At 33.1% G+C, this 68,458-nt stretch overlaps 12 protein-coding genes and 1 non-coding gene across 24 annotated transcripts in view; 5 read left to right on the plus strand and 8 right to left on the minus strand.

Moving 5' to 3' along the window:
• The first annotated feature begins 5,887 nt into the window (after positions 1–5,887).
• LOC105173658 (vacuolar protein sorting-associated protein 2 homolog 1) lies at positions 5,888–9,001 on the plus strand. Its single transcript, XM_011095495.3, has 5 exons — positions 5,888–6,105; positions 6,740–6,870; positions 7,698–7,802; positions 8,418–8,678; positions 8,766–9,001. The coding sequence occupies exons 1-5, from the start codon at positions 6,069–6,071 to the stop codon at positions 8,901–8,903; spliced, it is 672 nt and encodes a 223-aa protein (XP_011093797.1). The 5' UTR covers positions 5,888–6,068; the 3' UTR covers positions 8,904–9,001.
• Positions 9,002–9,368: 367 nt separating this feature from the next.
• Positions 9,369–10,211, minus strand: LOC105173659 (putative RING-H2 finger protein ATL53). Its single transcript, XM_011095496.3, has one exon. The coding sequence runs from the start codon at positions 10,104–10,106 to the stop codon at positions 9,579–9,581; it is 528 nt and encodes a 175-aa protein (XP_011093798.1). The 5' UTR covers positions 10,107–10,211; the 3' UTR covers positions 9,369–9,578.
• A 3,291-nt stretch (positions 10,212–13,502) lies between these two features.
• Positions 13,503–17,339, plus strand: LOC105173826 (mechanosensitive ion channel protein 10). Of its 2 annotated transcripts, XM_020697917.2 has the most exons (6): positions 13,503–15,369; positions 15,452–15,575; positions 15,665–15,958; positions 16,038–16,240; positions 16,462–16,549; positions 16,889–17,046. In XM_020697917.2, exons 1-6 carry the CDS (start codon positions 13,910–13,912, stop codon positions 16,901–16,903), a joined length of 2,184 nt encoding a protein of 727 aa, XP_020553576.1. In that variant the 5' UTR covers positions 13,503–13,909; the 3' UTR covers positions 16,904–17,046. The 2 variants fall into 2 exon arrangements, with proteins under 2 accessions (XP_020553576.1, XP_020553575.1); XM_020697916.2 differs by lacking the exon at positions 16,462–16,549 and having other exon boundaries at positions 13,507–15,369; positions 16,889–17,339.
• Positions 17,340–17,968: 629 nt separating this feature from the next.
• PSB27 (photosystem II family protein) lies at positions 17,969–18,911 on the minus strand. The gene has a single exon (XM_011095497.3). The coding sequence runs from the start codon at positions 18,726–18,728 to the stop codon at positions 18,210–18,212; it is 519 nt and encodes a 172-aa protein (XP_011093799.1). The 5' UTR covers positions 18,729–18,911; the 3' UTR covers positions 17,969–18,209.
• A 192-nt stretch (positions 18,912–19,103) lies between these two features.
• On the plus strand, positions 19,104–19,702 carry LOC110012835 (uncharacterized). The gene has a single exon (XM_020697918.2). It carries the CDS (start codon positions 19,244–19,246, stop codon positions 19,592–19,594), a length of 351 nt encoding a protein of 116 aa, XP_020553577.1. The 5' UTR covers positions 19,104–19,243; the 3' UTR covers positions 19,595–19,702.
• Positions 19,703–19,991: 289 nt separating this feature from the next.
• On the minus strand, positions 19,992–23,701 carry RPA1A (replication protein A 1A). 2 transcript variants are annotated; one of them, XM_011095498.3, is made up of 2 exons: positions 23,243–23,701; positions 19,992–21,895 (listed from the first exon to the last, which is right to left on the minus strand). In XM_011095498.3, exons 1-2 carry the CDS (start codon positions 23,500–23,502, stop codon positions 20,233–20,235), a joined length of 1,923 nt encoding a protein of 640 aa, XP_011093800.2. In that variant the 5' UTR covers positions 23,503–23,701; the 3' UTR covers positions 19,992–20,232. The 2 variants fall into 2 exon arrangements, with proteins under 2 accessions (XP_011093800.2, XP_011093801.2); XM_011095499.3 differs by having other exon boundaries at positions 19,992–22,195; positions 23,243–23,381.
• Positions 23,702–25,387: 1,686 nt separating this feature from the next.
• LOC105173662 (small ribosomal subunit protein uS3x) lies at positions 25,388–28,420 on the minus strand. Its single transcript, XM_011095501.3, has 6 exons — positions 28,284–28,420; positions 28,025–28,172; positions 27,648–27,819; positions 26,041–26,095; positions 25,823–25,954; positions 25,388–25,710 (listed from the first exon to the last, which is right to left on the minus strand). Exons 1-6 carry the CDS (start codon positions 28,311–28,313, stop codon positions 25,549–25,551), a joined length of 699 nt encoding a protein of 232 aa, XP_011093803.1. The 5' UTR covers positions 28,314–28,420; the 3' UTR covers positions 25,388–25,548.
• Positions 28,421–36,726: 8,306 nt separating this feature from the next.
• On the minus strand, positions 36,727–38,951 carry ELF4-L3 (ELF4-like 3). 4 transcript variants are annotated; one of them, XM_011095503.3, is made up of 2 exons: positions 38,781–38,951; positions 36,727–37,437 (listed from the first exon to the last, which is right to left on the minus strand). In XM_011095503.3, exon 2 carries the CDS (start codon positions 37,399–37,401, stop codon positions 37,063–37,065), a length of 339 nt encoding a protein of 112 aa, XP_011093805.1. In that variant the 5' UTR covers positions 37,402–37,437; positions 38,781–38,951; the 3' UTR covers positions 36,727–37,062. The 4 variants fall into 4 exon arrangements, with proteins under 4 accessions (XP_011093805.1, XP_011093804.1, XP_020553692.1 ...); XM_011095502.3 differs by having other exon boundaries at positions 36,727–37,440; XM_020698033.2 differs by lacking the exon at positions 38,781–38,951 and adding an exon at positions 38,432–38,773.
• A 6,620-nt stretch (positions 38,952–45,571) lies between these two features.
• Positions 45,572–50,481, minus strand: LOC105173665 (UDP-glucuronic acid decarboxylase 6). Of its 3 annotated transcripts, none has more exons than XM_020697996.2 (13): positions 50,189–50,481; positions 49,037–49,209; positions 48,218–48,304; positions 48,039–48,126; positions 47,613–47,704; positions 47,377–47,441; positions 47,206–47,294; positions 46,905–46,982; positions 46,703–46,796; positions 46,491–46,557; positions 46,346–46,409; positions 46,161–46,201; positions 45,572–46,030 (listed from the first exon to the last, which is right to left on the minus strand). In XM_020697996.2, exons 2-13 carry the CDS (start codon positions 49,124–49,126, stop codon positions 45,845–45,847), a joined length of 1,041 nt encoding a protein of 346 aa, XP_020553655.1. In that variant the 5' UTR covers positions 49,127–49,209; positions 50,189–50,481; the 3' UTR covers positions 45,572–45,844. The 3 variants fall into 3 exon arrangements, with proteins under 3 accessions (XP_020553655.1, XP_011093808.1, XP_011093809.1); XM_011095506.3 differs by having other exon boundaries at positions 49,037–49,147; positions 50,189–50,476; XM_011095507.3 differs by lacking the exon at positions 50,189–50,481 and adding an exon at positions 50,056–50,152 and having other exon boundaries at positions 49,037–49,147.
• Positions 50,482–54,534: 4,053 nt separating this feature from the next.
• On the plus strand, positions 54,535–59,337 carry LOC105173667 (UDP-glucuronic acid decarboxylase 6). Of its 3 annotated transcripts, none has more exons than XM_011095509.3 (13): positions 54,535–54,833; positions 55,771–55,880; positions 56,724–56,810; positions 56,898–56,985; positions 57,227–57,318; positions 57,505–57,569; positions 57,655–57,743; positions 57,944–58,021; positions 58,113–58,206; positions 58,346–58,412; positions 58,495–58,558; positions 58,727–58,767; positions 58,928–59,337. In XM_011095509.3, the coding sequence occupies exons 2-13, from the start codon at positions 55,797–55,799 to the stop codon at positions 59,111–59,113; spliced, it is 1,035 nt and encodes a 344-aa protein (XP_011093811.1). In that variant the 5' UTR covers positions 54,535–54,833; positions 55,771–55,796; the 3' UTR covers positions 59,114–59,337. The 3 variants fall into 3 exon arrangements, with proteins under 3 accessions (XP_011093811.1, XP_088731513.1, XP_088731514.1); XM_088875387.1 differs by lacking the exon at positions 54,535–54,833 and adding an exon at positions 54,970–55,001; XM_088875388.1 differs by lacking the exon at positions 54,535–54,833 and adding an exon at positions 55,123–55,146.
• Positions 59,338–59,499: 162 nt separating this feature from the next.
• On the plus strand, positions 59,500–60,828 carry LOC105173666 (stress-response A/B barrel domain-containing protein UP3). Its single transcript, XR_016062806.1, has one exon. It is a non-coding gene; the product is annotated as a stress-response A/B barrel domain-containing protein UP3 (transcript).
• Positions 60,829–61,654: 826 nt separating this feature from the next.
• LOC105173668 (bet1-like SNARE 1-1) lies at positions 61,655–64,370 on the minus strand. Of its 3 annotated transcripts, none has more exons than XM_011095510.3 (6): positions 64,316–64,370; positions 63,998–64,068; positions 62,498–62,651; positions 62,145–62,201; positions 61,999–62,058; positions 61,655–61,910 (listed from the first exon to the last, which is right to left on the minus strand). In XM_011095510.3, the coding sequence occupies exons 2-6, from the start codon at positions 64,009–64,011 to the stop codon at positions 61,821–61,823; spliced, it is 375 nt and encodes a 124-aa protein (XP_011093812.1). In that variant the 5' UTR covers positions 64,012–64,068; positions 64,316–64,370; the 3' UTR covers positions 61,655–61,820. The 3 variants fall into 3 exon arrangements, with proteins under 3 accessions (XP_011093812.1, XP_011093813.1, XP_020553410.1); XM_011095511.3 differs by having other exon boundaries at positions 63,998–64,062; positions 64,316–64,362; XM_020697751.2 differs by lacking the exon at positions 64,316–64,370 and adding an exon at positions 64,206–64,298.
• Positions 64,371–67,821: 3,451 nt separating this feature from the next.
• The window catches only part of LOC105173827 (RNA polymerase III RPC4), a 3,382-nt gene continuing 2,745 nt past the window's right edge, over positions 67,822–68,458 (minus strand). Inside the window, exon 10 of the mRNA XM_088875809.1 lies at positions 67,822–68,242. Coding sequence (XP_088731935.1) covers positions 68,093–68,242 — 150 coding nt within the window. The 3' untranslated portion in view covers positions 67,822–68,092. The remainder of the gene's footprint in view (positions 68,243–68,458) is intronic.

Here is a 68,458-nt window from a genome sequence, read left to right on the forward strand (position 1 = left end):
TGTGTGAATTGCTTGGTTTGGAACTAGAAAATGTTTGATTTCATGCTAGTGTGAATTGCAGTATTGTGTATGTACACTTGTGTACTGCAATAGATGATAATATTATCAACAAAATATCAAATGGTGCTAAATGAAATATGACTTTTGTTGTAATAATTTGATAAATTATAGCGAGTTTTTCTAAAATTTGATATAATTACAAATATCCATTCATTATTTATGAAATTATCAATGTCCCTGATGCTTAATGAAATTATGTATATGAAAATATCCAATTTGCCCTTGTTTTTTCTTTGAGAAAAATAATTGAAAAATTGTGAAACAGTTGACGATGCGAAATTTCATTCTTGCCCTTCTAGTCAACCAGAATTTTTAAAAATAAAATAAAAATAAGTAAAATTATAAATTATAGTTCACCAAGGACGTTCTAGCAAGTTCACTGCTAAAAAATGGACAGAAACCTAATGGAGAATAATGAAATAGGCTAGTTGTTGGACGAACATTAAAATAAGAGGTATTTGTATTTGTCAAACAATGCTATGCCAAATTTCAAGAAAGCTCGTTGTAACTTACCCTAATTAATTATCATTGTCAAAAGTAAAAAATCATAATTTATAATGATAACTATAATCACAACTTAAATTTTCACATATATTTGTCTGAAGTGGTAGATTGTATGGTTTTACCACGATTTTATGTTGTGGTCATTAGCAATGCAGTTCCTTTTTTTTTTTTTTTTTGTAGTGAACTGATCTTGGAGTTATTATAAAAAATATAAGTAGCAGTAATTTTGATTTTATCACAATATAGTTATTAGTTTCAAAAATTCTATATAAAGTTGTAATTATAAATAATTAGTCACATTTAAATAATACAAACACAAATTGTTCATCACTATACATAAGTAATTAATTGTTTGTGTGACAACTTTATATATGCACAACTCTGTTTTTATCAATAATATTTGTAAGTGACAACTTTTACAAAATAATTATTATCACAATTATGAAACTCATTAAGGTAAAAAACTAAAAATTATTGTGAGTTAATAAATATAATTAGTAACATTGTTTTAATAATTTTATAATTATTTTTTCTTCTTAACTACCCACTAGCCCACATTTCTCTCTCACCTTACTTCTCCATATTTATTATAATTTATAATTATAATTTACTCTTTCAACAATTTAATTTTCTTATCATTTCACGCACACAAAAATTCTTTTTATATGCTCGTGTGAAACGCGTATGACGATAACTAGTACTATTATTAAAGAAAACCCATTGATCGTATCAATTTTTATTGTCCCATTTTACCCTTTCATTGATTTTATTCTTTAAAAAAAATTATCCATAATAGTAATTTTAATATTTTTTAATTATTTTAAAACTATAAATTTTTTTTCTCTCAACCCACCACTCCATTTTTCTCTCTCATGTTCTCCGTATTTTTTGCCCTCACAAATTTTTCATAATTTTAATAAATCCTATTGCCATTAATTTTTTCTCTCTCACACTCTCCACATTTATTTTTTCTTACAAGTTTTTATATTTTTAATAAACTCACAATTCTTATTTTTCTTTCTTTCTTGCTTTACCCCACATTTTTTTTTTCATCACTTCACTATGTTTTGTGTTTTTTATAATTTTTTCTTCATTTTACACTATAATTTTTTATATACTCGCAGAAGTCACATGCAACGTCAACTAGTTACATACAAAAACATAGTTGAAGAAGTCTTTCTACAAGCCCTGTTTCTCTCTCTTTTTTTTTTCTTTTTTAGGTTGGGGTGTTATTATAATTTGCTACTTAATTATGTAGTTGGTTTTTTAGCACTACAGTGATCTAATCGATAAATAAATATAGTAAAAATAGTAAATAATAAATTACAATTACTCTCAATTCAATTAATATATCAATATGATGTAAACAATTTGTAATAACGACGACATGTGTTTGGTATGAAAATCTTTTTGTTTTTCAAAGAGTTCTCAATGATGGAGGATAAGATTTCTATTTAGTTGTCGGTTGATGAGAAGTCTATTATCCCACTGATTAATTAATAATAATTATTATTAATTTGTGTAATATAAAAGGAGGGTTGGAGGCAAAAAAGTATGAAATAAGTCTTTTATCATAAATCGAATGATTTATAAAAAGAAAATAAAAATTATCCTATTTCAAGTAGAGATTTCTGTTCAAATTTAATCATATATCGAGTATCAAATTGTATAGATTGAAATTTGAAATCACTATGTAAATGGTAAATAATTTTTACGATCACATAAGTTGTTTAATGTTTATGTATAGTAATTAATTGGGCACATTACATATGAAAAGTGGCCAAAAATTTGTAATAAGTTGTCTTTTGCGCTAATTGAAAGAATTATTAAATTTAGATGAAATATATTTCAATACACAAAGTGAAAATATTAGGTCGAGCAAAAATTTACAAAAAGACATTTGAAATAAATAGTTTACTAAAAGGCTGTGGTTATTCGAAATTTTACCAACAAATCGTGCACTTGAAACAATGCTTGAAGTCGTTTGCTTGTTTCGACATGTTGATAATTTTACGCTGATCGATTTGTTGAATTATTGCCTTGATGAGCAGTACCTGAAATGATTTGTTATGTTTACAGTCCTGTCTATTTTATGTTTTCATTTTCACTATTTAGTTTTTGAATAGTAATTATAGTGAAATTATGTTTGTTCATTTGTATTCTCATTAAAAATGTATTAATTCAATTATAGTGATTTTTTAACTGTCATTCTAAGATTTTATGTTAGAAAAAAATCACAACAAATTAGGACATATATAATGATTGGATAGAGACAGTATATATGTGAGTATAGAGACATGCATAGTGATAAGCACATGTAAGATTGCATATTGTCCCAACCAAACCATAAACCCATCTGAATAATGCTTGTTCTAAAATAGACTACTCACACTAACCATCTTGACATCTTGCTCACCTATGTTGTTTATCTTGGTTACATTTGTTACACAAGTCAAAACAAAGATATTTTGATTTGACAAGTTACAGTAAGAATACTCATTTTATTGGTGGGATGATATTAAGACGAGGAAAGAGATAAATAGATGAACTAATTCGTCAGTTTGATTTTATATATCTGACCTTTGTTTGGTTTGATTGATTTGAATGACTCCAATAATATTATCATTCATAAAGAACGTCTGATCTGTTTATGGTCTATGCTGCGCAGTTATTTATGTTATATTGACATGAGTGGTTAATTGGTAAATAAACTTCAATTGTAATACCTCGGCCATCCGTTTGGTAGATATGTACTGTTGACTGCATTTAATGCTATACATATTATTTTAGGACCAACTTGTTTCGTTTAAATATTGGAGGGCTATAATTGGAATCTTATATCCAATGTTCTTTCATTCTTGTTGTTTGACTGTAGTGTATGAGGATCATCTATATGACCACAGACCAGATATTCGAGGACGACAACCTTGATCTAGAACAACCTCGTTATCGACCTCAAATTACTCTCGACATCTGTATACACATATATTTAAACCTATGCTTATCTTTTTTCATAAAGAAAAACAACAAATATATTGTTAAAATATATCTTTATAATATAATTATACTACATAGTTTAGTTCATACGCACTTATATATTACAAGTATATTTATTTACATGCAATACAAACATATATGCTTACACTTGTACCACATTATCAGCTACACATGTGTATTATATATGTAAAATAATTTTATTACTTATTGCATAGTAAAAATATATAAGTGACCATAGTGAATGTTGCTTAGTCGATATCAAAACTTAAGTTTTCGCATCGATTTTCTCTCGAATCATAATAAATAGTATTAATTTCCCACCTTTTTTAAGTCCGTAGTGATTTATAGTGAAGAGTTATCATTTTTTTTCTTTATAATTTCGCAGTACCCAATTTTCATAATTTTAAGATATGACGATAAGTTTTCAAAAAAAATTCCGTGAGTTCCATTCAAGCAAACAACCATTCTTTTATCAAGTGATTCAATAATAAATCACAAATTAAAATCTGATCAGAAGTCGGAAAATCAACTTTGATCCTTTATAAAAAGAAAAAAACATCATAGTCAAAGTAGGCAACTCATGAACTTAATTACTGAGGTGAGGCGTGGAAACTTAGAATTGAATCTTAAGTCTTGTTTATTTATGTTATAGATATTGAAGTGGAGAAAAGGTACAACAACAACAGTATTCAAAAGGCATGAGAGCCCAAAAGAGAATAAAACAAGAAGAAGACAGACAGGCCGAAAAAGCTGCTGCTTCCACTTACACTGGGCCTGCACGTGCGCTGCTTATACACCTACACCACCCTCCCCTCCCCTCCCCTCCCTACTCTAATTTAGTTCACACATTTATGTGTTTATAAGTTTATTATTAAGAATATCAGACCAAAAGAGAGAAAATTATAATATTAGGTTTTTAGTTATATATGGGGTTCTTTACAAGTTTTACTTTATGCTTTTCAAAGTAATTAATTTTATTATTAATTATTTCACGAAAATATTACGTGACTGTTGATATATATAACCGGCTGAATAGGGGGAAACTGACAGCAAATGGCTTTGGGTAAAAGGAATTGTAATATTAGTACAAACTATATAGTCATTTGCAAGTTTGGTCTCATTTTTTTTGGTACAAAATTAGTCTTCTTGTTATGCTTGAATAACAGATCACGATGAATCACAAAATAAGTATGGAAGGGATAATCCTATTGTACCTCATACACTCTAATAGTGTAGATGGTAATAGAAACGCTTCCAAGCGTTATCTAACCATGAACGATGATCTCTAATTCGTAGAGCTTCAAGCGTTGCTCATTTAACAGTATCCACATATTGGATGCTCATCTGCGTTTGAATTCAGTGCTAGTCAACTCCAAACTCCACATATTCATTCTTTTAATCAAAATTTATATTCTTTTATCAAGTATACTTTTGATCGATATAAAATTAAATTCCTTATTTATTATCTCTCTCTCTCTCTCTCTTTTGTTTTTTTCGTTTTTGGTTCTATTGAATGTAGCCTAAGACTCCACGGAAACGAAAAATTAAAGGGATGATTATATTTAAACCCTTAAATATATAGTATATTTATATAAATTATTTCTATTTTTTTTATCGTAATTACAGAAATCATCACTGACATTCAAAAAACGGAGGTAATTGTGCGATGTTGTTGACGTTTTTGGAGGATGTATGTATAATTTCTTAAAATACTAAGGTAGTTTGTGTAGATGAAGTTAATATTTATAATTGATGTATATATAATTTTTTAAAGATAAAAATAATTTGTATAAATAGACCATAGGTCAGAGAGAGCGTACATTTAATTATCCAAAAATAAATTCCAACACTTCTCTCATTGTATTAAGATTATTGTCTGTTCGGTACTTCAGTTAGTGTTATATTCTAAATAATTACATTTGATATCTTAATTACATACAATTCGCTAAAACCTAGCAGATAAAATTCGACAGCAGATCAAAATTTAAAAAAAAAAAAAAAATGATTTTTTTTTATATTGGACTGACGCTTTCTCAAACCAACATAATAAAATAAAATAAATAAATAAAGAATCAACATCTACGCAAACAATTTTAGACCCGACCCGAATCTAATCCGACCCACCCGTTTGCTACCTTTATTGTTGGGCCTCGAACAAATAGGAGGGTAAAAGGCCCAAATATATTCCCATCCAGACCATATACGTGCTTAAATTGGATCCAATGGCCCAGCTTCCATGATCTTGGCACGCGTCAATCCATCTCTAGCCGTTGGATCAAACAAACGCCAACTAAAATCTTCTCCGCGTTAATCTCCTCAAATAATATTCGTATTCTATACCGCGTCAGTGCGTAAGGATTTTGGCTGAAAACCCCCTTTTCGCAACTACAATTCTCTGTATTGTTTATATTATCAGCAGGAAACGAGCGAAAAAGTCTTCTTCTAGGACAAGTAATTCGATTGCCGATCTGAATTGTTTACCGGAATTAATCGATCAATCGATCGCCATGAGTTTTCTTTTTGGGAAGAGGAAGACTCCCGCAGGTGCGTGTCCTAGTTTTTTCAGGATTTTTTGCTGTTCTTTTGGCTATTTTCTTTTTTTTATTATGAGGATTGTTGTTTATTTGGTTGAATTTGTACCGATGATAAAGTTTTCTCATACGGATGATCTGTCGAAATGAACTGAGGCTTACTGTCGTGATTTTAATCGGATAGGAGAGACATTCTCTTTGTCGAGGAGAATTTGGGGTTTTGGGTGAAATTTAGGTGATACCGAAATATGATTGTAAAATTACGAAGGAAGATAGTAATCTTTTTGTGTCACACGATGTTGATATATGTACAGAAACTTTTGAAGTCATTGGATGTGTTAGGTTGTAGCTGTTCCTTTGGTTTGGGAGTACTGCAGGTTGTAGCTTAGATCAGATGAAGAAGACAGAGTAGAGCAATTCAATATGTAGATTGTGGGGTTTTGAAACCATTGAGTTAGAATGAGTGGGATTTTTCTTTCTGTGGCAAAGAAATTGATTGCTTCCCACTATTTATCTCGAGTTACATGTGTTATATTCCATTATATAAGAACGGATTATAGTCTATAAATCAGTCTGGGAGTGCATATCAGAATATGGTTTTCGTACTTGCTCATCTGGTTTTTGACATATAATGTCGTATCTTTCAGAGCTTCTGCGGGAAAATAAGAGAATGCTTGATAAATCGATCCGGGAAATAGAGAGGGAGAGACAGGGTTTGCAAACGCAAGAGAAGAAACTCATTGCAGAGATAAAGAAAAGCGCCAAGCAAGGGCAGATGGTATTCACTCTTTTATACTCTGAGCAACAAGTGGCTCTTTTTCTCTGTTTGTGTTTCTTTCGCCATCAAGTTTTCTTTCTATTGATGATGACGCAATATGGCTTCAGTGAAACTCTTAGTTGCTCAAATATGGCTATTCAGAGTGCAATCTAACAATCGATAGAAAAAGCTGAGTTAGAATTACTTTTTATGAATAAAGACTTAGATTTAGAGAACTTCAATGTTGAAAACCTGCAAGGTGAAGGTTCACATCATCTTTTACTCTTTCTTTTTCTTCCTCCCTATCTTTTTCCTTCTTCAAAGATCTAGCCAAAATCTAAAATCTATCGGTCAAGGATTTGAAAAAACATGTCATCAAACATGTGATGTTTACCATGATGAAGCATATGTCGGCTTAATAAATAATTTACGTAGGACATATGAAAATATAATACACACACACACACACACACAAGTAAACCTAACTCTAATTTGATGGTTTTCAATTAAGGCTTGAGTCAAATATAGGATTATCAGCGAATCTCTAGTCCTTTGTATTCGAGTGGACGCAAATGTTAAACTGTTTGCAACATTGCAGAAAAATTGTACTGGATTTGTTCTAGCTCTTGCAATTGGTGATCTCTCTTACAGGGGGTTGTCCTTAGACCTGCTCCATTTTGATCTCTTCAATTTTTTTCTGATCTTATTCGTACAAAAATGAGTTCAAATGTATAGCTCTGTCTTTACATCTAAGTCTGGATGCTTTAATAATGCTGGCCCCTCCAAATACAATTTGTATGAGCCCAATTATTTAGTTGTTTATTTGATTTCAAGTGTATTTGTTGCAGGGAGCTGTTAAGGTGATGGCCAAAGATCTTATCAGAACCCGACATCAGATTGAAAAGTTTTACAAGCTTAAATCACAACTTCAAGGTGTCTCTCTCAGAATTCAGGTAGGTTAACAGTATTGACTACTTAAAGCTATTTCTTAAGATTGTATCAATTTTCTAATCTGGTTTTATATGGATGAAGTAAAAATTTATTTGGGTTTCTATATTCTTTGGCCTCAGGTTTTTGCTTGCACAACTACTGCATTATATATATGAATTTGTTCTTACAGTTAGGAGTAGTATGCTTGCTGGAAGATGTAGGGTCTTGCTAATATCTGTTGAGCCATTCCTGTAAGTGGTAGAAAGGATATAAATGAATATGAACAACTTATATGATTCTAAAACCACTTCCACATCACTTTCGCTGCAGTTGATGCCATGTGGCTGTTTACAGTTTCGAAAATATTGAATTTGTGAATTATATAAACCTCTGCTTTTGTTTCGACCTCATGGCTATATGAGTTAGATTCTGCGTATTATGCTCGTTCATTTAAAACAACTTTTGGATCCAGCCTGCTGATACTGTTAATTTCACATGAAGTGCTGGTATAATTTTGTCCAGAGGTCATATCTAACCATCATTCGAGATGAGTTGTCTCACTAAAGAATATTTTCCAATTAAGTTTCTGAAAGTAATTTTGCTAGCTGTTTCCATAATCGCATTTATCTATTCATCAGACTTTAAAATCAACACAAGCAATGGGGGAGGCAATGAAAGGCGTTACTAAGGCGATGGGGCAAATGAATAGGCAGATGAACCTACCTTCTCTGCAGAGGATAATGCAAGAATTTGAAAGGCAGAATGAGAAGATGGAACTAACCAGTGAAGTCATGGCAGATGCCATTGATGATGCATTGGAAGGAGATGAAGAAGAAGAAGAGACGGAAGAATTGGTGAGTCAGGTTCTTGACGAGATTGGCATCGACATCAATTCTGAGGTATAGTTCCAGTGCTTCTCTATTTTTCTACCGTGCATATTAGTATCTCTGTATCACGGATGAATTAATGGTTTTCTGTCAATGCAGCTTGTTAATGCACCATCCTCAGCTGTAGCTGCCCCAGCTGCAAAGAATAAGGTTCCACAAGCTGAAGCGACTGGAAATGATGATGGTGGAATAGACAGTGACCTCCAGGCCAGGTTAGACAATTTGAGGAGGATGTAATTGGCTTGTAATATAGATTGTTCTGGTGAGACCGGACATCACACACTATGTGGCTTTGTAACATTTGATTAAGATAATTAAATACATGGTTTGGTACAGCTTAAGATTTCAATTATCACCACGCATCCTGTGATCTCATATCTAACATGCCAAGAGACGATTCTTTGCATCCTTGGATAGAATGACATTGCACCTTACTCGAAGCACAACTGTCGTGTTTTGTATGCCGGGGAAAAGATATGCAGGGAAAGATACAACACTGCAAGTTTCTGATTATAGTTACATTTCCTCCCATCTGGTTTACCACTTTCCAATGGTGGTGGTGATAAGTAGGGCTGAATAGTAAGTTCTGGAGGACAGAGAATTGCAAGAGTTCAGGTACATAAGGGGAAGGAGGACAAAAAATGTAAAGTTAAGAAAGTTCTTTGAGAAGAACAAGTTAAAAAGAAGTAGCGGCAACCGGCATCCACAACTTGTCTTAACCATTTTAAAACATCTAACATGTATTGTCGCATTGCAAATGACCAATTTACAATCAGTATTTTGGAATCAGCTTTCTGTATGTATTCTTGTATTTATCATCTGACCACACACCAGGCCTAACGCAAACCACCCTTCGCACATTATGTACAAAAAGAAAAATGTTGCTTCACACGTGTGAATAGTTTAAGGCTTCTAAACTAAGCTGCTTGGACCTAGCAACCCTTCACGGGAATGCTCCTGCCGCTCAGGGACTGCACGTCGCTGGGTGATGGGCGGCTCCACCGGCGAACGACAAAGGGGACAATCCATGTGGGAATAGAGCCACATATCAATACACTGAGCATGGAATAAGTGATTGCACTTGGGTAGCTGCCTTACTTCTTCCCCTTCTTCAAACACCGATAAGCAAACTGAACACTGAGAATCATAACCTTCATCTTCCGCCGCTTCATCTTTCTTGTACTTGAAACTGGAAACAAAGTCTATATTCCAGGTGTGGAGCCTCCAGGTGGTGGCGGCTGCCCGGCCACGGCCAGCTCTTTGTCGGGACCCATGATCAGTGAAATCTGCGCACATCTTTATTACTATGAGATTGTAAAGTGCAAGCACGATTGCTGCTGTACCGACCACGACGAGGCCGTAGTACAACATGTTGATGTTGGATCTTGGTGGGGAAGGTAGTGGATGAATTGCTTCATGGGGACTTGGAGCATCTCCCATGGCGATGTAGGTTGGAGAAACGGCTAGAGGCTTCTTGTCAAGTTTCAGATTTTTCTGTAATGGAGTTGTGGGATCTTGTGGTATAGGCAATGAAGACAAGAAACACAAGACAAAGTTGTACAATGTATTATTAAAGGGTAAATTACATCCGCACCCTTGTAAATTTGATCTAATTTCAAATACACCTCTATAAGTTTAAAAATTACAATTATCTCCCTTTTAAGAAATTTTTAACATCTTTAAACCTAATTAAGAAAGTGTAAAAGCATTTAAATAGTGTTACTCTTTCTTCTCAGTAGGAATAAAGAAAAAATATTAGACAAAATTTGCCCATATAACAAAATACCCAAAATAGATAATAACATACAACACTTATTTATTTCTACATCTCTCTTCACCTCTTGCAGCCAGTAATTTTCACTCTAAAGTAGTAAAACATCACCGGCAAAGTGAGCCATGGATATCTTACATGAAATTTGGTCATAAGGGCATTTTAATTCAGAAAATAATCCAATCACAGTTAAAATCTTGTATAAGGTAACTTTTGAAATATCCTACATAAAATCCAATCCTACTGGATGGAGTTACATACCCCAAATTCGATAATCATAATGTTCAATTCAATAAAAATGTATTTGCAATTAAGTTATACATTAGGGGTGTTGATGTAATTTAATCGTATTATCGGTGTATAAGGTGAACAAGGTTGAGTGAGAGAAATGGATTGAGATAAGCTCTCTCTCTCTCTCTCTCTCTCTCTCTCTCTCTCTCTCTCTCTCTCTCTTCTCTCTGAAGATAAACCTGGTTTCATGCATAGGTAGATTGGAAGAAGTTAATGTAATGAATGAATGTGAAGGTGTGATGTTGCTGTCAGAGTAGCAATCCACGGTAAGGATTTCAAGCATGTTGCAAGCAATTGGTGGACTATTACTATACAATTGAGTCTGGTCCTTAGATTTTGACATTCACATTAAACAATATATAATACTAAATAAAGAAGAAATTGAAGTTTTGCCAAAGGGAAAATTGCATTTACCTCCCATAATTTATCGTTTTTTGTAATTTTGATTTTATTCTTTTAGCATTCGCAAGATTTATTCTCATAAGTTGCAAAAACATTTAATTTTAATCCCAACAAGCACGTGATTTGTATGTGCCCCGTTAAGTAACTGACTATTGATTTAATTGAGGGAAGACATTATTTGCACATAGTCCATTAAAATTTAATCGAATTTGTGGTTGAGCCTAAAATTATAAGTTTTTCTGACTTATGATTAAATCTGATAAGTGCTAAAACAATAGATCAAAATAACAAATAAGTAAATAAATTGTGGGGCATAAATTACAATTTTTTCTGTTGACAAGTACCATTATTTTTCTTTCCAGATAGTGGGAGAAATATGTTTGATCTTCCATAGCACATAATATAATTAAGTACAGATTGTGTTGAAGATTGGTAAAAAATATATATATATGTAGGGGTAAATTATAATGATTTTTTTTTTAAATTTGACATAATTATAAATATTTTTTATTATTTGAAAAATTATATCTAACACTCTCTGTAATTTAAAAAATTATATCTAGCACTCTTTGAGGTTTGCTTCTATTTAATAAATAAGTGTCTCTATTAGTTAATACTCGCCGAACTTGTTTATATTAATAAAAAAAATAAAAAAAATTTGTATTTATTCAAAATTGACTTATTACTAATTTATTAACGATCAAATAAATCTTTTTCTAGCCAAATTACCCTCATACGTCTTCACGCATTAATGTATCTGAGAAGGTATATCTTCACCATTATAAGGATAGTTCAGTAAAAAAAAAAATTATTTCACTTACTATAAGTCAGTAGTAAATCAATCGAGGAAAAATATCAATTTTTATTCAATTCTTTTTTTTATTAAGATCAACAAATTTAGTATATTTTTATTAATGTATGACTTATTTGTTAGACAGAAAAATACTTCAGGGGTACCAAATATAATTTTTCAAACAACATGATGTCTAAATGTAATTGTATCAAATCAAAAAAAAAAAAAAAGCGTAATTATCCTTATAAATTATTAGGTCCCGAAATGAATTTTAATCTGAATTTAGTTGGCAATACAAATTCCTACACAATTTGTCCGGTTTCAAGACAAAACTCATCAGCAAGATCTCTTATTGTGTCGAATACATAAAAAGATGAAATGGGAATCATAAAATTTGTGACATTGAAAATACCAATCTACTTCATTTTTATAAATACTATTGTAATAATCATTTCTTACCTCAGACACACACATTTATTTAATGGGTTTGGAACCCAATAATTTAAGTATGACATGTCGGATCATCAAATGTTAAGGTGTTTCTTAAGAGACTTATCATGAGAGTTATTATTTTGTAATAAATAGAGTCATAAACAATGCAATTATAACAAGCTAACATATTATTAGTTAAAATGAACCAAGTTGTACTAAAACAAACACAAAGCAACTAAAAAAGACAGGGAAGATTAAGTGTCAAATACAAAGCAATGAGGTAAGTACTAGATATATTCCAACTTCATTCTTGGTTTTTCAATCATTGGATTTGGTCCTAAATGTGCATTTTCCAAGAAAAGACATGGAGAAGTGGGGTTAGGAAAGATTGATAAACTACTACAAATACAATTATTTCTCAATATTTTTACCACAACGATAACATGCCTTGACTGATTATTATTCTCTTACAACCATAATCATAATTTAAATATCTTAACCGCAGCCAAAGTTGCCTACTTTGCTACCTAAACCACTTATCTCTCTACGACAAAAATATGACAATTACACATATGAAATGTTTAAGTAGATCTAATTATAATTATCTAATAATGTGTTTTAATAAGTATATATTCATTTGAGAAGTTGAATATTCAGAATGGTTGATTCAAATCGTAACGTATGCAATAGTACCAACAATATAGGAAAAATAACATTTTTAATTCCATAATTTAGAATTTTTTTATTTTTAATCTCATTAATTACAGAATTTTCAGTCGATGATCATCGTGGTCACACAAGTCAATGCATTCATCAATAGAAAACCAACTTCTTAATGGGCTAAAGGGAATAGTCACATAGGCGGCTGCAATTTGCCTTTGTTCTTTACTTAAACATATCTTATAAACTTGTGGATTCAGTTTCTTGGGCAAATGGATCAGACTTATTTTGTCATTGTTATGTAACTTGCCTTCATTTTTTCATAAGAAATAGCAGTCATGGCCCCATGCACAGTAATAGCTTTACCTTTCAATTAAGCTACAAAATTTGATCTTTCTTGTTTCCTAGGACCTCAATAATTTCTAATGCTTGAATATTATAGTAACATTATCCCCATTGTCTTCAACATAAATATAAAAATCTGAAAATACAAGTAGATCTCAGTCTATTAATAAAAGAATTTCCACATGGAAATTATGAATAAACTATTTGTCTCCACCCATTCTTTGATTCTTCTTGAGGATATGAATCAAAAACTGCCTATTTGCAACCTGAACTGTTTTTTCTTGACTGAAATGAAATGTCAATGCTTTTATGCTGACTGGGTATAGGGTATACACTACTATTTGAGCAGCCCTCCAAGCCAATTGCTTTCGCTCAAATTCTTGAATTTCCAGTTGCCCTTAATTCTCTGGTGCTGATTGGAGCTTCTGGATTCAAGTTTCATCGAATTTTCAGTCAAGAATTTTGTTTTTGGTGTACTGTATATATGTCATCAGTCAGTAGGGATTGAGGGGCTGGATTGATCAGCAGATTTTACAGTAGTTTTTTTCCATGGAAAGTGAGATATCATTGAAAGAGAAGGGAGGAAACTTTGATGTTGTTGTGGAGATTCAGGGTCCGGGGTCCGAAGAAAATCCAGGGAAAGCTTCTGATTTTCAAGAAAATGGCGATTCTGAATCCATGGAGCAATTGACCAGAGTTCAAATGAACTTGTTCACCAGCACTTCTGCTCCTGCTCAGGTGAACATGACAAGTCAAAATCCAACTCCACCAGCACAGATAATCATTCCAAGTCAAATTCCAGCTCCTGTTACAGACCTCTCTGGGAAACCACCAACGGCACCTGCCATGAGGCGAAGAACTCTGACAAAATCAGCTTATTCTAAGCCTAAATCAAGAATTGTTGAGCCTCAATTGTCAACCAACTCGAAGCCAGCTGAGGAGAATGCTCAAACTACCCCTGCAAAGTCACCTGTTATCAGTTCACCAAGCATGGTTTCTCCTTCCTTAAAAGCTAATCCTAATAGCACTCCAAAAACGTCGGCCCCGATCACGCCAAAGACGCCTTTGATGGCGTCTGTTGGAGGAGACGATGATGGTGATGATGAAGATGATGATAAGGTGTACGAAACTGAAAACGTTAAGCTTGACCAGGTGAAGAGAGGTAAGAAAGTGAAAGTGATGGTTATCATTGAATGGACTGCATTTGTATGCATAATGGCTGTTCTTATTGCTAGTTTAACAGTTAACAAGTTAAAGGGTTTCTACATTTGGAGCTTGGAATTGTGGAAATGGTCTGTGCTGGTGTTGGTAATCTTTTGTGGTCGTCTGTTCACGGAATGGTTAACCAATGCACTTGTTTTCTTGATCGAAAGGAACTTTCTGCTCAAGAAGAAGGTTTTATATTTTGTGTTTGGCTTGAAAAAGAGTGTCCGCGTTGTCATTTGGTTGGCCCTGATTCTTCTGGCATGGGCTCTGCTGATCAACCGAGGGGTTAAAAGATCGGAGGAAACCTCTAGAGTTCTAAACTATATAACTAGAGGTATTGTATCTACTCTTGTTGGGGCAGTACTGTGGATGGTGAAGACTTTACTGGTCAAATTGGTAGCTTCATCTTTTCATGTTAGAACATACTTTGACAGGATTCAAGAATCCATATTTCATCAGTATATTCTTCAGGCCTTATCCGGGGCTCCAATTGTGGAAAGCGATGCTGCTTCTAGAATTAGCGGGCAATTGAGTTTCAACAAACTGAAAACAGGAAAGCAAGAGAAGAGCAGTGAGGTGATAAACATAGATAAACTTTACAAGATGAAACGGGAGAAGGTTTCCGCTTGGACCATGGGAGGGCTGATTAGAGTGATAAGGAATTCAGAACTGCCGACTATCTCTGAGGTACTTGATGAGAGTGTTGAGGAAGAATCTGAAGGGCCGAAAGTAATTACAAGTGAGGTTGAAGCAAGAGATGCTGCCAATAGAATATTTAGGAATGTTGCAAAGCATAACCACAAGTAAGAATGAAAAACTTAATTACTTTTCGAGTTGTCTTAGTCTTTCTTTGTTTGTTTAAGTTGACGTTGCTGCATGGACTAGGTACATTGATGAAGACGACCTCTTACGTTTCATGCCAAAAGAAGAAGTCGACAATGCTATTCCACTATTTGAAGGGGCCGCAGAGTCAAGACGTATTAAAAGATCAGCCTTCAGAAATTGGGTGGTAAGAACATGTTCTCTTTGCTTCTACCTTCAATTTTTTAACATTCGTCCCTTTGAAGTTTTATGAGATTTAGATTTACTTGTATGCAGGTGAAGGCCTATAATGAGAGAAAATGCCTAGCAGTGTCACTGAACGATGCCAAAACAGCAATAGAGGAACTAAACAAGATTGCTTCAGCATTCGTACTGCTTGTGATAGTTATACTATGGTTACTTCTGATGGAAATAACAACCACCAAAGTTTTGGTCTTCATTTCATCACAACTTTTACTTGTCGTCTTTATGTTTGGAAACACTGCTAAAATGATTTTTGAAGCCATCATATTCGTATTTGTGGTGCACCCGTTTGATGTTGGTGATCGATGTGTTGTTGATGGCGTGCAGGTAATTTATTGTTGCCCGTCAAACACCTTTTCTTCTGTTTAATCTTCTCCATTTATCTTAATTCTTGGAAACTTTGCAGATGGTAGTGGATGAGATGAATATTCTGAGCACAATCTTTCTGAAAGCCGACAATGAAAAGGTGTGCTATCCTAATGCAGTTTTGGCTACCAAACCGATCAGCAACTTTAACCGAAGCCCAGAGATGGGCGATGCTGTGGAGTTCGCTGTTGATTTTAACACTTCAGTTGAGAGCATCGCTGCTTTGAAAGCCAAAATAAAAGCGTAAGTTTTCTCAAACTTCTTATGCTTTGAAGTGTGAAAAGAAGGAGCATGTATGCCTGTTACGCAACTATTATGAATACTGATTCCTTTACCTGACCTTTGAATTTAAAAGTAATCAAATAGAGGATCTTGGGATCTCTTAAGACAAAGAATCAAGTTTATGTTTATTCAAAAACTGGTTAATCAACGGCGAAGAACTTAGGTGAATCTACTTTGTGTAGGAATCCTCGCAAGAAGCTTGATGTCCTGGGAACTGATAGTCTTGCCAAACTTTCTGCTGTAACTTATGGATGGGATACTTCTCCTGAGGTCTGTCAATCGACATTAATCTTATCGGAAACCTTAGACAACTCCTCTCTCCTCGTTCAGCCCCTATTATCCGATATGTTCTCATCATCAAGGCCGCACTTTCACTACAACATGATTCTTTTTCTTGATTGTCCGTGCTATCCTTCAAATTCTCATTCATTTCTGAAGAAAAACAAGATTAGGACAAAAAGACAGATATCACTAACTGCCCATCATGACCAAGCTAAAGGAATGTCTTTGTTCATATATTATGAGTACAATGTTGTTGTTTTTCTCCTGTTATTGCAAATGGTTTTTGATTTCGTCGAGATTGTAACGGTTTGTGCATCTAATTTTCAGATACTTGGAGAGTAAGCCTCAGCACTGGAGTCCCAACCACAGCGTGCAGATCAAGGAAATCGTGGATGTGAACAAGATGATAATGGCCCTCTACGTATCTCACACCATAAATTTCCAGAACGCTGGAGAGAAGGGCAACCGTAGATCTGATCTAGTGTTTGAACTCAAGAAAATATTTGAGGAGCTCGGCATTAAATACCGTCTTCTCCCTCAGGAAGTGCAGATCAATTATGTTGGGGAAGCAATGCCGATGCCTGGTACTGTTGCACGGTGATGAAATTTTGCTTGGGAGTGTAATTCTTTCTTTCTTTTGCGTAGTGGGGTTACTAGTTGTCTCTTTCCTTGGAGATCTGCAAGTCCTTTTTGATAATGTTTTCACCTCACAAAAGCAACAAAGTGACAGTCTGAAACTATCCAAACTTCATCAACATTTAGGCTAAATTCTATTTTACCCCTGTATTTTGTTAAATTAGCAAAAAAGCCCCTTGTGTTTTGAAAATAAGTAAAAAAAAACTAATCATATTTTCAAAACCCCAACAAAGAAAAACCCCTTTCTGTTACAAATTAACGGAGAGTGGTGTAGACATGCGATGCGGGTGGTACGCTTGACTGTAAACTTAAAGTTGACGCAGCCTCATACCACCAGTTTAAGCTTGAATGATTTGATCGAGCACCCGTAGAAGTGTATGTATTATGGATTGGGCCAATATAGGTCATTTTTTGTTCCAATTCAATATTTGCAGTTTTTAAAAAATTTACCCAAAATTCAGTATGTCAATCATCAAAACCACATTTGCAGTCTAATTGGGCCGGAGTGATTTTTACGATTTTCAGTATAGAATCTTTAACATAAACAATTAAGAAAAATCGATGATTAATCTCATATTTACCCTCTTTTATTATCTCCAATCAGAGAAGCATGGCGTCTTTATTTTCATACATCACATTATAAATTTTTTTGCAATTAATAAAATTTCGATCACAACTATCGATGAAAAAGAAGAAAGATAGAGATCACCTCAACCTTTTAGATTTTACTTTAACATAAAATCTGAATAAAAAGTAAATCAAAACACAAAATTTTGTATTGTTCAAAGTAGTAACATTTTCTCTATAATAATGGACTTACTAAACACATGTTCAAATACAATACAAGAGAGGTTAGAATATGAAAATTGGGTGTAGATTTGTTGCTATCTTGATAAGCTTACTTGATTTTTTTCTCCCTCAAAAATCAAAATACACCTCATTATATAACAACATCAAATACAAGTGCATGAAGTACAGAATATACCCAAAAAAAGATTTGATCGCCCCATTTTCATCGTCCCCTCAGTAGAGCTTTCTCGGCAGTGTCCATCTCTTCCAAGATTCTTTGCTTTCTCTTTGCTGGGATTGGAGCTGTGGGTCCAAAGCTGATGTAGTGGCCGGAAACAGCGTTGAGCGCTGAGTACATGTCCCGGAAGGAGGCCCGGCCTAAGAGGGTTTTCTCCCTCCGGTACTTAGCCACCCAAGAGTTGGATGTTTCTCTAAGCTCCGCCACTGCAGTGGCGACGTTCGGGTCATTCTTGTCCAAGGTGATGGTAGTTCTGACCTTGTTGATCACCTCCTCTGTCTCCTTTACGTATTCCTCGTCGGAAGCTGCCAATGCTGAGGAAACAGGTGATAAGGATAGGGTGAGGGCTGATAGGGAGAGAAAATCACGGCGGCTTGGGAGGAGTGAGACTGCGGATGCAGTGGTGGAGGTGGCGGTGGCGACAGTAACTTTTGATCTGACGGGTATGAAGGGTTTCGAGGTGGTGGTGGTGGTGGTGGGGGTGATCAGTGTTGGGGAAGCCATTGGGTGGGTGGGTGAGTGGATGTGTGGAGAGAAAGAGTGCTGTAGTTTTTGTGAGGGAAGTGAAAAATATGATTTGGTCTATTGCCACGTTGGCTTATCATCTTATCTTGTATTTGTAGTTTATGGATGAGGTTGGATGTTTCTTGATTCCTTCTTATATAATTATGATATGATATGGTGTTTCTATTTAACAAAAAAAAAAAAAGAAAAAGGGCACCCAAAATTGTCTTAGATTGGGAATATCATATGGTTGTTTGTCCGAAATGTTGTACATTGTGGTAGTAGCAAAGTGATAACCTTATCACCACAACCAAGTGAGAAGCTGCCACGTTGGACAAATCTTGAGATACCCTCGATTCTCCACCTCTCGTTCCTTCCCTCTCTCAACACCCCACCATCCAATCCCCTCCAAATACACTCCTATCCCCAAGACCAAGAGCATATTCATTTAACAGCAAGAACAAGCATCAACTTGCCTGAGTGAGCGGCTGTTGAGAGAGCAGACACAGAAAGGAATGGCTTCCACTTCTGCAGTATCCATGGCATTGCCGTTGGCCCGTGCTGGCCAAAAGAGGCAACCAAGTGCCGATGCCTTCCTCAAGCCGTTACCCGTCAGGCCATCCAAGGTTGTGTCGAAGCCAGTTGGGAAGTTTGAAGTCAAGGCCTCGTTGAAGGAGAAGGTCGTCACTGGATTGACAGCCGCCGCATTGACGGCTTCCATGGTCGTCCCCGACGTGGCTGAGGCGGCCGTCTCTCCGTCTCTGAAGAACTTCTTGCTCAGCATCGCGGCCGGAGGTGTTGTGCTGACAGCCATTGTTGGAGCTGTGATTGGTGTGGCCAACTTTGATCCTGTCAAGCGGAGCTGAGAAGATTTGCTTTTTGTGTTCGATGTGTTTCCATATGTGTATCTATGAAATTTGTCAATGTCATCATCATTACTTTTGGTGAAAAAAGAGTAATTGTTGTTTCTCTTAGCTTTAATTCTTATTTCTTATAGAAACCTGTTCGTGATATAGATCAATTACAAACTCGCAGTTGCCACCCCAATTTACCAATCTATTCTTGGCACCCGCAGTAAGATAAAATAAAAAGACGACTTTCGGATAAGAAATTTTTTTCTTTTTATTAGGAGGAATTCATCAACTTAAGTGATGCAACTTAACATACACCAACATCTACAGCAAAACAAATGCCTGCTCAAAATTTCTTCATCAACCAACGGAACACATGAAGAACTGCTTTTGGCTCGTCTCACAGCAGAAGTGAAGAAGATTATGACATTATTCTGGAAATTGAATCGAATACACCCACAGGACAGCTCAATTGGAGTTTAACATGTGATGAATTACATGTGTGATTGCCGTATACAGATGTTTTAAGTATACGATAAATGAGAAAAATTCCCTAATATCAAACTTAAACTGGTGTTTCAATGCTAGGGGTTAATATCTTCCTAGAAAAATATTACAGAAAACAACAAACACTTGAGTTGTTGTTCTATTTCTCAACGCAATTGAAACTTTGGGATCATGTCAAACAGAAATCTACTTTCTTCAGAATAGTTCACCTTCTCTGCCTTCACAACTGTGATTTTCACCCTCTGTTCATCACCATAAATCTCCTCTTTGATTTTAAGCCTAAGGAGAAACTCCGTAAAAAGACAATTCCGAATAATTTCAGTAAATTTGACATCATTTTCAGCTTCATATTTTAACAGGTATAAGTCCTTGGCTGAGCAACCCAATATCTCTTCACCAGTTTCCTGAAAAGCAGTCACCCATGTCAACCCAGTATGATCCTGAACCTGGACTTGAACTAGGTATCTGTAATCACACTCTTCAAATTCTTGATTACACCTATCACATAGCCATCTAGAGTTCCCTGACTTAGTCACTTTCTTGTTACACTGCCTGTCACCGATCATCAACGGGCAAGCTGTGTAGCAGAAATTGTCTGTTTTAATGAAAGATATGGTTGCCTTAACTGTGATCCAGTCCGGCTTGTCGGACCTCCCAAGCCCTTCATCTTTTATCTGTGCCAAAGTCTTGCGTGTTTCATTCTTTGATCCACCAGGCATAACTTCTCTAGATATGGAATGAGAAGCAATCTCTTTTCCACCGTGCTCAAACCAGTCTCTTAAGCTGTTAGCCTCGGAACAGTCTGGATTTATGAATAACTGAGTCGCGGAGATGGTACTGACAGACTTCCCAGTGAAGTCATTAACCTTTCCAGCTTTGATAGCTAAAATGGGAAAGTTACCAGTTTCTACCATTTCCTGCAACTGCTGTCCTTCCCTGTTGCAAAATTCTCCCCATAATGTCAGCTCAACACTAAGCCCAGATTGATCCTTCAAGTTCAGAATTCTCCTTTGTGTTTCCATTCCATTCTTTCTCAAGATAGGAACAGAAGGATTTACAGTTACTACAACACCAATTACATCCAGTATAGAATTGCTTTCGGTATGTTGAATTTCACTAATAGGTCTAAATGAAAACTGTTGCCTTGGTATTGAAGCATCTTCATCTGGAAAAAGATCCACTGATGATGCCGTTTCCAAAAATATTTCCCACTCATTCTTCAGATGGTTGAAATTCTTCTGGGCAGGTTTCAAGCTACCCTTAGATATCACATAGACTTTCCCAACTTCAATAGTATCATAAAAACGGTCAACTACGGCATTGAAGCATGTTGCCCGGATTTCCCCTCCATCTGAGTCTAGGAGATCAAAGGAGAATACTTTCCCATCTCCTCTTGCATTGTTGTACCGTCGAAGATCTCCTTTTGCTGTCACTCGTGCCTTGATGGCCCATCGACCTTGATAAGGATTCAGAGCAGCAATAGGGATAATCCGTGCTGGGGCCTCATTCCTCATGATTGCCCCATGATTTTTATAATTTGGAGGAGGTTGGTATGATGGCTGTACAGTGGGACGGAAACTCTGAGTGTTGCTGCCTTGATTCTGGAAACCTGAAGTTTTTACATGGCTAAAGCTTGCGAGTGCTGAAGTTTGCACACCAACATTATTATTTTTTATTGATGTTGGTCGTCCAGAAGGCATATCAGGTGCTGGCTTTTGAGGCACTGAATCAGCTTCGGAGAACATTTTTGGGTTGCCAATTACATCACAGTCAGGAATAATTGTTTCCATGTTTAGTACCACAATGATCCTGCAAACACAATTCGCAGTTATTAAGTTCCCAGCCTATAAAGCTTGGGAATATATGCCACCAATCAGTTTGATGGTGTTGGATTTAAGATTTAGGTGTTGGAAGTCCCGCTTTCACTTTAATATCGACTGTTTTATCCTAAAATTTGTTCAGTTGCGTTCAGCAGCATGGAAATGAGCTTAGCAAAAGACTCCAATTCAAACTCATAGCAGTAGGCCGAATTGATGACACCAAAAGCACCCAACACCTATCAGCTTGACTAACCAACCAGACTTCTCGTTAGTTCCATGATTTAGTTTTCTGAGAAGACAAATAAGCTAATAATTATTGACGAAGACCCTCATCGTGTTAATATTATCAAGAATAAACCAAACTTGATGGATAAGAATGAGCCAGAATTGCATATATGAGCATAGCCTACAAAAAATGTGACTGAAATGCTTTTGGGAAAGGTGGACAACTTACTCTCATTGTGAAGTATTTAAAGCCACCAATACTCAACTCATTCATATTCAACCATTTACTGAAGAGGTTTTTATATCGACACAAGAATCATTGGCTGCTCGATCTGATCTTACGACTACCACTATGCAAACAAGCACCACTACTTTTGGAGCGCACACCTCGTAGTTGCATTCCAACCTTATGACTGCAGATCTACTCGGGTAATATTTTTGTTGAGCATGTCATTCAATCCGGTAAGTCAACTTTCTCTCTGTCTCCACACTCAAAGTTTGCAAATCGGTAAACATCAAACGAACACATCTAGAACACATTGTGCTTTAAGTGTGGTCTTTTATCTCAATCATACTGCTCCAATATTTTGTATAGTTGAAATATGAGGTATAATATATCATATCTATAAGCATCATGTGATCTAATTTCTGTTTTTACTCCTTATTGCTGTCCAAATCTCATAAATGACTTCTTTCACACTGTTTACGCATACAAAAACCAACTGAAAAAATCAAGGTTTTCAATATAGATACTCATTCTTATACAAAACGAACTGGAAACGGTAAACAAACTAGAACCAAAGAGCTACCATCAAACTTCTACCTAAATGCAGCTAAGCTTAAAAAGAAGAAAGACCAGAATCACTAAGTCAATTACCAGGCCAGCTAACCACAGCTCAATATCAATCTGTTCCGCGCACAAACAGACAAGCTCAGATGAACTCGTAATTCCTCATCCATAAATAAAATCCTCCAAAACTCTTAAATAAATAGAAAAACCACAGATCATGTACAAAATATATAGAAGCACAGGAGTTGGACACCGGAACAGCTTATACAAAATTACACTAGGTGATTAAAGAATATCAAGGGATCGGAGCGAAGAACTTACTTGCGGTTTTGGACAGTGCTGCAGATGTAATCGATGAGCTGGATGACCGATCCCTTGCGGACTCCGCCGGTCTTCACCCGATCATTGAGCTGAGTGGCGAGCATGGCGTGCTGAGTTGCCACGGAATCGGAGAGGAGGAGGCGGTAGCGCTCCTGCGTGGAGCCAATGAGCTTGATGTCCAACACCTGCACCAGTGGCTTCGAATTAACGTCGCCGCCGTTTATCGCCGATATGGCGTTCGCCGTCAGATTCACCGGCATTGCTTGCTGATTAAAGTGGAAAACCCTAAGAATCGGAAAATGAAAACTGAATTATGAAGTCGGAAGTCGGAAGCGGAAATCGAGGAAGAATTTCGGAAATTGAGAAAGAGATGAAGGCGTGGGCGGTTCTTCATTTCACATATATTGGAGGGCAATTTGGGGAGACGAGCGTTGATGAAATGGCGGGGAGAAACCGACCCACTCTTTCTATTTCAGGACATGGAATACAATTTTTATAATTTATTTATTTATTTTTGTTTATGCTATTAGGAAAATTGTTTGCTCTAATTTCACCCCTCATTACATAATTAATTTTTAAAAAATAATTATGATGTATGGATTAAAATTTCATGATTATAATTACATAAATAGAAAAAAATATAGTTAAATTATTCAAAATCTTAATTCATTATTTAAAGAAGAAATTTGAAAATTATTTATGACTAATTAAGTAAAAAGAATAATGATAATGGGATTAAAAGTTATGAATAATAAATTTAATCAAAATGTGACTTTAATAAAATTTAATTCTTAAGCGATTATTGAAAAAATATCAGCCAATTCAAATATCATAAAAAAATATATTTGGTTTGGATAGCTGAATCACAATCTTAAGAGGAATACTTAAATTTTCAGTATAGACATAAGAAAAAACAAATACGATAATTTTGTTATGTAATATGATTCCTTTTTATAATAAAAGAATTTATTTGACATTTAGTGATAATTGTGATCATTAATACAAATATGTACTTTAATAAACATAGAAGCAAATGGATAAAGCAAAAGGAGTATTGGAAAGAGAAAAACAAAAGGAGTTAAAGAAATGGAGAGAAATGAGATTATTAAAGTTGGAAGGCAAGAAGGGGTAAAGAAATTAACCTTTCACCTAATTGTTTTACCCCTGATTAGTTACATGGGGGAATATTTAGTTTGCATTTTTAATAAAAGCAATGATTACATGACTATATAAATATTTTAATGGACTAAGTCCAAGTCAGTTTGCCCAAAATCAAATTGACTCGATAGAAAGTGAGTTAGTCTGGTTTAGATCCAATCCAATTGAGTAAATCTCGAGAATTAATATTTGGGGCAACCCAGCCTAGTAGCGCAAGACACGTGGTCTTGACCATTTTTTCTTTTCAATAATGCGAGTTTTTGTTTTATTCTTTTAAATTGACTATTCTAATAAATTTGTTATACTTTTAACATTTTAAGAAAGATATAATCTTTGTTGTTCTACTCCTAAATTTTTTATAGGTAAATTCATTAGTAGTCTTCATTTATTTTAAGTCATTTTGAATTTGTTATTATCTAATATATTATCATAAGCTTAGAAAAATAAAATAAAATACCAAAAAAATAACACATCCAATGGTTTAAGCCTGGGCTGGCTTGGTGGGAGGCCTCAACTGGGCCTTATGCATTCGGTCAATACTTAAAAATGATTAATAATTATAAATAAATTAGAACAAAACCCACGTAGATTGTACGTAAATTCTCACTTCAAGTTACACAAAAACCCAAAGATCCGGTGAAAGCATGCAGATTCGTTACTCATTAGGAAAATGTCAAGAATTTTCATTTTGAAACATTAGTAATAATAATTTTAGATTATTATTAATTTTATGACAATATGATGATATAAGACCACAAAAATCACCCAACCCCTGAAGGCGGAATTTAAAAAATTGTTGGCCTAAAATTGGACTGCTATACGTGAAACACTGAAACCAGATCAGCAGAGCCTTCGGCTTATCTTATTATCACATTTTCTGATCTGTTTTCTAAACCAAAAATGGATGAGTACATAAACATATTTTTAGCTTTCGAATCCTGTCGTTCCCTTATAAATCTGGAATGCAAGATTAATTGCAATAGAACAAACAGAAAAAAGATCACTAGAATAAATAGTTCAACAAAAATTCTGCTGTCACAGATTGAAAATTGGAGAAAGACTTGTGTCTACTGTTCTCATCTGTCAAAAAGATTGCTAAGAACGAATGTAAATGCGCACGAGTAACAAATATCAGGTGTTGATGCCCTCTACGCTTGCACCTCAACTTCAGCCGGTACCATGGTTGGCCTGATAAACTCTTCTTCCTTTGGAGGATGAATTGTGACTAGATCTGGAAGAGGAGTAGTCGGACCTTGCTTTCCTTTTGGATCCCAGTCGAGCATAATCTTAACCTTGATGCCAAGCACTCCCTGAGCAAGTGCACAAATCAGAATATAAAAAAGAACCCATAAAAGAGAGCTAATTATGGCGTCCAACAAGATCAGTAGTAACTCAGCTAGAAACATCAGGAAAGGAGCATACCTGTCTGAGTAGCACATGTCTGACAGCAGAATCGATGTATTCCTTCACTGGCTGACCAGAAGAGATCATATATCCATCCTTGAACTTCATGGACTTAGCACGCTGAGCCCTCAGCTTTCCACTAACTATCACCTGAGGCCCACATGGAATACATGAATTTAGACAAGCAGCACAACTAAAAGAAACCAAAAGGGCTAAAGTCAAGGAACAGCTGTTACCTCGCAACCCTTCGCTCCACTCTCCATAACAAATCGCAAAACACCATAGCATGCCCTGAGGTGAGAAAAAAAGAATCAACACAAATCCACTTTTAATAAATGAGCCATACAACAAAATCAAAAGTTCCAGTTCATCTTCATCATCTAGATTAGACAATTTCACAAAATCAAGTAAATTATTCCGACATAGAAATTGAACAATGTTAGTTGGAACTCCTTAAATTTTGGTTTTACAGACAACTCAAGATATTGAAGTTGAAAATTGTAACTTTCAACCCGAGCACTGAGCAATAGTTTTCAAGCCAAAGCAACTAGTTATAAACAAAATACAGCAACATGAAAAACAGAGTGCACCTCAAGATGATCAAAGCATGGAGGAAGACGTTTTTATAGTCATCATCTGACAAGGACACCAATTTTGCTTTATGGATGACATAGTATACACTTCAAGATTACTAGGCCGATAAATTAAGCTTGTTATATACTTAACAAAGTATTAATTACTACACCCAGTTTCTCCCGCTTATAAACAAGAGTGTCGATGGACACTAGCGCATCATGTATAAATGATCACAAAAGTCAAAAATAACAAGGACAAAGAATACCCAATCAAAAGAACAGATCAAGTGCGCATTCTACATAAACTTGCAAATTCACATGCAGTGTACAAAACAATTCCCTAGAAGCATGCCCTAGAAACTCGGTTATTGCAGCTATTTCCCCCGATAAACATGAACCTAAAATAGCCTACATTGCCTTAGATAGCAAATAATAAGAGCAATTAGGAGTGGATAGTAGATACAGTTTAAGACATCCTTCCAGAAAGATTCAACAGTCACTATTCTATTCCAAAATACAGGCCTGGAATATAACATAATAATCATGTCTCTTCTCCAACAATACAGCATGAAAATCAGTAATTTTCATGACAATTACAGATGGATCAAGACAATTTTTTTAGTCATCATCCGACACAAAAATTGGTATTGAAACACCAAAATTGCTTTGTGGATGACATAGCAGCAACAATTAGACTCACGCAGAAACCAGCCCACATATCAATAGCCAGCTAGACAGCTTAATTCCAGTAGGTAATAATACACCTAAATCTCTACAATCCCTTGTCTCAGTTATACTTGATGGCATCAGTCCATGAACAAAGATCAGCAGAGGTATACACCTAGATCCACTTAGTGACATTTTTATAGTCGAAATAAACGTTTCTTTTTTTATTAATTCTTTCTTGGTTTCTTTCATTATTGTAAAATGATTTATCAATAATTTTTTTGGTTGATTCAAGAAAAAGTTCTATATTCATTCTGGGAATATTAATGATTAGATAAAAATATATTTGTGTAGCTCAATGAAAAATTAAAAAAAAGGGTACTGTAGAGATTAATCAAGCATTTCTTCTTTTTAATATTTGCCATTTTTCAAATCTTTTGGCATTATAACTTGTTCTGTTAGGACCAAGATTAGTGAAACAAAGAATAAGGCAACAGGAAGAAAATTATTTACCATAAGATGTACCAAATAAACATAGAATACCAAATAAATTATTTTTAAGCAAGAAATAATGAAGCAACAAAATCAAGTGAATCCATTACCGCCTGACGGCAAGGCCACCAAGGAGTTTGTATCTGAGGGATTCGGCCTGGGCAATGGCGCAAAGCCCCCTGTTGTTAACCTTCTCAGCATACAATTCAACACTGTTCTCAGGAAACTTGAACCTCTTCTGCACCACCGAAGTTAGCTCCCTAATCCTCCTTCCCTTCTCCCCTATAGTAATAAAGCCAACCGAATCCAATCAAAATTACAACAAGCGATAAATAAATAAACACATGATTTCATATATTGAGCAGAAAAACAACACAGTAAACCTAGAATGATCAGATTTTGCCAAATTAGTCAACCAACTCATCAGAAAATAAAAATCAGATCATATAAAGCAAAAAAATCGACAGACAAAACGACTAAGATATACCAAGAACGTTCTGGGTGCGCGTTGCGCGGATGATGATCTCAGTCCTCATGGGAGTAACCCTAACCTCTACCCCAGAGTATCCATCCTCCGCCAGTTCACGCATCAATAACTCGTTCAACTCCGCAAAGAACACTCCATCAGCCACAAACTGTTACACATCAATTCATCCAAAATTACGAAAAACAAAAATCAAACATCAACAGCGGTACACATACAACGCGCTTATAAGAATCATGAATAAATCACAAAAGCAAAAAACCTTTCGCTTCTTGCTCATCTGAGTCGCCATTGTCGTGTGCACGGGAATGGGGAGATCTGAGATTAAGTGTTCCGCGCGACAAATGCAAACCCTAGATGGATTAGGGTTTAGAGTTTGTGAGAAGATTTATATTGGTTGAATAGGCTTTGAGCTATTGGGCTCTTGGACTCAATTAGGGCTGGGCCTTATAAAATGGGCCAACTCTGCTTCGTTAGAAACATAAAAGCCCAAAAACAGTATGTTTATTTGAGGTTGGGCTTGGGCTTGTGGGACAGCCATAATGTCCTCGCTTTCCATCAACGTCTGACCTTGAGTTTGGATTGATGAATTTAAAACAAAAACTTTAATATTTATATAAAAAATATATTAAATTTATTTGGATAAATTCATATCATAAAAATAAAATAAATTATTTCAATTTTATTTTATGATAAATTACAATGAATTCCCCTAAAATTTGGCATAATTACAGATACTCCATTATTGTTTAGAAAATTATCAATACTTTTCTAATTTTAAAGTCCCAACAACTAGCTTGATCTGTCAGTTTCCATTAGGTTTCCATCCCTGTGGACTATATATTATAATTTTAATTATTTTTTAAAAAAATTAAAATTATTTTATGGACTAATTTTTTTACAATTTTTAAAAAAAATTCATTTACATATTCGACTTTTTATAATTTTCAAAAAAAAAAAATTCAATACAAAAAAAGTACAACAATGACAAAATTGATAATTCTAAGTCTCCACCCACATATTACATAATTTTATCGAAGGTATGGTGATTCTCAAACAGTAATGTGGTATTTATAATTATATCAAAATTCAAGATAGTATATTTCTAACATGCGGGGGCAAAGGATCTTTAATTAATTAAATGTTTTGTTCCCCTATACTACCTAGTTGTTTATCGTATCTTCACTTTTTATACGAATACTACTTATTTTTTAATCTGCTACTGTTTTTAATTCTTTTTATAAAACTCATTTTTTAAAAGTAAGAATTTTCGCAAACACTCTCTCAATCATTAAATAAATGGGAATTCGTGTTATTTATTGATAACATTGGGATTAAATTCAAAATAGATTTGCCAAAATCTGGGACCCAACTTATTAAAGTTTTGTGGGCATAAGATCTAAACCTAGACTTGTACTCGAGGTGGATTAGTTGGACTAATTTTATAATTCGAAAATACTAAATTAATTTTTTTAAATACAATTCTAAAAATAATATAGCTTCGACTTTCCAATACGATAAAATAATATTTTTAACAAATAACTAATTATTTATAAAATGCATGTTTACATTTTAATTAGGGTATATTATAATAAGTTCTACTGAAATTTGTTATAATTATAATTATTTTTTTGTTGTTTTACAAATTACAAATATTTTCTATTGTGTTATATGATCGTTAATTTTAAGGAGTATTTATATTTTTTAAAATAATAAAAAATATTATAATTATGATAAATTTCAAAAAAATTCGATTAATTCACCCTATCATTATTGAAGAAAGGACACGCATATTCTTTACTTTCATTTATTGGAAAGTAAACTATGTTTTATTGTATATTTTATTACAATGCATTCATAATGGGCTCTTTCATATAGACAACCTCACTGGACTAACTAATGGACTCTTCTCTCACAATGGCCCAAACTTTCACTATATTTTTGCATTGGTTTTAATCCATGAGAAATATTTTTAGTTACATTCACAAAAATTATATTCAGTAATTATTGTATGGTCGTAGTCAATTGTTATTTATTTAATTTTTTATTTTTAACTATGATAATTAATTATAATTAAATGTTGTATATATCGCGTGAAACAATATGGATCGTGGAACAAGTGTTTTACATCAATTACAAATGAGAAGTATGAACGATTATAAGTCTCAAATCTTTTTTTTTTTTTTTTTTTTGTGTTTTCAACTTGTCGCATTTTTAGAATAAAATTGTAATGCTTATGCAAAGTCGCAATATCCAATACCTCGCACAATGAGACATTCGATCAGTAGATAGAGATGCATGATTTGAAAATCTACTCTTATAGAAGAATTTCGGCAAATTAAGAAATAATTATACTTACATCCCTGATTTGTGATTTATTTATACAAACCACGAAAACCACCACTGACAACTAAAATATAGGGATAATTTGTGTAATAATATTAACACTTTTTAGATGTGTATGCGTAATTTTCTAAAAGGTATAAATAATTTATATAAATAATATTGACGTTTTTTGTGCATACATACATATTTTTTTTATAAAAATAAATAAATTATAAATCAGACTGTATAGCTAACTATCCCAATTAAAAATCCAAATTTGAATTGCGATGGCTGAATTTGGTTTTAATAAGACTTCAAGTACGTTGGGTTGTGGATAAGGATTGTGTGGTGAAGTAATATATTGAAATAAGTGAGGCAATATCATATTGTTATTTAGTAGCATGATTCTTTTACTACATTGACGTTAAATACTTAAATATTTTATCTTTATAGAAAAAATATAATATAGAATATTTATTGCACTTAATTAAACTCTATGTGCATGATGATCAATCTATAAATAAAAAAGATATTCGGACAACCATAACATCTCGGGATGTTGACAACTTTTATTATCAATGTTGAAATTTTTTATGCTTTTCTTATAATTGAAAAGACTTGAATAATTTTCGAACACCCTTATAAATTTAGGAGCACAATAAAATATTATGTAAAACTTTGTATAAATTATATATTTTGAAGTGATTGTAGCTAGTTACTAGAAACTATAAACAAACACATGAAGATATATATATATATATATATATGTATGTATGTATGTATTTGGGTTGAGGTTTTGGATACTATACGAGGTCCTCAACAAGAGATGGAGTCCATGATTGGAGATCTGATCCATCACTAGACTTTTGTTGAGGAGTATTGAGTTGACCTGAAAATAGCAATACGGTAGGCTTATTGGGGTGATCCTGACTAAAACTCTTCAATACATATTAGATGGGTTTAGAAATAAATCAAATGACGTCGAAGAGTTAGATCATATTATCAATGTATATTTAGTCAAAAGCACGTGTCCACATTTGATACATAGAGTGTTTTTTATGATCAATAATTGGCAAACTAAGTCATTCGATCTGGTCCCGTTATGTCTCAGACCTTCGTCTTGTAAGAGAAGGAACAAGTATGCAGAATCATAGGAAAACTTTAGAAAAAAGAAAGATATAAAAGAAGAAACGCTAAAAATACTTATAACTAAATCATTCATAGATTCGTATTCCTCGTGAACGATTTTGACGAGCCTTTGCTGTCATAGGGATGGGTCAAATACATGCCGCACACAATGTTCTATGCACAGGATGTACATATGAATGATACGTAAACCTTAACTTTAAAAAATAAATATATATGTCAATCATTTACATACCCAGTGTACTGCTCACCAAGTTTAGCATCTGCAAAACACGTAAAAATGTTACGATACTTCTCCAAAATTTAACCAATTTATTGCTAAATTAACATAAATGCCCAAGTTTTAAAATTTGACTACCAAACTACCCTTATAATATAAAAATCCAACCAACCCTTAGACAATAATAGCAAGTTTCACAAAATGGTCATGAATGAGGCCCCCAACAACAAGAATGATTTAAGAATAAGTGTGATGAGATCACAAATTAATCATTATGTCACAATAATTAATTTAATTAAAAAGACTTAATTATAAGATGATGGGCACATAATCACAATTATAATTAATTAGCATGAGATAAGATGATGGAATTATATATAATTAATTTTGATATCCAAGACAAAGGCATCTGGATCCAACTATTGATGTAGGAACTTAAAGAATCATAATATCATATGATAGATTTTTGGTTCCTTTGAAACCCTATTTGCTGGAACTTGAAGAAACAAAAAGGAAAGGCTAATGGGAACTCAAAAAGTAGATTCCCACTTCACATGTAATGTTATGTGTTTTTTTTATTGCATGTTTATGTAGTTGTCTTGGCTTCCCATCTGTCCTAACTCATCTTATTTCCTCATTCTTTTTATTGTAATAGCAACTAGAGCACACTTCATCCTTGTATATAATTTAATTTTTTTATTATAAAAATAAAGTAATTATCTGATCGCAACTGATAAAACAAATTAAGTTGAAATGAATATAAATAAGTTATTAATAATAGGCTTCGGATGGTTCATGGGATTATACAGGATATGATCTGTTATCATGCGTAATCCGTTGTTTGACAAGCGCTCGGTATATCAAACCACGAGATATGTGATTATGGATTCCACCTCTAAGGTGGGATCGATCCACGACCCTATTTATTTTGCTATATAGGATTAATTTGTTTGATGACCAAAATGCCGTTCGTCTTTTTACTAGAAGACAAAAGCTGTTAATTGAAGTGGATATAAATTGATCGGTATCAACATATATATTTTAAATATATAATATCTTGTAATATTATATTTTATATCTTATATTGTTATTCCTCATTGTTGTGTTAACAATTTTAAGCCTATAGAACGCAAACACATTTCATATATATTTTACTGCAAAAATTAATTTATGTTTATGCATTAACAAATAATATTTTCTAAGTAAATAACAAATCAAATATAAGAGAATGGAAATAAATTGAACTTTTAAATATCTAAATTTTCACCAATAGAAATTAAATAAAAAATTAAAGGCAATAAAAAGTGAACTATACAATTCTTATTTGCGGGTAGCAAAGTGGATCTTGTTGGCACTACTGCTCTATAAAGTTTTTTGTGATCATTTATGTTAATAGAAACCCCAACAACAAGTGAGCTCTTAAAAGGTACGTGTCCTTAGGCTCTACCTTTAATCAGGTTTTATTATCCAATCGGGAACTAAAATGATTCGAAATAGAAAGCGAGAGCTTGGTCGAGAAATAAGCTAGAAGCTGACATCTTAAGAAAACAAAGAATTGTTGAGCTATCTGATCAGTACTGTCCTAACTGAAAGGAATAATAGAATAGTTGGTCTACTGATCCTATTCCTATCTGAACTTTGAACTTTGAGTTAGCAGTTAGCAACTAACAGTTAGGAGTTCTGAGTTATTCAGCAATATCCCACACCTCAAATGATATGTTACCACAAAGGCTCACCAACAAGGATACACCTTCCATTGGACAAAGCATGCAGGTATCTAATTCCCCGCTTTTCGACTAATATGGCATATTGTGTTTCCGCTCCCGCAGGATATTGATGATGCGGCGTACAATTGGATGAACCATACATCGTAAAATTCGACATTCCAAGAAGTTTGGGGATATACAAACCATGCTCCAACCGCTTCCCTACTTCTCTCATCTACTTCTATAAATATAAATCTAGATAGATTAAGGGAGGTAATTTTACTTTGAACTTTACACTTTGACTCTCACACACACATACAGTTCACTTATATGTGTTTCTCTATCGACCTCACTGTTTCTACTGTATTCGACACGTTTGTTACACATCTCACCATCAATTTTGTTAATTCTCATATCTTTTCCTAGTTTTCGTACTTTGTTTTTCATCTTAAAATAATTACTGATTTAAACATCATAACGTTGGCCTCTATTTTCAAATTAATCCGCCGTCAATTTTATAATACACTGAAAATCCTTTAATTTCTTTTTATACTATTGTATGTCGGTAAACATAAAAAATTAAGTAATCAAATTAGATGGTTATTTGAAGAAAAGAATAGATATAATTAAGGGCATTTTAGACAGGCCACGTATTGTCAACTACTGTAGTTACTTTAGAAATCTTCATCCTGATAAATAGTACAACGTATATTTTATTACCTTAGCCCAAAGCCAATCGAACTGAATTATATATTGATAATAGCATATCATTTTTTTTTTCACTTAAATTATATTCGAGTGTGCTAAATTAACTCTTTTTCTTGTACTATTACTTTTTCATTTTGTTTTAATATGTTCACATCATCACATGATTCACATTTAAGACACGAGTACTGAGTTGCAAGAATTTGTACACGACACGACAATTGTAGATACATAAGAAAATAGTTGTGGTTGATTTTTTCACAATATATGCGTAATTAATTGTCTGTATAATGATAATTATGAAATTACCTCACTATTATTGACTTAAGGGTATATTACAACGAACTTTTATGAAGTTTGTTATAATTATAAATATCATCTTATTATTTGAAAAATTACAAAAAATATTCTAAAATTAACGGTCAGCTAATAAATATCATCTCGTGGCAGCCCATTGTAGGGGGTATTTATTAGACGATCGTTAATCTCAAAGTATTATAATTTTTTAAATAATGTGGGAGTATTATAATTATGATAAGAGTCCGTTATAATTTATTCTTAATTTAAATAATTTTGAGGTTTGATTATAAGAAGAGATGTGATTGATTGGTGGTGATATAAATATAAGTACAAGGTGGAATTAGAGGTGAATTCTTGGAGCCACTTATTAGATTCAAGAAAATAATGATGGTGGGTGGGAGGAGAAAGGTACTTGCGTATATCAATAATAGAATGATGATTTCCCCCATCTTTTTTGGCGTTTTCAAATTTTAAGACGGGCGAAGAATCTTATATCATATTTTATAATATATTATGTAATTTTATTTTTAAATTATAGTTTAATTTTATTTTATATTTTTTAATTATTAATTATGTGTAACATAAAAGTGTGACACAAAATTGATATGGGAGTGGGTGGGGTGGGGTGGGGGGGATTTGGGAATAAGGGCAAAAAAGCATCATATCATGTTGTTGAAGTAGGAAATGTGAAAGCAACAAACAACATAATTCAAAAATCTTACACTATAAAACAATCCATATTTTAGCAATCACCTATGTTGTGGTCCCTTTTCCTTTGTCCTAAGATCAGCAAAGTAGGAACCAATTTAGAGGGTCCCACCCACCTCTTCTCTTCTCTTCAATCAATGAGAGAGAGAGAGAGAGAGATTGGAAACAAGCGTTAGGAGCATGATCAAAAGGAAGCCAGTCACCAAGGCCATTAATAGCAATAGCAAACACATACTAGAAAATAAAGAAAAATAATAATGGACAAAAGTAGAAATCAAGAAATTAAATAGGAAAGGTATTCATAAAGGAAAAAAGGTTCTTAGAATCAAATTTCACATCATAAAAATTTATAGTAATTATTGTATAATTGATTATTTTTATTAAATTGTACATCAATTACATGGCAAGTGTAATACATTTATGCTGTAATTAGCCTAAATTTCACCAAATTCAGATTATAACAATAATTCTACACACAAAAAAAGGGGGGTGGGGAAGGGGGGGAAGGAAAAGGAGAAAAGAACCTAAGTAGGGAAAGGGATAAGGATGTAGTGAACAAGTTCAGTTCCGTCCCAAAAAAATGACTCTTTTGGGGCCCTTGTCAAGCTGTTGGGATTCACTGTTCACATATATCAATCTGTCTCTTGGAGCACTAATGCTTTGTTTTCTTCTCTTCGCCATCCATTACATCATTTAATAAAATAAAAAAATATAAAAACTATTAAAAATATTAGATATATATTTTCATTCGTAAAATTTAAAATCATGATTTTTTTTAATTTTTAAGTATCAAACTTACCAATCAAGAAAGACTGCATAAACAAAATTGTAGTGGGTTTCTGAACTACATACTTAGCAGTTGGTAAATGTGCGTCATTCCATCTTTTTTGTCGACTTACATAGTATATTAAAAAATAATCTCTTAAGTAATAATCATATAAGAAATTTATTATATTTGGAGTACGACCGACTCGTGATGATGATCGAAGTTGAAACATTTCAATTTTTCTTGATAATATATATAAAATGGGATCCAAGAGATTATGATTGGATGAAGGAAAAAACAAAAAACATAAACAAAAGAAGAGGAGAAAAAATGGTCAAAAAACCATCATCATCATAGCAGCATCATCTTCTCTTATCTCAGATTCTGTTCCTGTGGTGGAATGTGATTGGGAACTAAAAAGAATTATCTAAAAAAGCTGCTTTCCTTCAATTATTTTCAGAGCATCTTTGCACCGTATCATTGTGTTTATCCCCAAAACTAGAAGGAAACCTCTCTCTCTCTCTCTCTCTCTCTCTCTCTCTCTCTCTCAGTTTTGATGAACAAGTTTCAAAAAAGGAACAAAAAGAGCTTCCTCCAAAAGTAGTGCAAGAAAGAAACACCATTTTGAAAAAGAGAATAATGATCAAACTCAAACACAAGAACAAAAGAAAGCCAAAAGCCCACAACAGTTTCTGTGTTAGGTCTCATGAGAATCAAACATAAATGGGGCCAATTCATGAGGGTATTGGATCTATCAACTGACAACCCCTCAAATCCACACAAACCTTTACTACAAAGGAACTTGATGTGTGTGTGTGAGAGAGAGAGAGAAAGAGAGAGAGAGAGAGATTCTTGATTCAATTAGATCAGAGGTACAGAGTTACAACAAAGGAGCAGCAGCAGTTCTTGAAGCTACAATTATTTTTCCTCATGGGAAATTTCAGGTGAGTAATCAGGCACTAAAGAACAACTTTCACTAGTGGGGTGGAGTGGGGGGAGGAACTGATGAGTTACAAATTACACAATCTAAAATACATGTTTTTATACTACCTTGCTGGAGATACTTGTTGTGGCACAAACTTGTTTTCCACCATGCAAAGAATCAAGAACAGGAAGAACTAAAAGCCCATCATCCATCATCCATCCATCCTGCCCCTTTCCCTCATTATCCAGGCCTATGCCTCTTGTGGCCAGCTTTCCCATAAGCACCACCACTTGAATCCCCCTCAGATGAAGCATCCATGGACTTGGTGAAAGAAGTTGAAAGATCAGCATATAGATCAACAACCCTTCGGATATTGTTGTTCAGCTCTCTGATCAGACCAACATTTCTGCTCAAATTGTCAGGAATCTTGGACTCATGGTTCTGATTGATCTCATTGATCAACAGCCTGTTCTGGTCCAGTATGTTCTGGACTTGAACAAAGCTCTTCTGGAAACTCTGCAACACCTTCCCATCCATCTGTGTGCCATTACCAAGGCCTGAAAATGTGTCCCCCTCCATGTAAGAATGGGATCCCCAATCAAATAAAGAGCAGTGCTGCTGCACAAGAGAGCAAGTGTGTGAAAAACCCCACCTCCAAACAGAGACAAGAAACATAAAGTATGAGGAGATTAATGATTGTGAGGTAAAAGGAACATAAACAACAAGAGACAATCCTATAGTGTCTTTTTTTATTGGTTTTTAAAGATGCCCATCATCATATCTTCTCATCTGTACTTGCTTATATTAGCAAAAAGCCCAGACAAAACATGATAAGGTTTTGAATTGTTTAAAGACAATTTGAGCATAAGACACAAAGGTCTGAACTTGATATCATGCCACCCCACTCACACAACCCCTTGTTTTCACAAAGGGATCAACCAAGCAACATGACATGTAAGAATAATACTATTATTATGACTGGATATTATTGTCATCATGGTAATTATAATAGTTACTGGTAATAAGCATTTTGATAACTAGCTAGTTCAATTATTATTATATGAGGGATGATGAGATGAAATGAGAAAAAAGCAGATCCTGTTTCCACAAAAAGGAACCTTTTTACAATGTACTCAGAAACACCCTCTTAAAGGTTAAGCTCAGAATTTCAAAAGAAGAATCTCAAGACCCAAAAAACCAGTCAATGATGGCAACAACACTCATAAACCAATCTTGAAGGACTTATGAACAATGACCAATTTTTCTTTCTTTCCCTTTTTTTTTTTAAGAAAAAAGAAGAAACTGTATACTAAAAAAAAGAAAGGATTACAGAAATAGCAGAGAGTCAATGAAGCAATTCTTGAGACAATTGATGCAGTTGTAGTTTCTGAAAAGGAGAAAAAGGATTAACCATTTATGGCATCAAATGGGGATTTTTTACATTAAATATCTGTAAGAAAAAAGCAGAAAACGAGGACGGAATGGGGAATTCAAATGTTGGAACCGTACGACAAAAGATTTGCAGTTGCAGTGAGGAGGGGCATATAATCGAACAAATTCCTTAAATAGAAACAAAGATAGAAGAGAAATAAAACCATTTGGTCCTGACCCATTAAAGAAAAACAGTGAATCAAAGCCATGACGATGCTCCTAAAGATCGGAAACAAGAAAGAATTCAACTCCCCAACTCTTTCCGTACAATTCCATACACATCACTCTCCTCACACACACACCCCGACCCGGAACGAAGAACAGAAATGGAGTATAACACATAGAACACGTAGAGTAAAGTTCAAAGCAGAACCCAGAAAAAAACCCAGGAGCTGAAAACAAATAATTTAAACAAAAAACAGCTTTTCAGAGCGAAAAACAAGAGAATTCTCTCTCAAAAAGGAGGGCCTCGAGAAGATAAAGAAATGACTACTGTGATTACACACACACATATGAGTTTCACGTACCTTGAGGAACTGGGAACATTATTTATGGTGGAGAGAAAGAGAGGACATAGATTGAAGGAAGTTGGAAAGATCAGCGATAAATCGAATCTCTGAAGAGAGAGAGAGAGAGAGAGAGAGAGAGAGAGAGAATATGTGAGATTTGACAGTCACGCTGAACCCACCCTCAGAGTTGTGTCTAAATGCTATTATATCTTTCTTCTCCTATTTACTCTCCTCTACTCGTGTTTCTCCACCTGTCTTTTTATTTCTTTATTACCAATTTAATGACTTTGTGTTAAATTGCAGTTTGCCCCCTGCACTCTCAGGTATTAATAATCACCCCCTAAACTATTCACATACATTTACCCTCTTCAATCACATTTTATTTTTTTTAATGGTTACAGAAATACGAAAGCAGGGATCGCAACCTACAAACCTGTCAGAAATGGCGATGCGTGCGTCATGTCTGTCGGTCAAAATTTCTAATTAGGAGTGGCAGTATATAAATTTGTCGGAAATAATTGTGCATGCACTATGTATGTCAATCAGAGTTCCTATAGCCGACTTATTATTACTAAAAACAAAGGTTTAACCATGAAAGCATCAAAATACAAGTTAGAACGTATGTACGCCTCGCCAAATACAATAACGAGGATTTAATCCCACATTATGAATTTAACAACATTCAATCTTAGTTACTAAATCACAATAAATAGTGGTGAACGCCCTCCAAGAATGAGTAGCAATCATGTACAAATTTGCAGGCCAGCTCAACAGAAATTTAATTTATTTTTTAAAAAAGTTTAATAAATATATATATGTGTGTGTGTTATTTGAAGAGTTTCCATCACTTAATTTTTGTTTAAAGACTCTAATTCGAAGATGGATATGCACAAAGTCGATAATGTGTCTTAAATTTTCCATTGATTAACGAAAAAAAAAGTAAATTTAACTATACTTAAAATTAAGGGTAAATTACATTTACACCCCCTGAATTTAGGGCAAAATATATAAATAGTTCATTCCTTTTTCAGAATTACAACTACACCTCTTGAGATTATATTTGTAATCACAATTGTACCTCATATTCGAAGGCAAAGCTTACAAAAACGCCCTCTAAAAAGCATTATACCAACACCCCTAAAAAAATGTAGCTGTAAATTTATAAAATACAGAAAATATTTGTGTAATTTAACCTAAATTGAGGACTATTGATATAATTTACTCTAAAATTAATGTTAATAACCATCACCTTGATGTCAAGCCATTCTAGTGGATATAACTAAATGAAATACAGAAAGAATTACCTACTGATATTATTATTTCAGAACATTACAGCTAATTTTTATGTATTACTAATATAAATAAGAGAAAAAAATGCTAAATGAGGCAAATTGAACAGTTTAATAGATTATATTTATCTTCATATATATTATATTTATGGTACTTTGGTCTTAATAGAATAATACACTACAAGAAATCTTATTTTCTGCACTTTGGTATTTTGTTGCCAAAAAGTATAATATTTTGTTGCAAATACTTTACACAACGATTATTTTTTTCTTCATTGCCAACTTCACGAGCAAATACTGCTTCGTTGTCAAATATTGATCGTCATGGAAAACAAAAATTATTGCCTATAGCTTAATTGTAGGTGACATGATTTATTTCGTTGCCAGGGGTGAATACACGGACGTAAAAGAATATCTTGGAAGATATTTTTTTTCGTAAATAAAACTTATATAAATATTTGCATGATGAATCGAACGACACACATTGTCGCCACACATTATTAGCATTTGTTATATCTTCTTGTGACGGAAAGTTAGAAAATTTAGGGAATATCTGTTATATATTCTGAAGTTCAGGGGGCAAATTGCAATTTGCACATTTTTTTAAATATAATTATATGCGTCATATTATTTAGGAAAACTGTTGCCGAAGAGTTTGATTACAAGTTCTTGTATATAGATACTACATACATCGCTTTGAACGGGAGGCCAGCAGCGATCATAAGCTTCATATATATCCATAGAGCAACACAGCTCCCTAAACTTTAAAGAAAGTGTAAATTACATTAAGACCCCATAAATTAAATTAAAATACACAAGTATCTTTCTATTTTTATAAAATTATAGCTACACTTTTTGAGGGTTGTTAGTGTAATATTTTTTAGGTGTGTTTATGTAAATTTTGTCTGTAAATAAGGGGTGTAGTTGCAATTACAATAATAACCTCATGGAATATAGTTGTAATTTTGTGAAAAACTGATGGTATTTGTGTATTTTTCCCTTCCCTCAAGGGGTGAAAATGTAATTTACCCTTAAAAAAGACAACATGATGATTTCATATTACACGAGGAAGTGAGTTTCTTTTTTAAAAATTTGGGGTTGCATTGCCCTTCTTTTCGCTTACGGAGGTTTTCTACATGGTTTTTAAAATTTTCATTCGTTTTCAACGAAATTATAAAATAAATTTTTATTTTCGATTTATGAAAATAAAAATAGATGGCAAAATTAGTAACGATATATGTATATATCAATGTAAATAAAGGCATTTTACAACACATAGGTAACAAAAAAATACTATATTATTATTTGGTTTCAATAGCAACTACATTAAATAATAACTACAAATATATAATTATATTACATAAAAATAAATTGTGTTGATTGTCGTAAATGATAAAAAATTAAAATAAATATGATTGAATTAAAAAGAGAAAAGTAATATTTTTAAATTTTAATTTTATAACTATTATCTATGTTTTTTAATATTACAAAATTTCTATAATATTTTCAAAATATTTCAAAAATATTTAATATTTATTAACTCGAAATATGTGTTAGAAACGAAACTTCAATCCATAATTAGTTATTAGTCTTTCTAAAATATATGTTGACGTACCAGTAGCAGTCCTTCCTGTCTATGTCTGGAAAACTTCTTGGAAAAGCATCAAAACTTTTTTATATTTCAGTATAATTAAGGAAGTCCCTCAGTTTTGAAAAAATTACATTGTACTCCCTATTTTCTATGTATAGATTTTTCGTTAAAGATCAGAGGACGAAGGTATTTGTACTTAAATTATAAAAAATAATTACATTGATATATTCGATTTATATTTTGTATTAGTGTAAAATAAATAAAAAGAAGTTAAAACATAACAAAATATTGTGCTGTTTATATAGACAACAATAAGTGTTTGTTCGAAATGTTTTTAGTTATCTTTTAATGTAGAGGTAGTCTCCTGATTGTCAGTATTAAGACCTAATACACCCAACTCAATTTCAAGTAGCGGACGGGTCTAGATCCACGCCATTCTATTCGGGCAGGTCCGATCTGGTCCTGATTTGATCAAATTCCTAGTATGTTTAGACTCACCAATATTACCAATCGATTGTTTTCAAGTCTGTGATTAACATGAAATCGTACAACTAAAAGAATCTTCAAGTATCCGCTTTTCATGCCCCAAGTACAACTTTTGCTACCATAATACCATTTCTTACAACCTTAAGCGATTTCTTTTTTACGACATGTTTAAATCAGGCATCGAGGAGCAATAATTAAAGCCTTCCCAGTACAATTTGATGATTTCCTGCTTTAAACATTTTCAGTCAAAAGAAATTTAAATATATCCGATTCATTTCAAAATCACAATCCATACATAATATGAAAATGAATCCAATCTAAAAACAATAGCATCAAACTTTGAATAGAGAAAAAAAAAAAAATATATGTATGGATGTGGTCCTCATTCCTAGTTCCTTGACATGGCTGACAACCTTCACATAAATATCAATAAAATCTCCAAATATTAATTATTGCTCAGCTTCCACTTTTTTGGAATTTTTCCAATGTTTGATTACTTCCACATACAGATTTTCCTATGTCCAATTAATGTTTTAAGGTGGCACTACTTCCAAAATTAAAAATTTTTGGGTTCAACTCCCATGAAAATGATTTATTATGTATATAGATAAATTTTTTTATATGATAATTTCCTGTTACGTCGTCTAAAATTTGACATATCATAAATACCTTCTTGTTGGAAAGTTACAGATCCCTCTAATTTTAAGGTTCATCTGACAACGAGTCCATTTTCTTAGCTTCGATTAGATTTTCATCTATTTTTGTAGTGAACTGTCTAAAATGCTCTTCTAAATTATAAATAATAATTTTATATATTTTCTTTGAGTTTTCTGAAATATTTTTACGAACTAATATGCTTTACGAATTATTTACTTTTCCCACTCTCATATTCTTTTTTAGATTTTTTTTTAAATATTTTTTAAAAAAATCAATAAGAGCAAGGTCAAAACGTTATGCACAGTTAAAAATTACAAAAAAGATTTTGATCATAGCTAAAATCATAGTGCATGTTCATTAACCGTACGTGATCAAAACTTAAATTTTTGTTTTGATTTTGTATGACTGTGATAGATAATACTGATTTGTCATTGATTTTAGAAATATGGCCATTTATAACATAAGGGATAATAATAATAATAATAAAAAGAGAGTAGAATGTCCTCATTTTTGTCTAATATATGCAAGTAATAAATTAAAAAATAAAAAACATATTAGGCATGTATTTTTATTTTTATATGTATGAGGAGATGTTGGGTGGCAAGGGCCATTGATTTGGACGCCACATGCTTGGGAAGAGGGCAGGAGGGACATGTTTAACGTACACAATTTTGTCTTTATCAAACCCTCCACTCAATTAATTTAGGAATAATTAAATTAACACCCTCACTTATAGTTTATTTATATACACCATCCATACTTTTTAAAAAATTACACATATACTCATTAAAAATCTCAATATTATTTACATGAATTATCCTTATTTTTGTGAAAATTACGCATACAACCCTAGAAAATGTCGACTATAATACACAAGCTATCCATATTTTTTGATTGACGTGGTGGTTCTTATAATTAAGGAAAAAAATAGAATGATTTGTGTGGATAGGCTATAGATCAAGGAGTGTAAATGCAGTTATTCCATTAATTTAAGGATAAATTATACATACCTCTATTGAGATTTGACATAATTATGAACATCCACTCGTGGTTTGACAAATTACAATATCCCATCAAATGAAAAATAACTATGCAGCCTCTGGATCATGAGGTGGAATTTATTATTTTACTCATATTTTTTTTCCAAAAAGAATGTTTGAACAAATTTTTTAAAAAAAATTATGATGATAGATAAAATAAATAATCATAGAGTGTATCTGTCAATAAAAGTATTTATAAAATTTTAAAAAATATAAAAAATTATAATTCATAATCCAAAATGGTTACAATTTATCCAAAATTTAGATGAAAACCTAATGGAATAAATTCGTTGTTAGACGAATGTTAAAATCAGGGATCGTAAATTTTCAAATAATGAGAATATATAATCATCTCAAACTTTAGAGAATGCAGCTGTAAATTATGATTAATTAGCAGCTTCCAGCTATCAAATTATAGCTAAGATCAGTACTTTGTTCGTTTAAATTTAATGAGATTAATTAAGACGTGGTCCAAATTTTAATATTTTCACAGCCTAAGTACAGCTAAGTAAATTATCACAAGATTTTATTTTAATTATTGTTATTGATGTAATTAACAAAAGTCAGTTGAGGAAAAAAGGAGTAATAGCTCTGCATAACCAAAACAATCTCAACACATTTTGAACAATTTTCATGTTACATACAGTATATATGCTAGTGGTTTGGATTCAAATTCACCCCGATTTTTATTGTATATATTTATTTACAGATAAAAAATAAGTGTAATTTATTTATAATACATAAATTTAATATTTTTCAAATTAAAATAATAATATAAATAATTTGTAAATATTTTAATATTTATATAAATTACACCTATTGTAAAAGTTTAATATATGATGTCTAAAACAGGCACATAGTAATTTATAAACTAAATAATATTTTAATACTATTATTTTCTCGTATTTATAAAGTTGTAATGATATTATTATTATTTAAAAATATATATACTAGTCGGATCTTTTGAATCCAACCCAATGGGTATTGAATGGATTCGGGTTTAAAATTTTGCAGATGGGAATGAATTCTAACGGAGAAATTTCATTTTTTGTCTCGTAAGACATTAAATATTGTATTTTTTAAGCCTTATATTTTACGGGTTAATATTTTTAGTCCTATATGTTTTAAAAAAAATTACAAATATGATCTCAAAATTTGACAGATTTAATTCCACAAGGTGATATATGGGACCACATTCACGATGACTTTTAATTCTATGAGATAAAAAATATTAATATTCAAAAGTGTCGTGCTCCTTGTCCTATGATACTAAATGTGCAATTCCCCATAACCTAATATAAGAAATATAATTGCTAGACATCTTATTCCATTTTAAGTGTTAGGATAATATAAAGTATTTAAATAGAAAATTAAATGCAAGTTCTCACAAATATTTGGTGTATTATGTAGTACGAAATATTGAGAATCATATTGAAGCCAGTTTAGAAAAATTCCCGTCATACATATAATATATATATATATATATATTGATATAGCTTATTTTATATTGAACATACCTACACAAACATATTATCAATTATAAATATAATAGATAAAAAATTAAAAAAAAATACCAAAATATTAGGAGTTTACATTCCCGAATTCGGACTCAATATTCCCAAATTTAAAGTAATGTTACCATATAAAAAATATGATGCATTGTAACCAAATTCCTCTAAAATCTTACTATTTTATGTGTATATAAAATTCCAATTATATATCTAATAAACCATATGACATTCAATCTCTTACAATAATCATATGAATTTTATTTGAATTTATGAATCATCACAAATGGAGAAAAAAAAAATAAAGATAGCTAAGGAATATAACTGCAAGAAAGAGGAGAAGGAGATGAATTATGAATCCTTGATGGAACTGTAGTGTAGTCTCTGGCATCACAAATAAGTAGAGGGCCCGGGGGCATATAGAAGCCGAAATATGTATACTATCTTAAGAGAGGGAGCAAGCCATTATCGACTAATGACGTCGAGGTGAGCCATAATCGACTACCGTCATTCAGTTCTTCCTCGATATCCCAAGCCTCTGGCGGAAGTCGTCCTCCATGAGGGGGATGCCTTCCCGCAACTTGATTGTTGGCTCCCAGCCCAGCAACTCCTTTGCCTTTGTTATGTCTGGCTTTCTTTGGCGAGGGTCGTCTGGAGTGTTCTCCACAGTTATTATTTTCACTTCCGGGTTTATCAACTGCAGAGATTGTGGCAGTTCTAAGTTAGCTGACAAAATACGTACACTAGCAACAGCAGCAACGGTTTTAATGGCATGATTTTAAAGGAGAAGACTTGAACCACAACATCCAGAATACACAACTTTTTACCTCTTTCACAGTCTCAGCAAGCTCAAGCATTGTAAATTCACCTGATGTAAAAGCCCGACGTAAGCGATCATAAGAAGATAAATTTCTGTAAAGCTAGGTTTCATACTCTGAGAGAGAGAGAGAGATAGAGAGCATCAATAGGTTCAAGAATAGTATTTCGTCTGAGCTTTAAGATTGATACACACCTGGATTGCCAATATTGATTGGCCCAGTCTGATCTCCTTCCATCAGTCGAATAAGACCGTCAACCTTCACCAGCAGAAGAAATTGTAAGGTTACAGAGCAATAATCATTATACTTAACGGCCAAAAAACAAGATACTTTTTATACCATGTCAGAGACGTAACAAAAGCTTCTCGTCTGTGTTCCAGGCAACTGAACTGTCAACGGTTCATCACTGCAGTCGCATGAAATCTTAAATTAGAAATTAGTAGTCTTGTAGCACATCGCAATGCATTTTAGACAAGGGTGTAAAGTTGACAGAAAGGCAGCACAAGAGTTGGGGGAGAAGATGGTGTTATGTAATGGAATGAGTACGTTACCGTATTGCTTGAGCTATGAAATTACTGACTACCCGGCCATCGTCAATATTCATCCGCGGTCCATAAGTGTTGAAGATCCTTGCGATTCTTATTTCTGTTGTGGATTTACATTTCGAGTCATGAGCACTCTCATTGATCATAACAATTTTGATATGTTAAGGATAAACTATAGCTATATATACAGTGAGAGAGCGACAATTACCAATTCCATGCTGCCTATGATAATCAAACATCAAAGTTTCAGCTACTCTTTTTCCCTCGTCATAACAGCTTCTAACTCCTGCAATGCAACATTAGACGTTAATAAGTAACGCTGTCAACATACTCTCATTGTGTGTGTTCAAACACTACACCAGAAATATAAGTAAACCATATGCCTTTCAGCATGAAAAATATCAGCCTATTGCTTATGACATATACAGAGTGCACCCATTTATCTGCATAAGAACAGGACTTTTATAAATATAGATATTCAGCTTTATATTCTCAGGACATCATAATACCTATGGGGTTAACATTTCCCCAATAGCTTTCATCCTGAGGGTGCACAAGCGGATCACCATAAACTTCTGAAGTTGATGTCAGCAAAATCCTGCTCAAACGGTATACAGTGAACAAACTGATCCAGTAAGAAATATCATGGAATAAAAGAGCACATGGAAGAGCAGGCAAACCTTGCTCCTACTCGCTTGGCGAGCCCCAACATGTTTAGTGTCCCAATTACATTTGTCTTTATTGTCTGTTGTATTGTCACAAATCAACACCCAGTGTCACTTTATGCTCGACCAATTTTTGAAATGTAATCCCCAACAATATTAGAAAAGGTTTTTTCAGCTCATACTGTGTTCACTTACCCAGGGAGTAGTATTTTAAAATAAACTAGAAGAAAGAGTTTATTGTAGTCACTGACCTTCACAGGGTTGTACTTGTAGAAAATTGGAGAAGCGGGACAAGCAAGATGGTAGATTTGATCAACTTCGACCAACAATGGCTCCGTCACATCTGGAAAAGATTGAAAAAAATTATAAAACACACACTCCAAGTTCACAGATAAGTCAGCAATGCTTTGTATTTAAAGAACAGAGTACTGCATGGATCAAGACCTCAAACGGTATCAAGTAAGATTAAGCAAGAAATGTAAGAGAAGATCCTTCCTTTCTCCCAACATCATGTGTATTATTATATATAGGCTATTTAGTTAAAGGAGTACTATATTAGCTAGACTTTGCCTGATATTGGGATTTCTATGCCCTCCTTAGGTGAAAATTCCACATTGAATCTAATTCAAAATCCAAATGTTGACTAATATAACTAACGGACTGGAAACAATGAATACCGTGCCGAATAAGCTCAAAACGTGGATGACCAATCCATCGCTTTAGGTTGTCCTTTGACCCAGTAAAGTAGTTGTCCACAACAATTACCTGAATAAAAATTGAGTAAACTCATGTAAAACTATGCATGTTTAGGCAAATCATGTTCATGAGTCCGAGTCTAATCTCTGTATGCGCTCACCTCATTCTTGTCATTTTCCATTAGCTTGTCAACCAAGTGAGACCCAATGAATCCAGCTCCACCAGTAACCAAGATTCTCATGTTTGCCTGTTATCAAGATTCAATTACCAAGCCATATCTCATGCATATAGCAACATGGAGAAATCTACAGCAGAAATGCGCAGAACTCAGGGGTAGGAATAAGAGACACTCAAGCCATTAAGAAATTTGTTATATCCCTAAAGACAAAGGGCAAGCCATACTATCAACTAGTGATGTGCAAAAACTGATAAGTGCAGATTTGGATCGCCAACAAGGGACAAGATATGTACATATACAAGTATGTACATATATATACCTTTGATGCTTATATGTATATAAAGCCTATGGAGCCAAACCCCCCAACAGAAACCCATAAAATAAAAGGAAAATTGAAAAAGAGCTCCTCGACATCATGCTGAAGAAAAGATAGTGAAGTAGACTTAACATGCATCTTGAAAACTTCCCCTTTCACTTTTCCGGCATGATTGCCGAAGCAAATCCGACCTCATTATAAAACAATAATAATAATATAAATACCCAATTGATTAAAATTCTAAAGGAATAGGCATCTTAAAAAATTGGAGCATCAACTTGAGAGCACACATAAAACTTCAACTGATCCTAGTAGAAGTGCAATGTTCGAGCAAACTGCAAATTCCCTTTCCATTCGTTTTCTTGTATTTCTTATCAATAGCATTAATGCCATTGTTTAAACAAACCAACCAGCCAAAGTAAGTAGTCTTCAAAAGTGGAAAAGTTTGACAAGAACTAACTTTTAACACACCATGTGCATCATACCTGGAAAAATTTTGCTTTTCTCAATGGTGAAGGCTCGGGAGGAGGCTTCACGATTACATGGTTCTCTCCCTGTGATACTTCGTGAGCCATTTGTAAGATCCCTTTTCACTTCTGAATTCCGTACCAATTACAATAGAATAACCAATCATATCAGAACCAATTCCACAAAGAAACTACAATCACAAAAAATAAAAAAAATTAAAATCAACATGAACTACACAACGAAATCACTCACTCCAAACTACTAATCCTTGATTAATCATTTTCCTGCATAACAAACCTATATGAAGGTACACAAGATCATCCATTCTTTTCTTTCCCTATGCAAATTCAAAATGAATTACCAACTCAAATCATCTAAAATTAGACACCATGATACCATTGCTCGAGATCAGGCAACGAAAAGGATTGTCATTTCTCGCCAAAAGAGACCAATATCATCCTTTTCATTTCTCTCCAAAAGAGACCAACATGATCCTTTTCATTTCTCTCCAAAAGAGACCAACATCAATATCATGTCATGATTATAATGCGTCCGGAAAAATGGATACTATTTTCAAACTCCCAGAAGAGAATGAAGTAAAGTGAAAAACAAAGGATGACACCAATGGAAACAATTCCTAATTTTTCAAAACAAATTCATGACAACCCAAAATAGAAACCAAATTTTCCAAGTAGAACAAAGCCCCCAAAAACCACATCTTTTTATGAAAATTAACAGCAAATCACTTAAATCAAAACCCAAATTACTTAACTAAGTTAGCAACATCCCATCCTAAATCTACTACAGCAAAATGCAAATTAAAAGATTGATTATAATGGCAAAAAACCCAAAAATGCAGAACGAACAAAGATCCATTCTTTAAACATAAAACCTTATCAGATCACATCACCTACTATTCCATCACATTTAGTTAATTCAGCCCAGATCTTTTCATAAATATAAAAAAGAAGGAAAAAAAAAAAGACTTATCAGCAAAACTAAGCTCTGATCACCCACAAATAATCTCAGTACATACTTTATGGGACCAAATTCTCCTACTCGGAGGCGAACATTGCAAAGATCACCACATAAACTCTGCTTAAAATTCAGACCCACAAAACTCATAATAGACAAAGTAATCCAAGGGGTGAACAGAACACCGATCTTACCAGCAAGAGAGAGAAAGTGGGGGTTGGTGGGTTTCCAAGATTACGCAAGAAAGAAGTAGTAGTATGAGCAGAAGAAGAGTTGGAGATTTATAAGCAGCGTATCTTGAAAGTTACTCCATACACGGAACCTGTAATGGCTATGGCGGAGCGAGGAAAGGAAATTTATGCGACTCGATTGGGACTCCCAAGATTTTTTTTACTACATACCATCTTTGCAATTGCATACTCGACGACACGTGTGATCTTGTATGAATTTCTACAACTTGTAATTTTTAGTTTACAGCTCAGATCCACGGAGGCTTCATCCATTGCAAAACTTTATCTACGAGACTATCTTCACACCAAGCAATGAGTCATCACGAAGATTAATGTGTATTCCGTAACCAACGATGGGTGTTTGATCATTAAATCAGTGTTATATTGTTGTGATATAATCTTGGGGAATTAATAATATTCGATATTGAAACATGCTATTTTTATTATTTATCATATAATTGATTTTGAAATAATTTATTTAAAAACAAAAGGGAATTGCATTTTTTTATATTATAGTATACGGAATTTTATAAATTTGATATTATGTTTTTTCAGTTGATTAAGTTTAATATTTCAACTAACTACTTAGTATATACAATGGTTAACTTCTTAATAAGTAAAGAGAATATTACCCCTCTAAAAATCCTATTAGTTAAAAATAATAGGTATGTGACAGTCATTTGTACGCTCAATAGATGAAGTCTCAAGTGTAGCATATATTTGACGTGGACTTTAGTAAATCAATGGAAATATTATGCATACGACGTTAATAGCATTTAATAGGACAATCAAAATGACGCTTAGTTTAGCTGTTCAAATTGAGGGCCCATATTTTTTCAGTCCCGCAAGTATGTGAATATTGTTCTATTGTAATAGTAATTATTGATTTACTGTAATAGTATTATTTAATTAGTTATACATATTTAATATTAGTAATTTACTTATATAGATTGTTGATAATTGAAATTCATTATGCATTTGTATTCGATATATTAAAAATGATAATTATAAATATGCACGAACCAGTGACAATTTATTTGTATAAAGAAATGGTAATTTTGGCACAATGCTAATAATATGTACGTACTTAATTTTGGTACATGTACAAATCATGTTGCCATGTGAAATAGGCTGCTCTATTGAATGCTGCAATAGGTATGTACAGTTAGGCGAGCTTATAAATTTAATTAAATGTAAATTTAATTTTTTAAATATAAATTAGTGAATTGGGTCTGAATTTAATAGCAAAAAATTTGAATAAATGCTTATTAGACATATATTAGTTTTATTTATTTTATGAGACATAAGTCCTCCAAGTTTATGATATTATTAAAAGTTTAATTTATTAAATGTTATATGATTAAGAACTAAGCCCCTTTAGTTTTATGAGTTGACAAAAATATATTTCCAGTCAGTGTTATAATTTTCAAGTATTTTTCTAATTTTTATGGTTTATGAATTTGTGTTGCAAAATTGTTTTGTGATTTTTTAATATACTGCGATTTTAATTATTTTGGTAAAAATTATCGAAATAAATCATTAAAATTATTTTACTATAAGATAACTTTTGACAATGCCGATGATTGTCGAGCAACAATTATGGGATTTACCTTTTAAATTAATAAGAACAAATTACAATAAATTTTTATGAAATTTTTCATAATTATAAATATTTTCTTGTTATTCGATAAAATTAATAATCATCTAACAAATAGCTCCCCAAAATCAATAGTCGTTTAATAAGTATCTCTCCATAACAACTTATTGTAGAAAAATATTTATTAGACGACAGCTAATTTTAATGATACATTTTTTGGATATGCCCATAAAATTCCTTCTCTTTGGAAATTCAGTTGCACTTCTATTCTTGGAATGCCAAATTCCACAATTCCTATATTTGAAGAATTCCAATGATTTTTTTTTTAGCATTACATTGACTAAATTAATATATCAATATATTTGAAACAATAATAACAATTACAATAATTTTTTATTTAATCAATATTGATATATAAGTATAAATAAATTATAATGACTCATATAAAGTGAGATAAATATTCATATGTTTAATAGGGCTCGAACTCATAATCTTGAATTTGTATGAAATTAAAACATGCTGTTACAAAATTAAAATGATATAATTTAAAAACTTACTCATCATATTAAAAAGTATACATTTAATTTAAAAATGCACCCACTATGTAATACGTTTGTTGATTAACTTGCATGATTGCAAAAAAAATATTTTATTAATCATTCAAATAATAATATGTGAAGAAAATAATATTATTAGATAATATAGCAAATCAATGTAAAAATTTTAAAATAATAAATATGTAAAAGTGTAAATTTAATTATTATTGAATTATTCAAAATATTTGAAACCCCAATATCAACTTTAAACATATAATTTTAAAAATAAATTAAAAATTATAAAATTGAATTAAAATTATTATATTAAGGGTATAGTAGTAAAAGATAAAATTGAATTTATTTACAAAAAAGCCAAAGCTGCTAAAAGCACCACCGAATGTGCTTATAACTTTTGACCTAAAAGCGTTTTTATTAGCCATTTTAGAAGTAGAAGTTATCATTCCAAACACTTCAAAAATACTTTTTAAAACCACAAGTTGAAAAACGCTTTTCTAAAACCCTCGCAAACACTCCCTAAATATAGTAGGTTGAGTTTGGAAGCATGGCAAGCTTCGAGTCTCACCAAAATTAAGTGGGACGATTTTCAGGCCTTGATAAAATTCGTCTTATTAACATTCCTAAATTGAATGCAACATATTCCATCTGTCGCACATAAGCATGATTTAAAACTTTCATATATTTTAATAAAAAAATAGAAAATATTTCATTTTTATATGAAAATAAAAATAGATGGTAGTTTCGAATTACCAAGTTCCGTTCGAAAAATTCCATGTTTCTTAATTTTTCGACAACTCTGTGAGTTTACTAGGAAACTTTTATTTTTTTGTAACATTTTAGCTAAATATTTATTTCATACTTTGAGTTACAAATGTATAAATTTTTGTATAACGCATAATAATATCATTTAATATTACACTGAATTAGTAATCTTATATGCATATATATATCAATTAATAAAGACATTTTATAACACAAAATTTTGTGTTCAGTTTTAATAGCAATTACAACAAATGATAACTTCAAATATATAATTATATCTATGTGAAAATAAATTATTTTAATTGGCACAAATGACACAAAATTAAAGTAGATATGCTTCAATTAAAAAGAGAAAGTTAATATGTATAATTTTTTTTAATGACTATTATGTATGTTTTTTTAAATTTTACTATTTTTTGCAACGTTTCTAATATTTATTAATTCAACCATAATATTTTTTTGTTGAAGACGATAAATAAGTGGAATTCTGAATTAATCAAAATAAATACAATAATTGGTTAGTCCAAAATTATAGGTAAATTGGATGCATGCATTATTTTTAAAACAAGTTATAGTTCACATAAAATCAAATTTCAACAACAAGTAGTTGAGTCCAACAACAAGTCTAAGAATAAAAATAACATTTTTTCTGATCCATCTCTCAATTTAAATTCTTTAAAATATAAAATCAGAGTTCCAAAATTCTAAAAAATATTTTGAGATTGAATTTCATCGAATAATAATAATCGACAATATGATTATTTTTTTCTTAATTAATATTTATTACAATAAATATAGAGTAAATTACAAAGAACTTTCATGAGATTTAACATAATTATAAAATACCTTCTTATTATTTAAAAAATTATGAATACCCTTGAAATTAATGACAATTTAACAAATATATCCTACAATCGGCTATCATGAGAGAGTATGTGATGGACAACCATTAATTACAGAGAGATATTTGTAATTTTATAAACAGTAAACCTTATAATGGACTATCACGATGGGATATATGTTAAACGATCATTAATTTTATAAAGATATTTTATAATAAAAATATATTTGTAGTTATACCATATTTTAGACGAGCATATTGTAATTTATCCATAAATATATAAGAAAAAAATGCAAGCAATTCTCCTGTGATATTATAAATGAGCAAATTATCCCATATGAAAAAAAAAATAACAACTTACCACAGTTTAGGAAGATAAATTATTGCATGTTAAAAAACACAAGGGATAAATTCTATTTTTTAATAGAAAATTAATTTATTCATTTACAATATTACATTTGGAATTAAATCGCATTAAACTCTAAATATATATGGTCAATTTAATGAAAAACAAAAAAGAAGAAAGAAATCAATTACAAGAACGAACTGGAATACCGGTAGTTGATTAGGACAAAAATCCTGGTGAAAGAAAGTAACATGTAGCGAGAACTCAAAGCAACCTCCGTGTTTCAAGTAACAATCAAACGCCCGCTATCTACAAATCTCTACCTTGTGATGATGTTTATGATTGCTCCATCACTACTTACGTAATCACATTCACACCCTCCCCTCCCAGTTTTGATACAGCATAAATAGGAATACTCCCTTTAATTTTCAGGTTTATTGTTTTCGTTTTCCCCCTAATTGCTCTGAGTTCTTCCCTTAATCTTGCAACCGCCCATCGCTCTCTTGCTGGTGAGTTCGCTGTAGATTGGATCCCTTTTTAGTTTTCTGTTTTTTTTTGGCCCACCATGATTGCTCTGAATTTGTTGTTTTAATGGGTTTGAATATTGTGAATTGTAGTGTATAAAGGGGTAGTCTTTTGTAGTTGTTGGCACTGAGTAGGAGAACTTTTCTTGACAGGTGATCAGAGCTTGATTTTTGTCTGAAAAGATTTTGTTTTTTGAGTTTCTTGCATCAGAAGATCTGTACCAATGTGGGCAACTTTAATGAGTTACACGTGATGGGCTTTGTGAAGAAGGGTTCTTTTTTGCATTATTCTTTTCGGGTTTGTTTGGCATTGTGATCTATCTGTTCATTTGCATTGAAGTAGTAGTGGATTTGTGATGGGGTATTGTTAACTTTGTTGAGTAATATGGATTTGGTATACTGCAATTTTCGTAAAAGATTCCATTTTTCTGGGCGTTTTGTTGGTTGGAGAGATTGATTTCCTGTCCTGATGGTTTGCAATTCTGTAACGAGGATGATGATCATTCTTTGGGGCTGGAAAGTTTTCAGTTGGCTACACTGTTTTATTGCATTGTAATTCTGAAGATGGTGATCTTGATCTCTTTGAAAGAGAAAAGAATGTGTCACTTCTGGTCTATTTTCAGTTTTTGATCTATTTGTTTGTGGAGTGTGATTTTGAAGGTTTTAGTTTGTGAATTCTTTAGAATTTTTAGACAAAGGCAAAAAAGTAAACGAAAAAAAAAGAAAGAATGATGATCTTCTATTCCTTTGTACTTGTTATGTTTTGTCAAAGTCTTCGACTATCATGCCTTAAATTCTGAATTTTTGGAGCACATGATTACCCCATGTGATCAAATAATACTGAATTCTTCCTTAATTGCAATTTGTATGTGGATTGGTTTCGAACTGATGTTTACTTTGATCTAATTGGTTTGAAATTCAGATATTGAAAACGGGAGCTCGCTAATAATGGCTAAGGAAGCAGGCGCGAATAATGTTAGTGTGAAGCCTCCTCCTGAGCCTTCACCCTTGAGGAAAGCTAAATTTTTTAAGGTATGACACATTAGTCCCTGATAAAACAATGTGTTTCCGTTTCAGACAAACTGCTTATTCAGTTTTGCTGGGTACTGTTTAAATTGTGCTAAAATGCTGTCACACAAAATTACCAGAAAACATATGAAAAGAGAAATTGCACACTGATTGCTCTTCCAGGGGGATTTTAAGTTGAAGAGATATTTTATATGAGGTCCCTTTGCTGCTTGGTTTTAATGGATGCCTACTCCTTTGGAAACTTGGTCCATTGAAAATTGCCCTTTACTTTCTAACGAGGTTGATTCTTTCATCAACTTCTGTATCGCCAAGTCAGTGAAAAAGGAAATGTTTCAAGATAGATGTTGTTATTAACCATGTCTATTATAATCATCGTCTTTCTAGTCTTTACTTCAGCCTGACTATGTGTAGCTCTTTTGCCTCTTATGTGAAGTTTTGTGGGTTTTCTGTTGTGTCTGTTGGGGGGTGGGATGCTGTTTGGAGCCCGTTTTCTGATATCCACACAAGAATAAACCACTATGGTACTCATTTTTTTATGTATAGCGTGAGGCTAAAAACAACAGTTTTATAAGGTGTTGTATATGGCTTTATAATTATTCATTAATTTTGTCCTATTTTTACAGTGTAGTCTCTCTAGGTCTCAGATATAAGCATTTCTCTTTCATGTTTTGTGCATGCACTGTAAACTTATCAGGTGCTTTGTTCTCGTTTATTGGTATATAAACAAAATTTTCTCTTTAGTTTAATTCTGTCATTCTGTACCCTGGGTGTGCATGTTGTTCCAGTAGCTCTTGTCTAGGTTTCTAGATGTACAAGACATACACACTAATTACATGTTGATGACAGGCAAAGATGAGAATCTTGGTTACTGGTGGAGCTGGATTCATTGGGTCTCACTTAGTTGATAAGCTGATGGAAAATGACGAGAATGAGGTAAGCACACAAAAAATTCTAGATTTGCACCGATGAACAAGTGGCCCAAAATCTGCACGTTTTATACGAGTTACTTGCTTTATTTAGGTAATTGTTGTGGACAACTACTTTACTGGATCAAAGGACAACTTAAAGCAATGGATTGGTCATCCAAGATTCGAGCTTATGCGGCGTGGTAGGCGTTGTTTCTTGTCCACGAGTACTCGTTTTAACTTTCAACTACATGGCCTGTATATAATCTTCATATAACATTGGGATCATGTATGATATTTTCTTTTGTTCTCTTGCTCAATGTTACTTGATCCCGTTTGGAATTGTCTTCTTGATGCGTGCAGCGCTCTGTTTTTTTGTATGTAGTTGATTTTGTTGCTTGCATACTATGTTTTATTCATACTTTTGTCTTTGTCCTTTTTCAGATGTGACACAGCCGCTGTTGGTGGAAGTTGATCAAATCTACCATCTTGCTTGTCCTGCTTCCCCAATTTTCTACAAATACAACCCCGTGAAGGTTGGTAAATGAAGATAAACTCTCGTCCTTACATGCCTTAAAATACTTAAAGTAGAATGTTTTATATTGTTTAGACGACATACGATTGTAAATCATCATGTTGGAACATGATGTCTTTAGTTATTGAGCATTAAGGGGTAGTCAAGGTTGATCTTAGTTCTTTTTCATTCTGATGATACTTGACAGACACTAAAGACAAATGTAATAGGGACGCTAAACATGTTGGGACTCGCCAAGCGAGTAGGAGCAAGGTTTGCCACCTCGTCCATGTCTTCTTTTCCTTTTATTCAGTTTCTTATCCAATTTGTTGATTTACTCTGTGCACTGTTTGAATAGGATTTTGTTGACATCAACATCAGAGGTTTATGGTGATCCGCTCGTGCATCCCCAGGAAGAAAGCTACTGGGGCAATGTGAACCCTATAGGTACTATGATCTTAGCTGAGAATATAAAGCTGAATATCTGATATTAGTAAATGGAAACTTACCTGCTTATAAATATTGTTCTCTCTTTGGTATAAGCGCAAACTCTGAGTGACCTGTTTAACCTTTTCTGGGTCGATATTCATATTTGAGTTTTTCATGCTGAAATCGTCAATTCGTTTATATTCTCATGTGCGTTGCAGGAGTTAGGAGCTGTTATGACGAGGGAAAAAGAGTAGCTGAAACTTTGATGTTCGATTATCATAGGCAGCATGGAGTTGGTAAATTTGGCTATCTCACGCATATAAATATTTACGGGAAGTAATAGTATGATACATTCTTGACCAACTTGAAGTGATGAATTTGCCACAGAAATAAGGATTGCAAGGATCTTCAACACTTATGGACCACGGATGAACATTGATGATGGTCGGGTTGTCAGCAATTTCATAGCTCAAGCAATACGGTAAACATACTCATGCCGTGACACCCATCTTCTCCTAAAACTCTTGTGCTGCCGTTCTCTTCACCTCTATTCCCTTCTCTAATGCATAGCAATATACATCTTCACTAGGTGCTAAATTTAAGAATTCATGCAACTGCAGTGATGAACCGTTGACAGTTCAGTTGCCTGGGACACAAACAAGAAGCTTCTGTTACGTCTCTGACATGGTAAAACAGAGTATCGTACTAATTTGAAACTAGATTGTTGATATGTGTGAACAGTGACCATACTCTACTCTTTTTTGTGAAGGTTGACGGTCTTATTCGACTAATGGAAGGAGATGATACTGGGCCAATCAATATTGGGAATCCAGGTTAGTATCACACTACACCATAAGCTCTCAAGAAATACTATTCTTGAACCTATTATGCTCTCATCAATCTCTCTCTCTCTCTCTTTGAGAGTATGAAACCTTGCTTTTACAGAAACCATTTTATCACCTCTTCTTATGATCATTACTTATGTCGGGCTTCTATATCAGGTGAATTTACAATGCTTGAGCTTGCTGAGGCTGTGAAAGAGGTAAGAATCTTCAATTTTGAATGTCTGTGTTGGAGTCTCTCTCTTTTTATTTTACTTGAGAATAACAGAGAGTTGTTATCATGTTGGTAAGATCTGCTTTGGAGCTGCTCGTTTAATTATGTCGTTGTGAAACTAACACACAATAGTCGCAACCTTGCAGTTGATAAATCCGGAAGTCCAAATCATAACAGTGGAGAACACTCCAGACGACCCTCGCCAAAGAAAGCCGGTCATAACAAAGGCAAAGGAATCGCTGGGCTGGGAACCAAAGGTGAAGTTGCGGGAAGGCATTCCGCTCATGGAGGCGGACTTCCGCCAGAGACTTGGGATTCCAGGGAAGAACTGAATGCTCTTCTACCTCTCGAGATGTTTGCGGCTTTTATGCGCCTTCTAAATTCTTTTTTTTTAGGCATAATAGTATAGATATGAAGATGTTTTGGGTGGTGATTGTTTTGAAATATTTTGATGAGCGAATTGGTTCTATAGTTAAAAAAGTTATAATGTGATTCAAACAAGAAGCTCGCAGTTATGATTCTCGATCTTACCACTTGAATTTAAAGTCATTGATGAGAGGAGCTTGCATCAATCCTACCACTCAAACAAAAGCTTTCTAACTCTAATCTCATTTTGAACAGCCTAGTTTGTATCCTACATCATCTCCCCTTTTAATGTCTTTTTATTTATAAAATTATCTTAAAAATAAAAAAATAAATGAGAGAACAAAAGAAAAATATAATTAAAAATTGTGAGAGGATTTTAAATTGATAGTCCAAACTGATGATTCACAATTTTATATAAAATTGATAACAAACTCGAATTATTTTAAATGAAATATTTATGGGTGGAATATGTTTCAAAATATTCTTAGAAATATTTTATGGAGTGGATAATATAATAGAGATGAATCATAACAGAGTCTTACATTTTTATCCAATTCTTTTGCGACGGCAGAAGATTACGATAAAGCAGATATGGGCGTCGTTGCTCGCAGCCACTCAGTCGCCGTCGGAGAACGCCCTGTGTGAGAGCGGCAGCTCGCACGCACTTCCCTGCTCCGCCGCGTACTCTTGAATTCGCGTTCCTCTTCCTCTATAACAATGTCTTGTTCCAATTTCACTTCCACTTCCGACCAAATCATCGAACACATCGTGCTTTACAAACTCAAGCCCGACGCTGATCCTCCCGCCGTCAACGCCATGCTCAGCAACCTCAATAGACTTGCATCCATCGACTCAGTCCTCCATCTCTCTGCCGGCCCCGTTTCCCGCTGCCGCTCCAACTCCCTTACCTTCACCCACATGCTCCACTGCCGGTACCGGTCCAAACCCGACTTGATTTCCTACTCGGAAAACCCAAACCACATCAGCGTTGTCGCCGATTACGTCAAGCCCGTCGTTGATGACGTCATGGCCGTCGATTGGGTAGCCAATGACTTCTCGTGTTCACCGGTGATCCCTCCAGGATCGGCCTTGAGGTTGACCATTTTGAAGCTGAAAGAAGGCACGGGGGAGAGTGGGAAAAACGAGGTTTTGGGGTGTTTGAGGGGTATCAAGCAGAAATATCCCTCAATTGAGCAGTTGACGGTAGGGAAGAACTTCTCGCCGGGGAGGGCCAAGGGGTTTTCGATTTGCTCGATTGCGGTTTTCAAGGGATTGAAGGAACTGGAGACCTTGGCATCGGAATCGGAGACTGCGGTTGAGCAGATTAGCGAGTTTCTTGATGGAGTGGTGGTGGTGGACGCCGTGGTGCCCGGGACTCTTCCATCGGCATGCCTATAAAGCGCGTTTCTTCATTGCTGAGATTAAAAGTGTTGGAAGCTTTATCTTGCGTACATTCCCACTTTGAACTAGGGAGCCCCAATTAAATTGGATGCAGCCGGGGCTGGACTGAAGTGTGTGTGTGCGGCATCAAGATTGATTTTGATTCTTTCCAAAATATAATTGGGTGTCAAGGCCTGTATGGACTGCAGATCCATCCTATTATCTGTTCTTTTGTGTGTAGTAGATTCATATGTTCATCATCTTATATTTATGCATCTTATTCACAGTTTTGTCTATTCTATTCTATGTGTTTTATGTTTTACTTGAAAACTTTATAAAATGTTATAGGATTACTTATATATTATCTACCCAACACAATTCTCGCGAACGACTAGCAATTTATGTGAATCAAAAGAGATTAAGGAGACAGTTCTCGCAAATGACGAGCAATTTGTATGAATCAAAAGAGATTAAGGAGTCATGTCTAATTTCAAATTCCTTTTTCTCTGTGAGAATTGCATTTGTTTATCTTTTATGTTTTCACTTTTGAGACAGCCGGCGTTGTGTGTTGGTTGATTTTGAATCCAGTCACTTTTGTGCTTGTGATCATTAGTGGGGCTAATGTGTAGGAGTTTCTGCCTCTCGCGCAGTTCTCTAATTGTCCTTTTGTATGAATGATACTGCTTACAATTCCTTTGTAGTAGCAGTGTAGGTGTTTATTACACAATGTTATCTCCTGTTGTTTTGGCAGATGTCGTGATTCTTACCGCAAGCCCTTCAACAAACGCATAGGGTGTAGATTGAAATGATACGAGAGGAATTTACCAGCAACGATAGCCAAATGGAAATAGGAAGGTTTTGAGATGCTCTCATTGTAGATTACAGCGCATACAACCTTTTTATTTGGATATCAAGACAATGTGCTATTCCAATTCACTTAAACTTAGGAAGAATACAGTAATCAGAACATGTATGACAGTGCCCTCCTCGCAAAGTTCATAAAGAACAACACCCCATTGAGAACCTTTTAACTAGCAACGAATCATCTTTCTAATGTTCTAATGTTCTAATGTTCTAATTTTATCTGTAACAACAGAAAGTCATCCATATTTACTTAGCCAAAAATATGAAACAGAAGACCAAGTCATTCAAGCATATGTAATATGACACATTTTTACACAGGGGTATGGTTCGCACAGTAATCATGATATGACTTCACAAGTAAGGCAGATAGAGCAGTAACATTCTACACAAAGTTCATATATTCACCTATTTACCTCAACCAGTGACAGCTTACTTGGTAAGATAATATATAACAAGAAAAACAACCACAAAAGATGCCACAAGTGTAAACATCCTCCGGTTTGATTTGGTCTCGAACACCTGAGGCAAAGCAAGAACTTTCACACACATGGAACAGAAGTACAGACAAGACGGAAAGTAATCGTAAACTGGAGGTTGATCGTAATACCATCTTAAATTTATCCATGGTTCCAGATAAAACTCCTCTTGAGGCATCCATGTCATTTCCCTATAGTGAAAAGTAAGCATGTGTTAACAGTAATGTAATTAGTTAATATCTAGATGTAGGATAATATATTACAAGAAGACACAAACCATTCTGTCCAGCATATGGTTATGAGACTCAACTTCCTCATGTATATCACCTGATATCTGTTGACACAAAGTATCATTAGAACATGGATAGTAATCCAGAGTTGCAAATCGTACAAATAACCCATCACCTAACCAGTTAATCTAAAACATTATATTAGTTCCATTTTCCCCAATACTAATTTGATCAAGAGAGTGTCTCCTCCATCTTTCTATTATATAACATCAAAATTTTCCTTAAAGACCCCTTAAGACTAAATGTAAAGAGAGAAAAGAACTGCTCATGACCCACACAAAAATTAAGGGACCCTCAAGTACAAATAGTTGAACAACAATTTTTTACAGTATAAACTTACTCTCTTCAGTAGATTAACTCGATCTTGCAGTCCATCAATTGCTCTGTCATTCTCTTGTTCATCAATCTCATGAGTAGAATAAGACGATGAAGCTCTTATACCTCCTTCCTCAATACCATCAAACAGGGCAGTTCTAGCATTACGATCCCTGAAACTGTAGCTCAGTATAAGAAGATTGATCAGCAAGAAACAAAATTATAATAGATGCCCAAGAGATAAAGTAGCTGCAGATAGGAAGCATAAATATTAGTCTGTAATAGATTAATCTAGAACATGATGGCCCTCAGATGGAAGAGACAGAAATTGGAGTTTGAAGTTTTCGAAATTCAATAACATTTTAAATTTCTTTAAGTGTTTAATATGTGGCTTAGACCTTTTACCTTTAAATTATAATATACTAATAATGTTTAGTTATTGTAAATCATCACTTACATTATAATTTCTTCAAAATGATCAGGCCATTATCCTGAAGTGGTTACACTATTCTAGGATCAAATTTGGTCTAATCCTGTTAGATTCTCAATATTAAAGCACCGGCTAAGTATCAGTTAATGATGTCAGAGACTCGGAACAAAGCCTATGAAAACTTTGTGGATGCAAAAAACAAAAAGCAAACTTCCCATGCTTCAAGAAACTATTAGAATAAAACTTGAAGTATTCTTCAGCTAAGGAGAAGGTTATTTAATGTTAATTTAAGTTGTTTACAAGGGAAACCATGTTAGCAAGTAGCAACTAACATGATAAGAAAGATTCAGGCATTCTAGCAATTTTTTTTATATAACCACAAAAAATGTAATTAAATTATCATTTATCGACAAAACATAATAAATAATTTGGCAATATCTTGCGAAACTTCTAGCGGTCAGGTCCTGAGATAAGGTGCTAGAGCTAGAATTGATACAGAACATGCTTGTAGATATTTGTATAAGGTAAATTTAGGTATCAAAAGGATAAGAGATTGGAATTCCTGCAATGACAGAATATACAAGGGCTACAGGCGTGTAAGAGCATATATTATGGTTAAGTTGGAATGAAATCTCAAACTTAAGGAACAAAAGCTGGCAGGTCCTAAAACACCAGACAACATCAAATGGAAATGAAGAAAAATGATGTGATTAAGAGAAAACAATGGCATAATTAACCAGGCAAAATTGGGAAGAAGATGCAATTGTCTGTGGTTGGATAATTTTGGCATGTTTATGCATCATCACACAAGTGTTCTCCAATGATACAACTCACGCCCCATTAAAATAATAGCAGAATGAATAGCTCCTGTATACACTCACAACTTAAACGCCTAATTTCTACCAATCATATCAAGCAGAAGGTGATCGACATCACATGCAAGAATGCACCATTCTCTTAAATTAATCATTTCACAATTTTCTTTTTCCCGGTTACACATTACAGAAGCAATTAGATCAGCAGTACAATCACACATGAATCCTACAATAGACACAGGAATCCAATAACAAAATGAGTGGCAACAGGAGCAAGAACCTTCTAGAATTCATTGCCGCGGAGATCGATGATCTGTAGACCGCCGACAAAAAATCGAGATCAAGCTGCAGCTAAACAAAATTCTCCAAATCAAATTAAAAAAAAAAAAAAAAAGAGAGAGAGAGAAAACAGAATTCACATCAAATAACAAGAAGATTGGCTCAGAGCTACTAAAAACCCAAATCACAAGGTTTTACAACGAGTATACCACTAAAGTATCAGATCAAAAAAAGAGCGAGAATCAGAATTTCGCGAAATCCAAATGGAAATGTTAGATCTGTGGGGGAAATCAAGGGAAGGGAAGAGAGTTAGGCTCACCTAAATCAGTAAACTTGCTGCTAATAATGAGAAAGTAAGAGTAACAATAATCAAGAGAGATTTTTATAAACAATAACACGGAAACGTGAACTTTAAATTGGGCTTCCTTGTGGGCTTTTTTATTCTAGGCCCATTAACAAGGTTTGAGCCCAATACTCAAGTTTGGGCTGAGTCACTTGTTTGCGCGGACCCATCGGGCTGAAAAAATACGAAATGACAAATGTACCATTTAGAACAAGGGATGATAATGGGTCGGATTTGTCAAAATTCGAAACCCTACCTATCAAGAAACTCTTGGACTCGGGACTTAGAAGACTTGATTTAATATTTTAAAATATTAAAAATATATTGTTTGAAAAGTAATATTAACATAATTTTAGAAATAAGAGAACAATATTATTGAAGGGTTAATTTTTTTTATAAATTTACATGCGTACGTTTTAGGGTTTATATTAATTTTTTTAATATAGTTACTTTACATATACATTAAAACATCTAGAAACTACTTATATTATTATTATTATTTTAATTTATAAAAATATTAAATGTATGTATTATATGTAAGTGCAAAATAAAATATATACACATATTTTCATACGTATGTAAATATATATTTTATAAGAAATGTATGAAAAAAAACTAAAAGTTCAGACCCAGTTAAGGCTTCAAAACTTGTCCCAAACAGGTCGAGGTCTCGTCGAATTTAACCTGAACCCATTAATATTTCAAAAACCCAAGAAAGAAAATAAACATACACATCTTTCGACATATTATTATTCTTTTTTTTACGTAAAATATGAAATTATAATATATTTTTTATTAAAAAATCTGAATCGCCACAAGATATATTTAGCACAGTTAAAAAATCTCGAATTTACCTTTATATATAGACATAAATATTAAATTCTTGAATTGTAAGCTAATCATTAGTATTTGGGATGTCTTCAAAAATGTGATGCAAACGAAAATCGTCGACCACCAATTCATTGAGATTGGGGATTGGGTCTTGAATGATGTATTCTGAAAGAGGCCTTGAACTCCACTCTGTATCCACACTCTTCTTCCTCTCACTCTCACTTGCTCTCTTTGATGATTTCTTGTGATGAGAATGATGTTTCTTTTTTGTAATAACAACTGCTTTGCTGTCGTCTCTTGCTCTTGCTGCTTTCCCATCACTTTGATCAGATGCCATCAAAAATGTTCTCAAAGATAGTTTAGGGATTTTATTACAAATTTATACAAAATATTCACATATATAAACTTCAAGAAACTCTAAATTACAATTTAATTTGGCAAATTAGTGTATCATTATTGGGTTTGAATATATTTTCTTCAAACATGTTAATTAATAATGTACTTTAAACATTCGAATATTGCCTAATATTTATAGGGATGATATTTTTGTTAAATATTATTCATGTAAGATAAAAAAAAGTTAATAGCACGTGTATGGAATTCTTAAGAACAGAATTTACTTTAAATAAATTGATTTGTTTTGTGCGCGATTCTAATTAAATAAGATATTTTGAGTAACACGTCCACAGAATCCGATTTCATAATTCAATGCACGCGTTGATTGATACCGCTTGTTCTTATTTTTATATTATAACCGTAAAGCATAAAATATTTCAAAAAGTATATGGAGTTAAGAGGAAACATATCCATGATATATTATTAATATTATTGCGAAATATTTTATGTGATAATAGTGAGATATTACTATATAATATGATAGTGCATCAAATGTTAAGTGAAATGAATGTTTCAACCAAATATTTTGCGTTCATAACCATAATATTTTACATTAAGATTATCAACTTAACGAATATTTGAAATTAAATCGACATAATATTATGGATAATATATAGTGTTGATATTTTAAAAAATTCGTGTGATTACACAAAATTTCAGAGACGGTGGTGTGATTATCCCAATTATAAGAAAAATTGTCCGCTTAGAGGGTGTTTGCCTAGACTTAATAGCTTTACAAAATATCTTATAAGATGTTGAAGAGTTTTTAAGATGTTAAAAATCGTTTTGACATTTTCTTTTTCAGAGCTTATAAAATTTCAAAATAAAATATTTTAAATCTTATAAAAGTTTTTAAAAAAAGTAAATTTTTCCTAAATTTTTTTATAACATCTTATAAGCTTTATATATATATATATATAGTATAGATAATAACGTATCTCTTTTTCAATTTTGTATAATTTATGACATTAATTACGTGTCCCCCCTCCCGCCCTCCTCTCTCTCTCTCTCTCTCTCTCTCTCTCTCTCTCTCTATATATATATATATATATATATGCAATTTTATAAAGGAATTCTTTATCAGTTTTATATATATATGACACTAGTTACATAAATAATAATTAATTTTTAATTATTATAGTTATGCAAAAATAGAATTTCTGTCAATATTATATTTACTAAAAAAATATATATAGATTCAAGATATTATAAATTATAAAACTAAAAATAGCTATTCCAATTAACAAAAAAATATATCAATTAATATATTAATATTAATATTCGACTAGCATGAACGCTAATATTATTTTGAGTCAAAAGTTTAGATAATAATTTATTATTTTCTTTATTTTTGTAAAATCAAGATATCTATTAAAATTTTATTTTGAATTAAACGAATTTATTTATAAAAGTGTTTTAAAAATATTTAAATACAAAATATGCAAAGAAATAGCAACGTATTTATTTCTAGTGTGTCATGTCCTTTTTGATAATGTTACCAATAAAAAAATCTCATTATGCCAAAAATCCTAATATCTTATAGGATGTGAAAACATTTTATAAGCTTTAATATATTATTCTATTCAAACAATTTAGAGGTTTTTATTTTTAAAATACGATCCATCTGTCTTATAAGGTCCTAAAACATCTTATAAGATGGAACTTATAAAATGTTTTAAAAAACCTAAGCAAACACCCGCTTAGTCTATAAAAAAATTTCAGAAAATTTTAATCCATTATAATTCATAATCCACAACAGAATTTTAATCCATTCACCACAAAAAAATGAAAAAAAATCTAAAAAGGACTAACAAATTTGATTATTTATTATATGGCCATTAAAATTAGGAACTTTGATAATTCTACAAACAAGAAAAAAATATTTATATTTTACAAAATCTCACAAGCGCTCGTTGTAATTTTTCATTTTATTATTTTATCATTAATAATCAAGTGGAGCTCGAGCCAGACTTTTATTCTCTGTCAAACCAAAAAATATGTTAAACTTGGATATTACATTTAAACAATCGAGCTTGAACAAACTTATATTGCTCGAAACCTTAAAGTCTGGAAAACATTGGAAGACAGAGATTAGGACACATCTGGGCTTCTGGTCAACCCCCTAGAACTTTGTCTGCATGTTCACACAGGAAAAGTAAATACTTAGGTACATTATTGTGTCATTGTAACATGGAGCACAGATCATTGATCCACCTACTTGAAGTAGTGATGTCATTCTAAATGTAGTAAACCTCTGTAAGAAAAATAAGGCCATTTATGATCAAGAAATGTGGTCTTACAATACATCCTCAAAACTGTTGAAGAGAATATGTTTCAGAAAGAATGTATCACCACTCGGATTCTGCATCCAGACTCACTGTATAATCCTTTGAACATAAGCGCACAAGCTTATTGTATCGGTATTTACCAGTTTAAATAGGCTGTGGAACAAGCACTGCACCCAGTGGTTGTGCTTCCGGTCTTTGTATATAAGCAAAAGTTTAAAAGCTAAGGAAACAAAAGATTTCATAGATCAGCAATAGCATCCAACATGCTGTCTGTGTCAGGGGTGATAATGGCACGTTTGCTGATTTCCCCCATGTTGCAGCAATGTTTATCGTCTGTATTGATGGCAACAACATCTTGACCAAACACACAATTCAGACCAGCAGATACCTGTGCATATGCATCATAGTTAGCACACCTCGAACACATCTTCATGATCCTACAGCTTTGCTCAAATGGTGTTCCTTTTTTTATTGCTTGGCTGAAAGGGTCTGTTACCTGTGAGCTAGTGAGAACTTCTATACTTCTACAGATAGAATGTTGAAGTTCCATCATTTCCCACACAACCAAAAAATGAGACGGTTTGTAAGTGTTGTAAATTTAGAG

The sequence above is a fragment of the Sesamum indicum genome, linkage group LG11 (assembly GCF_026168435.1).
Source record: "Sesamum indicum cultivar Baizhima isolate 11 linkage group LG11, ASM2616843v1, whole genome shotgun sequence".
Classification (NCBI taxonomy): Eukaryota; Viridiplantae; Streptophyta; class Magnoliopsida; order Lamiales; family Pedaliaceae; genus Sesamum; species Sesamum indicum.

Bases quoted from the DNA above. Each gene is read 5' to 3' on its own strand.
- LOC105173658 (XM_011095495.3), top strand. From the start codon at position 6,069: ATGAGTTTTCTTTTTGGGAAGAGGAAGACTCCCGCAG. The intron at 7,803-8,417 runs GTAGGTTAACAG...TCTATTCATCAG, and splicing joins GTGTCTCTCTCAGAATTCAG to ACTTTAAAATCAACACAAGC. The intron at 8,679-8,765 runs GTATAGTTCCAG...CTGTCAATGCAG, and splicing joins GCATCGACATCAATTCTGAG to CTTGTTAATGCACCATCCTC.
- LOC105173662 (XM_011095501.3), bottom strand. From the start codon at position 28,313: ATGGCGACTCAGATGAGCAAGAAGCGAAAG. The intron at 25,955-26,040 runs GTAACAGCTGTT...TGTGGGCCTCAG, and splicing joins GTGGAGCGAAGGGTTGCGAG to GTGATAGTTAGTGGAAAGCT. The intron at 25,711-25,822 runs GTATGCTCCTTT...GCACTTGCTCAG, and splicing joins GACATGTGCTACTCAGACAG to GGAGTGCTTGGCATCAAGGT.
- LOC110012835 (XM_020697918.2), top strand. From the start codon at position 19,244: ATGGCTTCCACTTCTGCAGTATCCATGGCATTGCCGTTGGCCCGTGCT.
- LOC105173659 (XM_011095496.3), bottom strand. From the start codon at position 10,106: ATGGGAGATGCTCCAAGTCCCCATGAAGCAATTCATCCACTACCTTCC.
- LOC105173826 (XM_020697916.2), top strand. From the start codon at position 13,910: ATGGAAAGTGAGATATCATTGAAAGAGAAGGGAGGAAACTTTGATGTT. The intron at 15,959-16,037 runs GTAATTTATTGT...GAAACTTTGCAG, and splicing joins GTGTTGTTGATGGCGTGCAG to ATGGTAGTGGATGAGATGAA. The intron at 16,241-16,888 runs GTAAGTTTTCTC...TCTAATTTTCAG, and splicing joins TTGAAAGCCAAAATAAAAGC to ATACTTGGAGAGTAAGCCTC.
- ELF4-L3 (XM_011095503.3), bottom strand. From the start codon at position 37,401: ATGGAGGGGGACACATTTTCAGGCCTTGGTAATGGCACACAGATGGAT.
- PSB27 (XM_011095497.3), bottom strand. From the start codon at position 18,728: ATGGCTTCCCCAACACTGATCACCCCCACCACCACCACCACCACCTCG.
- LOC105173667 (XM_011095509.3), top strand. From the start codon at position 55,797: ATGGCTAAGGAAGCAGGCGCGAATAATGTTAGTGTGAAGCCTCCTCCT. The intron at 56,811-56,897 runs GTAAGCACACAA...TGCTTTATTTAG, and splicing joins TGGAAAATGACGAGAATGAG to GTAATTGTTGTGGACAACTA. The intron at 58,413-58,494 runs GTAAAACAGAGT...TTTTTTGTGAAG, and splicing joins TCTGTTACGTCTCTGACATG to GTTGACGGTCTTATTCGACT.
- LOC105173668 (XM_011095510.3), bottom strand. The intron at 62,202-62,497 runs GTAAGTTTATAC...TTGTGTCAACAG, and splicing joins GAGTTAATCTACTGAAGAGA to ATATCAGGTGATATACATGA. The intron at 62,059-62,144 runs GTTTGTGTCTTC...TTTTCACTATAG, and splicing joins ACCATATGCTGGACAGAATG to GGAAATGACATGGATGCCTC.
- LOC105173665 (XM_020697996.2), bottom strand. From the start codon at position 49,126: ATGGCTCACGAAGTATCACAGGGAGAGAACCATGTAATCGTGAAGCCT. The intron at 47,295-47,376 runs GTTTGCCTGCTC...CCGTTTGAGCAG, and splicing joins GCCAAGCGAGTAGGAGCAAG to GATTTTGCTGACATCAACTT. The intron at 46,797-46,904 runs GTAATTGTCGCT...AATCCACAACAG, and splicing joins TCATAGGCAGCATGGAATTG to AAATAAGAATCGCAAGGATC.
- RPA1A (XM_011095498.3), bottom strand. From the start codon at position 23,502: ATGCCGGTGAATCTGACGGCGAACGCCATATCGGCGATAAACGGCGGC. The intron at 21,896-23,242 runs GTAAGTTCTTCG...TTGTGTTTGCAG, and splicing joins AGCACTGTCCAAAACCGCAA to GATCATTGTGGTACTAAACA.